At 39.1% G+C, this 72,089-nt stretch overlaps 2 protein-coding genes across 2 annotated transcripts in view; one reads left to right on the top strand and one right to left on the bottom strand.

Moving 5' to 3' along the window:
- Positions 1-9,102: 9,102 nt before the first annotated feature.
- On the bottom strand, positions 9,103-55,225 carry IRAK3 (interleukin 1 receptor associated kinase 3). Its single transcript, XM_045553420.1, has 12 exons — positions 54,412-55,225; positions 42,449-42,631; positions 37,544-37,608; positions 36,833-36,887; positions 35,445-35,596; positions 31,212-31,276; positions 27,295-27,409; positions 26,303-26,421; positions 12,402-12,600; positions 12,071-12,133; positions 11,818-11,982; positions 9,103-9,827 (listed from the first exon to the last, which is right to left on the bottom strand). Exons 1-12 carry the CDS (start codon positions 54,542-54,544, stop codon positions 9,351-9,353), a joined length of 1,791 nt encoding a protein of 596 aa, XP_045409376.1. The 5' UTR covers positions 54,545-55,225; the 3' UTR covers positions 9,103-9,350.
- A 10,010-nt stretch (positions 55,226-65,235) lies between these two features.
- Positions 65,236-72,089, top strand: part of TMBIM4 (transmembrane BAX inhibitor motif containing 4) — an 11,089-nt gene continuing 4,235 nt past the window's right edge. Inside the window, exons 1-4 of the mRNA XM_045553421.1 lie at positions 65,236-65,511; positions 67,940-68,048; positions 69,057-69,162; positions 70,001-70,034. Of these exons, the coding sequence (XP_045409377.1) occupies positions 65,415-65,511; positions 67,940-68,048; positions 69,057-69,162; positions 70,001-70,034 (346 nt within the window). The 5' untranslated portion in view covers positions 65,236-65,414. The remainder of the gene's footprint in view (positions 65,512-67,939; positions 68,049-69,056; positions 69,163-70,000; positions 70,035-72,089) is intronic.

The following is a 72,089-nucleotide window of genomic DNA, read 5'->3' on the forward strand; positions in this document are numbered from 1 at the left end:
GACATCATCGATCCTCCCCCGCTCTCAGACATCAGAGCTCCTGATTCTCGTCTCAGGCCTTCAGGCTTCAAGACCAGTATCTCATCCCCCATTCTCAGGCCTTTGGACTAAGATTGAATTACCCCACCTCTGTAATTCAGGGAAAATTATATTTCCTAGATGTCCTTGCCATTCAACTTTTCATTATGGGACAGGGAAGGATGGAGCAACTTTTTCCTTCTCTGCTTTTTAAGGGCCCCTGGCAGTGACAGCAGCAGCAGCAGCACAGGTCGCAGGTCGGTCCCTGCTTTCCTCCTCGGCAGTGATGTTCCCGAAGCATTGGCCGCAAGTGCTCGGCAGCCTGAGCAGCACAGTGGTCATGGGCTCTTAGGTAACATTTTCCCTGCTTTTCTCCTTCATCCATAAGCATAAGAATGGCTTGCTGTAGTTATTAATCTCTGGATAACTTCATATTTTCCCTTTTTTGTCCTATAGACTTTTTAACACTTTGATAACCAATTCCCAATATTAAATTCCCTCTGTTTGAGATACTTAGTAGAGGTTCTATTTCCCCCTAAGTACAATCACTGACCCAGACAAACCCATGAGCCAGCCTAGGCAAACAAAAACATGGAGTCGATGGAGGAGGAAGAGGATAGTGGTTGATAGGCCAGGAAAAAATGGACAGATCAGATACTAGGATGCCTTGATGAGGTCAAAGATGACACTATGATTTCTGATGTGTAACAGTTGTAGGTGGCGATAGGGTCTAGAATGTGGCCTTGGAAATAGTGGCCAAAGTGAAATGGAAAGTAGTTTCGCTGTAATTGATGAGACCTTTTAACCATGCGGCAGAGATGCTGCTTGTTCATTCAAATCCCACTGAAATCAGTAATGATAATGCCAGGATATGAGACAGGGAGGAAGATGGAGACATGTCAAAATATGTCTTGTAAAATACAGTGACAACTTTTTTTTATTAGGGAAACCCATTTTAATGGCCAAGATAGGCTATTAGTAATCGCATGAATTATTTCCCTTTCTTTGCACTGCTAGACAAATGCATAATGAAAATGTCAGAGATTGCTCTGCCTCCTGTCTCAAGCAATAGCCTTAGAGCTGCTGGCAGTGAGCTCATACAAATGTGCATATTTGGCTTTGTAAGCATGCTAGAATCTTAAAATTTCCTCCAGAGTATACAAAATAAAAACAATAAAAGGTCATAGATTAATATTTACCCTTGGCTGAAGTCATTGCAGCTGTTTTTTAAAAATCCTGTTATAATCATAAAAGAAAAAGAAATATCACAAGATCCAATGTTTAATGGTCCAGCAATTGTGTTATAATTAGCCTATACAGATTGAAAATGACATGAGATTAGCATGAGTGAATAATAGGATTAAGAATCTTAAGAAAACCACCAGAGTAACCTCACTCCAATGTGCTGTTTGGAAATGACTCCAGTTTACATTTATTTTTGTATTTAATTCCCTGACTTCTCTTTTGCTGAAATATTTGCAGTGATGGGAGTTGGTACCACCTGGCATTTCCCTTTCAGGAAACACAAAATAGCACCAAAACATTAATCTGGTATCAAAAGAACAAAATTTGTGTCTGTTTCATGCTCTTAAAAACCCAGTACTCATTTATCTTTCAGCTGGACTTGCCTAGGAGGTATTTTTTTTTTATCATATTTACACACTCTGTAACTTAGTTATGCCCACAAAACAGTCCCTCTAGCTAGAACTCATTAGAATTAATGTTTTACCCTGGAGTACACTTTGCTACTTCCCTTTATAATTAATGCATTATTGTGAAGTTCATTAACATTGTTACCTAGGCTCCATCTCTACCTGCCACAGAAAAGCACTGCATTCAGTGCATTCAGTCACAATTCCTCTGCACTGTTGCGAGTTTTATTTCCAACTGATAACTACAGCCCAGAGTCTATTAAATTCGGCAAGTTAAAAATTTTATGTAGGCTAGAAAGGGATAGTGGGGCACAAGTCTGCGGACTGGATACGTTGTGGCAGGAAAGTCACCTCTCCGGTGATCTTTTCCTTTAACTGTGGGCAACTTCTTGAAGTAGGGATTTGTAAGTATAAATCTTAAGGGTAATTTTTTAAAAAGATTTTAGCAAAATCAACTAATATTTAACTATACTCTGGTTTTTGCCTCTTGGATTCTGTTTTCACATGTCCTCTCAGAACTTGTTACTCAGGGGATATCAGACAGATCTTTTTGGTAGCTTCAGTCACTAAGATAGGAAGATAAAAATATTAACAATAAAAGGCAATGGAATAGAAGCATTATTACTGGTGGCTGGTTGCTACCAAGGGCACAACTAAGCACGCAGCCGGGTAAATGTAGAAATGTAGAGAATGACTTTTTTTTTTCCAAAGTAAAAATAGCTTTATTCTTTTCTAATAATAAAAATGACATATGTTCATTATAAAATTTTCAAATACATGAAAGTCTATAGAAATTAAAGATCACCAAAATACCACGGCCCAGAAAAAAAACTATGGTTAACATTTGGCAAAGCTCTCTCTACAAAAAATATATTACTTTAAAACATTCAATGTTATAAATGGTCTCATATTAAGCATGCTATCCTGTAGTCTAGAAATTTAATACTATTTCAGGGACAAATTTCCATAGCAATAAACACAGACCTAAAAAAATTTTAATGACAGTTGCATACAATTTATTTGACCCATCTTCTACTGAAGGATATTTAGGTTGTTTCCAATGTTTTACTATCATAAACATCATGAAATACATCTTTGGGCTCATGTTTACACACTTGTGCAATTTTTGTTCATCAGGATAAATTCCTAAACAAACTGCTGGGTAAAGGTGTATCATTTAGATTTTCGATCCCTATTGCCTTCTAGAAAGGTTGTGCCAATTTTCACTCCTGCCAACAGTGAACAAGAATGCCATTTTTGTCAATTGCTTTAATTGCTGCCAATCTGGGAGGACAAAATTAATAATAATGAAATAAACACACACATATATTAGCTGTTTTCATTTTCAAATAGGGAATACTTTCAATTTTTAAGTTACCCTTTTTCAGGGCAGATATTTCTTGGACCTGAATAAAGTTTTTGGTTTGCATTCCCATTGCATCAGCAGTGGGATTCAGGGCAGGAGTCAACTTCTTTGAGCCTCGTCTTCCTTGATCTCACAGTAATAGAACCCTGCCCGATAGGTTGTTTAAAGCTCAAATGACCTGTGAATGCACCTAGCACGCTGCTAGACACAACAATGTTAACTGCGTCTGCATCTCCCATAAGTAAGCTCATTTCAATTAGTGTTGGTCTATGAGAATATTTTAAAATTAAGGAGCCAAAGAAAAACTCTGTAAATATTCTCTTGCTATTTATGACCACAAACGTTTGCAGTGAGGCAGTTGACACCTCTATAAGAAGGCTCTTAAGGGAAGGTTTGGTAGGCAATATAGGAATAAAAATGCCTTCCAGGAAAATAAATGCTAGTCAAGTCCATGGACCATCATATATATATATACATACATATATATGTACACACACACATATATATAAAATTTGGAACAGGTAGACAGGAACAAAACATGACAAACATCAGTTTGTTGCCTGAATATTGGTTTATCATTGCTTAGACACGGTTTGGGAATATTTTCCACCACAGAGCAAATTTATAAGCAATATATACAATGTCTAATTCCTCTTTCAAAGATATCTCAGACATTAATATTTGAAATTAATAACTTTTATCCAAGAATGGTGAAAAGAAACCATTTACCCAAATGATTGGTGATATTCTGGTTACTAGAAAGACAAACTTTGGATGCAGTCTAGACAATCTTGATTCTGACAGTGTTTTGAAGGACTATTTGATTCATTCATTTTATGAATATTTATTGCACCATGTTATATGCTAGGTAATGTGCTAGCCATTAGGGAGACAAAAATGAGCAGGACTTAGCCCCTGCTCTCAGGGAACTTGTGGTTTTGTGGAGGAGGAAAGATAATTCAATGGGCAATTCCAGTATTGTGTTATAGTGAGGTGAGGTCTGTGTAGGCGCTTCAGCCCCCTTGGAAGATGCCTGCTGAAGGTGCCATCAGTAGCCAAATAAATCACTGGAGAAACCATAGGTCAACAGAATAGGGTCTGTCATGACTGCCACAAAGCATGCCACAGACTGCTTAGTGTCCACTAATACCGTAGTGACAAGCCACCATGGGATTATCAGTTACACAACAGGACAAGGAGAAAACCTCTCTGAACCTATTCGGAAGAGCTGGCTGGCAGAGAAGCTGGGACCTATGACTGGAGAATACTCTGAGATTTATTCACTCAAACATAAGCTCCATGAGGATCTTTGTTGGTTTTGATTTTCACTGTATCCCCAGCTCCTAGGACAGTGCCTGACACAAAGGAGGCCATTGATAAATATTTATTCAATGCATGGATGGATGGATAGATGAATTCATTTAACTCACATCAAATGACTACAGAGGTAGGTGCCTGTAGAAGAGGAATGGCATAGTGAAAAGGCAGAAGACATGGCAACCCTGGCATGCCTACTAAAAATTTGTGGAATTGGCTGGGTGTGGTGGCTCATGCCTGTAATCCCAGCACTTTGGGAAGCTGATTCAGGAGGATCGCTTGAGGTCAGGAGTTCAAGATCAGCCTGAGCAACAGCGAGACCGCATTTTTACAAAAAAAAAAAAAAATAGAAAAATTAGCTGGGCGTGGTGATGCACCTGTAGTCCCAGCTACTAGGGAGGCTGAGGCAGGAGGATGGCTTGAGCCCAGAAGTGTGAGGTTGCAGTGAGCTATAATGACACCACTGCACTCTAGTCCCAGCAACAGAAAGACACCCTGCCTCAAAAACCAACCAACCAACCAAACAAACAAACAAATAAACGTGCAATCAACATACAACTTTTCACATCCATCCCTTTTCATAGGAGCTTGAATCTCCAGTGGCTCCTTTGTGCAATGTGGACCACAAGAGCGAGCATGGGCTTTGAAGTCAGACAGATATGGGTTCAAATCCTGGCTCCTCCAAATCTGGGAGGACTTTTAACAAGTCACTTAATTTCCCTCAGTCAGCATCCTCACCTATAAGGCAGGATTCACACCTTTAGCCACAAACAACTATGCAAACCTCCTAACTCAACTTACTTCACCCTCACCCCATCCTTCCAGCCCCAGAGACGGGACTGTGCAGAGCTCTGCTGGAGCTGTGGGCCCCCAATTCCTTGGATAACCATCCTGGAGAGCTCCTTTGGCGCACTCTTTTCTGTTTCTTTTAATCCTTTTTTTCTTTCTAGGAAGTGCCTCCAAAAAGCCTAGTGCATAGTAATCTATTCCTCCTCCTCACCCTTTCAGCATTTACTTTCAGTTGTGTTGGTGTGTGGTTCAAATAACAGATGTCACTGAACTGTTAGCTTGGGTAGACGCCCTTTCTTCCTTACTGTTTGCTCCTTACTTGGTACCCTAGTAGCTAACACAGTGCCTTGATCCCAGCAGATAATAAATGCTACCCATGATAAACCTCACCTCCTATACTCATCAGACCTCAGGTTGTAAAAGTTGTCCTACACGGGCTGATCTACTGCTCCACAAAACTACACTACTATGCAGTGAGTCACAGATCATTACAACTTTCAAGAAGTCAATAAAATTGATTATGTCAGAAATCCCACACCTATTTTCAAAAACAACAAAATATTTTCTCCATGTTTTAGGGCGTTGTAAAATGGGACAAAAGCCCTAAGAAACATAGTTAATACACTCTGCCTGGAGGATTGCCCACGATGTGTTACAAGGACAAAGATAAGTGAAATTCTTTATTAATTCATGTTTGCTGTTCAGAGAGAACATTTGGAGGCTCATTCTTGGTTTCTTCATGTATCTTACTCTCTACATCATGAAATCATGAAGGTACCCTCTTTCTACCCATAATAGGATGGACGATTTAATTCCTATCAATTGACATTTATTAATACACCCACTAGAAGGCAGATCTAGTCAACAGAACTGGATCAGTCAATAGAAGATTTTGGTACTTTCCAGCCACAGTGACATCTGCTTACTGCAGGTGTGACTGCTTACCGCATGATTAGTCAGGTCACTGCCAACCAATCTGACGTGGTCTTTAAGATGTCCAAAATGTCACACCCTAGAAAGATGATCTAGTCAATAAGATCACTGGTCAACAATATTTCTAGAGCTCCTACTCTATGCTAACCAATATCCTTCATAATAGGGTGAATATAAAACAATTAAATTATTCTTTTCTCAAAAAACATACAACCTAGGTGGAAAGGTAGGATCTGCCAATTAATAACTTAAGAACACTCTAAGGCTGTGGTTCTCAAGGAGTGGGCTTCGCAGCAGCATCCCCTGGGAACTTGATAGAAAACCACATTTCTAACCCCAGACCTACTGCATCAGAAGCCGGGTGGGGCCCAGCAATCTGTTCTTAACAAGCCTTCCAAGTCACTCTGATGCACACTACAGTTTGAGAAAACCTGCTCTGAGACAACTAAGCAAGTTCAAATCAACATAATACCAACAGATGATATGTGTGCGGGGTAATTGCGTGGGCCTGGTGTTAATCAGAGCAATGCCCCTTCATTGAAGGGCCCTATTCAAAGTGAAAAACAGTTTAACATAGAGTCAATCCTTGATTATCTCTTTTGTGAATTATTAGCAGCAACTTTTTAAGATTCCAGGGTAATTTTCCCAGTTCAGACAGTACACTTACAAACTATATCTCTAAGATAAGCTAAACCAGCCACAGAATGGTTTGGGCAAAATGCCAAAGACTTCTGCTGCTTCCTTTCATTAACATGTATAATCAAGAATAGCCAAACTAGGACAGGTCACAAGAACAGAAGTTATATGACATCTAGGCCAACGCTTTCCCCCTACCAGTCTTAACACGCAGACAGTGTGGGAGCCTTGTGAACACATGCCTGACCACACGCGTGACAATCAGGTGGAGAAGACAGCTCTGGGCAGCCGGTACCCTGCCGAGCAGCCCTGGAGCCTGGGCTCTCCCAGCTGCTTCCTTGGGGCCTGTATTAGGCCTGTCAATCAGATTAAGGCATACTGTGTTTTTAATCTCATTTCATGCCTTTTTTGGAGAATTTTAACTTCATGTTCCTGACCTTGGTCTGTTAACCTGACCCTGATTCCTGATGACTTCCTTCTTGGATTAGTAGTTCTCGAACCGGGACTTGAATCTGCCTGTGATTAACCCAACCATAGTGACTCACTGCCCCCCACCCTCCACAAAGACATGCACAATGCACAGAAAGCTAGAGGTCTACCCTTTTATTCCAAGCTTCCTGGAGATCTTCTGGAAATGATTTTCTTCAGTGTTTCTATCCATCATCATAAACAGAGTCATTATCCTCTCTTTGTTAATTTACTCAGCAATGTTTATTATAGCTCAATTTTTGATTATGTGGGTTCATAGAGACAATTTAATTCAACTTAATTTACAAGGAAACACTTGCTCTGCATAGGATAACATGCTAGGCCCTGAAGAGACGGCCCCTTCACACTCAGGGAGTGTGACAGAGTAATGGTCTACATCCTAATCCCAGAAACCTGTGAATATGTTACTTTACATGAGAAAAGGAACTTTTCAGGTGTGATTAAATTAAGGATCTTAAGGCACAGAAATTTTCCTGGATTATCTGAGGGGGCCCAATACAATGACAAGGGTCTTTATAAGAGAGAGGCAGGAGGGCAGAGGAAGAGGAAGAGGTAACGAGAGAGAGAGAGAGAGAGAAATTTTAATGTGCTACATTGCTGGCTTTGAAGATGGAGGAAGAGGCCACAAGCCAAGGAATGCAAGTGGCCTCTAGAAGCTTGAAAAGGCAATGAATTTTCCCCTGCAGCCTCCAGAAGTAATGCCAAGGACTTTTGACTTCCACAACTGTAAAATAATGAATTTGTTACTTTAAGCTACTAAATTTGTGATAATTTGTTATAGCAATAGAAAACTAATATAGGGAGTTTATAATCTACCTAATAGAGATACGATGACACAAGCAGCTTTGATATAATTCAGAGAGTGACAAGTATAAAATATAAATACAAAGAAAGTGCTATGGAAATGCTTGATAAAGTGAGTACTTCTGGCTAGAAAGATCAGAGAAGCTTCCTGGTAGACAGCAGTTTTGCAGAGCCCTGACAGCTGGCTAGGATTTCAAAAAGGGGAGATCCGGAAAGAGCAGGAGTAAAGGCACAGAGTTGGAAGACATAGAACCAAACAAAAGTTGACCTAGGCCCTTGTGACCAGCTGTTTTCTCAGGAACAAAAATTACTTGATTAAAATTTCATATGCTCTACTCAGGATATAATAGGTCTTTAAGTTTGTCAAAAAAAACCTGTAATGACAGTCAACAATTACATTGTATATAGTATATGTGATAAACTATCCTGAGAGTTTTAATATAGAAATACAGATGCTGGGAAGGAATCTCCTCTCTACACAGAGCATGCTGTAGCCAAGGGTGAACCTGGCTCATTTTTAGACAGGCAGGCTTGACAGGGATGCACAGAACAACAGGAAAATACAAAGGGCCAGTCAAAAACAGGATTGTTTAAAAAGGTATCTATTAACATTTATAAATTAGACATGTCCTACAAAACCTCAAAAACAAGCTAAAACAAATGATGGACTCCAGTGGAATGTTCTCAGCAGATGGAGGCTCTGAGGACTCACACTGATGATGATGGAGAAGACATTAGAATGCAGGCCCAGTGTGGCAGGTTTTGATTGTTTTCTTTGGCTAAAGTCAGAACCCATGATCTTGAGTCATTCTGAAAGGCTCTGATTTAGCCTGGGTTTGATCAGGAGGCAATTATCCCAGTAAAATATATATATATTTTTGAGACAAAGTCTCCCTCTGTTCCCCAGGTAGAGTGCAGAGGCATCATCATAGTTCACTGCAGCCTCAAACTCCTGGGCCCCTGGGATCCTCCTCCCTCAGCCTCCCGAGTAGCTGGGACTATAGATGCACCACCACGCCCGGCTAATTTTTGGTAGAGACAGGGTCTCGCTCTTGCTCAGGCTGGTCTTGAACTCCTGACCTCATGCGATCCTCTTGCAGCCTCCCAGAGTGCTATGATTATAGGTGTGAGCCACTGCACCCAGCCCCGATAAAATAATTTTCTTCATTCTGTTTTGGGGCTAGGAAGAAAGGAATAGAATTGTCCAGATTGTTTATATGCATTTCCCAAATTCACCACCGAGCATTCTCTTGGCACTGCTTATGGAGACGGTGTCTTCACAAGGTGATCCCTACACTCAGGGGCCTCGGCAACACCTGCTTTTGTTCTTCATCCTCTGGTGACCTTTATTCCTTTTTGTACTGTTCATATTCATTCCAAGAAAATTCAGAGGAACAGGTAGTCTCCACCGGCCTGCTCCTGTCAGAATGGCCTGGAGCTCCTGAAGAAGGGTCCATATGCACCTTAGGGGACCGTAAGTCCTGTGATGGAACCACATGCTTTGGGAACCAACTTTCTTCAAGAGAAGTACTGGGCATGCTGGCAGCTTCCTCATTTCTCTTGCTCCCTGTCTTTCTGTCCAAGCCCAGAAATGTAACCTCAGACTGGCTGCATTCAAATGGAGTTTTTTGAGTCTTTCTATCTTTCCTCAAAACTTGATCAGATGGTAGTGAATCATTATTCTGGTTTTCATCATCTTCCACTGGGATACTTGGTACATTATCCAGAAATAAAGGAGAAGGACACCTGAAGGACTTCAGTGATGTGGGAGGATCTTCGGCAAAATATAAGCTGGCTTGAGTACTTTCAAGAGTATCTAGGACCTAATTAACAAAGAAGCGCACAGACATGGAGTTAAGCTTGAATAACCTCTCCTTTCGCCTTTTTTTCTCTCTATTAAAGAATATTCTTTCACTTTCATGAAATAAGTTCAACTATAGAATTTTGAATTAGAAGAGATCTTAAAGATTAACTAAATCCCTTTATTTTGAGGGGTAAATTAAGTGAATTGAAGCAAGGTATGAAAGAAAACTGGACTGAGTTACATATCCAGAGATCAGACTTTAGCCTTAGCTTTGCCACCAACTAGCTTTATGACCTTGGGCAAGTCTCTTTACATTTTTTACTTCAGCCAAGCTATGTGGAGGATTGGAGGGGTGGGGGAATGGTGGGGCTGATCTGTAGTTCTTAAGTGTCAGCATTACCTAGGGGAGCTTTCTTAAAGTACAAATCCCTTGGCCCCAACCTAGAGATTATCATTCAAAAACTAAGGAGACCAGAGTCCAGGAATCTGTATTTTAGAGGCTTCCCAGGGATAGGGATGTGCGACCAAGTTTAAGGAGAAATCCTTGACCTAAGATAACATATAATACATTCCTTCACACATACATATCCATAATTTTAAAAAATATGTATAGACAGCTTTACAATTTACAAAGTACTTTCATGTATAGTATCTCATTAAACCTGCAAAAACGTTATTATCCTCATTTTATAGAATATAAAGCTGAGGCTCAAAAAAAGGAGTCAATATCACTAGGCGGAGACCTGTTGTTTGACATCAGATCTCGTGGCTCCCAACTCCCTGTCCCTCCACAATACAGCTTGTGGCTCCTTCCTGGGCCCAGGGTTCCACACAGCTCTTACTGGTGGTGTCAGGCTTGGAAAACAGCTCTCGTGACTCCCAGGCCACTGCTCTCTCCATTCTGATTATGTCAGCTCCTTGTTTAGAACCCTTCCGTGGCTCTACGATAGGCTCAGGATAAAATCCAAACTCCTACAATGGATTCATGTTCCTCTGGAATTCATGTCCAATCTGGAAGCTTTTATTATTATTATTTTTTAAGTTCTTTTTGTAGAGAGATAGGGTCTCGCTATGTTGCCCAGGCTGGTCTCAAACTCCTGGCCTCAAGCCATCCTCCCACCTCAGCCTCTCAAAATGCTGGGATTATAGGCATGAGTCACTGTGTTCAGCTGAGCTTTTATTATTTTAAGTGCTCCAGTCTTTCCCTCACCCCCCGCACCACTTCCATGATGCTGAACTACCTGTAGCCTTAGTGCTATGGACTTCATCACCTCTGAGCCTTTGCAGGTGTGGATTCTCTCTGCCTAGAATGTCCTTCCATCCTTACTGCTGCCTGGATCCAACCTGTTCTTCAGATTATAGCTAAGCTGTCACCTCTATCAAGAAGCTTCCTTGACTTCCACAGGCTGCTTGGGTTTCTGACTCTATACTCTCATATAGACCCAGGCTTCTAGCTATCATTATGCATCTCTTGCTGGGCCACAAGTCCATGTTACTGATCTGATGACTCCTTTGAACTGTGAGCCTGAGGGTAGCCACTGTATCTGGATTACTGTTGTATCCCCAGCACCTAATACAAAGTCTGGCACATACAAAGTCAGCCTTAAATAAGTATTTGTTCCCTTATACAAATAAACAAATAAATTAGTGGATGATTAAATCTATGGATAGATGAATACATTTAAAAATGAGCAAGGGAAATATATGCTGCATTTTTAATGGGCCAGATCTTTTAATGAAGATTGACTAAAATAGTCCCTGTAAACTACTCACTTATGTATTTTCATCAGATTTTTTGTGGAGGCTTGGTTCCCCCCAATGACCTCTACCAGAGTAGCAAATGGTGTGACTTTTTGACCTGTAAAAGCTATCTATTAGATTGACATTCTCTGATGGAGGCTGGATTTGTCTCATCGATAAAAAAATTCATATAGATACACAACTTATCCCATGGAGATTTTCCCTGGTTCTGTGGGCTCAGTTTTGAATAAAACCATGTATATACGCACTTCATCCATCGATGGTCTTAACTTTGCCTGCCTTGCAGCACATTGGCCTGCCAAACAGAATAGCTTGGCAGAGAAATTCCGAGGACAGGGAGGCACTTTCTTATCTAAAAATGAGAGACATGAATCGAGGCCTCTCTTCTCCATTAGTTCCGTGAGGAGATCTCGCTAGGAAGAGAAGGAGACAAACTTATCATATAGAACTCAATCAGGAAAATGCCCAAGAGACCAGTGCTCAGGTGAAGACAATTCTTACCAGCTGGACATGTTTTGGATCATCTAACACCACTCTGCACCCTGTTAGAACTTCCATTATTACCTACAAGAATACATAGAAAGTCAGCTATGCATGTTAAATATATACACATGATTTGCTTCCACTATTAACCATGACTATGAATATAGTTCAATCTAATTAATGACTTTGTATCTTATTACTTGCTTGATTATACAAAACTAATATATAAAACAGGTAACAGAAAATCAATAAGTCTAAAAATTAAAGCTCTTTAAAAAATTCTTTTTAGAATTTAAAACATTCTTGGCAATAAACTCTCCTCCTTTGCTAACTGGTAGTTGGTACTCACAATTCCAAAGCTGTAGACATCTGTTTTAATGGAAAGTTTCCCTTGTCTGATATACTCTTCTGGCATGTACCACAGATGTTTACTGCTGTTGCTGGTCATGTTTATGGTAGAACTCTGATATTCTAGGTGGGGTCGGAAGTGTGCCGTGGCAAAATCAGTTAGTTTGGGTTGAAACTGATCATCCAAAAGTATGTTTGTGCTAAAATTGTGACCAAAGACAAAAAAGACAAACTATCATAAAGGTATTTCAACGTAAAACAACATGGCAAGCTCACCTTCTTCATAGCTGGTTAATTCAACACGTTAGACAAAGTAAAGCCAAACATAAATTTCCATGAATTAGAGAACATTTAAAAAATTCTTCTTAACATATAAATCCAAGTGATGTACAAAACCTAGAACAAAAACCCAACCTAGAAATGGTGGGCATTTGAAATTTAAAGGTGAATATATGGAGTTGCTGGAAAAAGCTGACGCTTTGTCAATAGGTGAAGCTAAAGTTAACCAAATCAGCTTTCCTTGTACTTTTCTTACACTTAATGAGAACATGAACTGAGTCTTAATCAGCTAATTATTAAGTATCTGTGATGTGCACAGAGCTGTGCTAGGGAATGCTTGGCTTACGAGCACAGAGCCACAAACTTGGAATGGCTTGAGGAATCTTTGGTAGCCCCTGCCTTAATGATCTTTCTGCCCCATTGTTCCATCCCTATGGCTATTTTTTAAGGGCATCTTTTTAAAAATATAAACATCTGCAGAGGCAAAGGCAAAGTACCTATAATCAATTTAAGCTGTTGTCACAGACAGACTTGCAGAATCGTTTGACAGAGGGAGACGAATTTCCCCTGGTGCACACCTGGGGGTGAGTCGGCCCTGCCTTTCCCTGGCTCTGCGACCACTGGCAGGTTACTTTACCCCGTAAGCCTTCACGCCCTTTTCTCACATATGATATGAGGAGAACGGTAGAACTTATAGCTCTGATGTGGGGCATACAAAGTGCACAGCCTACTGCCTGGCATGTGATAATGCTCAATACGTGGTAGCTAAGATACAGATGAGTAATCGATCATAGACAGCAGATGGACATTGATAGAGGAGGTGGGTCAGCCAAGAGAAAATCACCTCATTCTGTTTTGCTTAGGGCTGGTCACAGCTTGCTTTTTGTCCCCTGAAACCAAACATCCAATATTAGGCCTGCTCAGCAAATGCCAAGTGGTGTATTTGTAGTACTACACATGATTATGAAAGGTGGTATGGTGAGTAACAGCTACTGGATAACAAGAAATTCTTAATCCTGAACAAATACTGGATCTTAAAAAGGTTTCAGAAGTCCTGCTGTCCCTGTACGGGTAAGTCAACAGGCAGGCCCTAGTTCCACAGGTCTGGATTGCAGGAGTTACTACTACTCAGAGGATCAGAGTCCTGCTTCTATTTAGAGGATACAGAGGATACTTGGAGCAGGGGAGCAGTCCAATGTTTGAAGCTATGGCCTCAAGAATTCTAGTCCAGACCTCATCCAAGACTGACAACAGACAAGAAAAGGGGCTCCTCAGGGTCTTTTAAGGATGGAGAAAGACACACTATGAACTCCTCCCTCTACTAACTGCAAAATCCAGAGAGCCCACCTTATGCATAAGCTCCAGGGCCCCTTATCTGTCATGTGATCTTTGCATTTATGGAGAGAAGGTCAGAGCAGCCTGGTTCCCAAGACTCATATCCGTGAGCACAATCCTCCTTTTTCTCCTTGCTTTGTCTTTTCTCTACTTAGACAACCCGACAGCTGTTAGAGCCAGCCTGGGTCTCACACAGCCAGGTGTCTGTCACTCCTCACCATTCCGTCACTTTCTCATTTGGAGAACAGCAGTGACTATCCTGACAGACCTCAGGAGATGAGGAACATTCTAGAGTCAGATCTTTCTCTCCAGCACTAGATAACAAGGTAAGAGCAGATATTTAGTGTATAATTACTTCTGCCATGGGTGTACACTTCTTTTGATCAAGTAAGTCTGAGGCTCCCGGACACACCCTGACTGTTTCACAGCGCCGGGGGTATTTCGATGCAAGAGTTTTCCAGGTGGGGCGAGAGGTGGGGCGAGAGGTGGGGCGGGCAGAAAGGTTCACCAACTCATGGCCAGGACCCAAGCTTCAGCCCCGCGGCATCTGAGAGCCGAGTCTGCGTGCTCCCACTTCAATCCAGCACAGGGAGAGGAAAGAAAAGCTCCGAAGGCCAGATCTTTAATGTCAAACACCCAACCCTCTTCTTCCTCCACCCCAGCTCTATAGAAGGTATAAAATCATAATTTAAAACGTCGGAACCATGAGAACGCAAAATCTGAATTTGTGAAGCACTTAAGAATCCCTGAATCTTTTCTAAGTACAAAAGGAAAAAAAAAAAAAAAGCCACAACAACAACAACAACAAAACTCGGTCATCTAATCCATTATTTGACCCTCAGCGAAATTGGTGGGAACCTTTCCGCAACTAGTGAGTCACCTTCTGAGAAAGTCAGGTGGGGTGGGTGACGACGAGCAATGGTTACACAACAAAGCCCACAGAGGACTTTGGGTCAGGGAGAGGCCACGAAGAAGATGTGAAATTATTCTAGGGCACTGCAGTTACACTTTGAATGATGATATCTGGTGAAAAGACAGGTTCTTTTCCAGCAGACTTTAGCGTATAACATAAATTTTGAGTCCAGTGATTTATTCTGTTCTAAATAAAGGTTAACAGTAGTAGCTGAGGAAGAAGGATGTTCTGTTTTAGGAAAGTGGAAATTGCAAAAGGCCGTTCAGCAATCAATTTCTACCCTAATTCTTTCCCCTGCTTTAACTTTAAATAGAATGTGCAAACATAAAGTGCCTTCTGCTACCAGGCAGGTCAACTAAGTTTCTCCTGTGGAGTGAAAATAGACTAACAAAATAAAGACAACCTAAAATAACTAAAATCATAGCAATATAATGCAAAAGGGCAGCTTGCTAGCTATGGTGGCCACCAAAGAGACAGACAAAAAACATCTTTGGTCCACACTAAAGGTCCGCATCCTCAATTTAGTGTTTCTACAACCTATTTGTTTCTACTTTTTACTACAAGGCTATTTACCGTAAAAGAGAGTCCGTCACCTCTCCAGATAATTCTTTCTGCAGAAAGACCATTGGTTGTACACTGAGGAAGTGGGGCAAATCCTACACAGGCAGTGAGTTTGTATCCTGACTCTGAGATATTGCTTAATCTCTCTGTAGTAGGGGTCTATAGGACAATTATTTTGGGGAATCCAAATCCCCCAAACACGTGCTACTTAGCAGTCAGAATTGTTTTCTTTGCTCACCAATTTGTCTCCTAATTTAGTTGAATGAATCCCTTGGGCCTTCAACATAAAGCAAGATGATTCACCTAGATTATAATGCAGGATTTGAATTTAAGTGCAAATACTATGTTTCACATGTAAGCACATGATTGGTTTTTAAAGAGAGATATATATATATTTTTAAATTTTTAATTGTCATGGGTACCTAATAGTTCTATATATTTATAGAGTACATGTGATGTTTTGATACAGGCATACAATGTGAATTAATCAAATCAGGGTAACTGGGGTATCCATCTCTTCAGGTATTTATCATTTCTTTGTGTTAGGAACATTCAATTCCACTCTTTTAGTTATTTTAAAGTATATCCTAACTTACTGTTGATCATAGTCACTTTATTATGCTATCAAATATTGTTCATTCTATCTAACTATATTTTTTGCACCCATTAACCATTGCCACTTTACCCTCTGCCCTGATACCCTTCCCAGCCCCATTCTACTCTCTGTCTCCATAAGATCAATTGTCTTTAATATTTAGCTCCTACATATTAGTGAGGACATGTGCGATTTGTTAAAGATATATATTTTTAGAGGGGGTTATTGGTGCCCAGTAGTCCAGCCCCTGAGTGCCTGGCAATTCTCAGGAAAAGCCAGGACTCCACCCAAAGAATGACAGAGGGAAGAGGAAGTGGGGAGCCACGTATTGGCCCCAGAGATAAAGAGGACCCAACAGCCTCTGTGACAGCTGAGGCAAGAGGACACGTGCCGTGTGTCACAGCTGTTGCAACACAGTGCACCCCTCACCAGATGTCCTGCCTCCCCTCACCAGATGGGGCAAGACCCGGTGTCCCTGAGAGCCTACCGGTTACTGGAAAAGTTGTGCACACACGCCCTCCCCTGCTTGAGCAAGCCTTGTGTCCTACACGAAGCTGAAACCCTTTATCCCCCATTGGATTATGGAGCTTTCTCTTACTTTCCCACTGAACGTAGGCAGGTCATAGAGACAGTATTAAAGCTTGTTTTTGCTTATTGGTGCCTTCTGAGTCTCGGTTCTCTGTGCAAAGGCCCAGTCAATAAGAGGCGTTCCTCCTTTAAACGTGAAACTTTGACTCTAACCAAACAAGCACAACCTTCCTAAGCCTGTTTCCTTGTAGGTAAAAAGATCTGATAAAGCTTACCTCACTGAGTTCTTACAAGGATTAAATGAGAAAACACAAATAGAGTTCCTGACACTCAGAGAGGGCCTCAAAATCTGCTTTAAAAGATGTAGGTTGGCCATCATCCATCCCACACCCATGACCTTACCTTAAAATCCAAGAGGTTTGGCTGGGTATCTCCAGAATAAGTTCAAAGACACCAATTTAAGGTTGTAGGATGACCCTGGAGATCTGAGGACTATTGGGCTAATTAGTTTAAAGAAATCAGTTGAGTTTCAAAATAATTACTGAGAAGCTCTGGACAAACCTAATTAAAGTAATATTTCTAGATATTTTAAGACAATGGAGAGGGGAAAAAACTCTTTGGTATATATTGTGCACGCACATATATATGTATAAACAAATGAATGTTGGGGTTTGGATACAGTGGTGACAAATAGAATTAATAGGGGAAATTTTAATTGATGTTATATTTCATTGTTTGGGCATCCCTCAGAAAAAATGAACATATTTGGATGTTTTAAAAGAGGGAGGTACCGGGGGAAATAGGAAAAAGAACTGTTTATATCTAAAATATTCCTGACGAATAAAAATAGGTTTTTTTGGAGTGCAGAGGGAAAGGGAGGAGACTGATTAATTAATCATTCAAACAAACAAACAGACTTTGCGTTTCCTTCAGGCATTGACATCCTTATTCAACACTGAGCTGCAGCCCAACCTTACCAGTCACATCAGCCTCAGGAACAGAGACATCAGGTCTGGGGGCAGAGGCAGGAGGAGCCTGGGTCCTCAGGCAAGGTGACGTGGCTGCTGGAAGGGGCCAGTCTGTGCTCCCCGCCCTCTCTTCCCAACCATGCAGTTTTTCTAGTCGCTCGCAAAGGAAATTCTCCATGCACTTGCTCATTCTGACCTTCCATCTCTGATCAATTTTCATTTAAAAAAATACATTTTGAAGCAAATGGCTTCTCCCTTCCTTTCTTTCCTAGACCACCTCCCTTGTATGAAAGACCGTTTCACTTGGCGGGAGACAAATGGCAATACCCATTAAAGAAAATGATTTTATAGGAAACATTAGAAACGCTCCCCAAGATCATCTCTTTGTTTTGGAAACATTAGCTGGAATGAACGTCTGGGATGGAAAATGCTAAGGATGAAATGCATTTCAATTTTAAATCATTTGTAAATGTGAAAACAATTAAGCTCGCTAAGGGAGAGGATGGAAATAACTAAGAGGTTTACTGCTTTCAGATGCTTCTAAGTGTTCCTGTAATTCAAAAATGTCCTCGTTTCCCAAATAAAAATGTGAGGGTCTTTAGCCAAGAACACAGACCAACTTTTCAAGATTCTTTCCTTTAAATCCTTTCCTCCTCAAATTCCACCATCTGGAAGTGAATTATGTTTTTATAACATTCTCACTGAAGAGTTCAAATTACTAAGACATTTTTTGGGCTAAATAAACCGGCAGACTGGTTGAAAATACCTTTGCAATATGGGCATTGCTTCCTCCTGTGGGTATTCCTCAGCCATGTCCTTGACAGTTTCTTCCTTAGAAAGCCATTTACTCTCAGCACGTGGACAAGCAAAGACTGCACAAACGCTGATCTCCAGCAGAGATCTCACTCTCAAAGCCTGCTGCCTACTGGCATTGTCACTAGAGTCCAACGTCAACACTTCCAAATTTCCACACGCTAATTACGCTCTCCTCTCCTCCCAATTTCCCTGTCTCTGCTGATGAAGCCAATATGCTCCCAGTAATCCTAGACCTTTAATTCTACAATAAGAGCATGATTGTTGGACTCACACGAACATGGAAAGGAACCTCCCCTTCCCTATCTACGGCCATGGGACAGAGGCAAATTACTAACCTCTGTAAGCCTCGGCTTTTCCCTCTGTCAAACTGAGATAATAACAATAATACCTAAACTCAGGGTTGTTGGGAGGATTACTAACAAGTTATTCAGTGGGTGTTTATGTCAGGTCTAAATTCCTTTGGCTGTCATTGAACTTCCTAATCTGCAGCTTATCAGCTACCCTTAATGTATTTGCACTTACCAATGCAATCAGGATAAACTGTGTTTATTGCTGTCTTGGGGTTTTCTTTATTCTGTTCTCCTCATCTTGAAAATACTCTCCCCTCCCTTATTTTTATCTAAATCCTCTCTTCAGCCATAAGACTCACTTCCTCCATGAAGTTTTCACTCAGCTACTCTGAATTCCTCCTTTCTCCAAGTTCCTGCTGTGCAGTACAGCCTGAGCTACATCACTTGGCCATTATAGAGACCACCTAATGTTTGTTGTCTGCTTAAACATAAGGTTGAGTCTACAGATGATATTAATACTAAGTAAATATTTGTTGATATAATCAATTTGTTAAAAGGATTTGAAACCATAAGTAGCCTTAGACTGCACAGCATAGGAATGGCAAATATGTGGGCCAAATGTTGGCAAAACATTTATCCTCCCAAAATAGCCTCCCATAGTCTTGGCAGACATCACAAATTGAGTTCTGAAAGCAGCTACCCTAGGTTCCCTTTCAACACTGCCTGGGGGAAATTATTGTCAATCAATCAAAGATGGAATGTGAGACAAAACTGATTTGTCATAGCTGCTAGAGTATAATGGCTCCTTTTTCAGATGAGGTAAATGAGGCCCACATGGTTGGCATGACTTGTTCCAACCAAAACAGCTTAATGGCAGAGCCTACCACACCCACTTCCAGAGCAGGTAGGAGACTAAGGCTCAGGGAATTAAGTAACTCTCCCAAGAAAGTTGTGGAGCAGGCAGTGATAAGAGATAGGGACAACAATGAGATCACTGGGGTAGTTGTTGAAAAAGGGGAAGTAAGGAGAAGAGCCTGGGGAAAGAGCATTTCAGGAAAACAGGCCTTTCAGGATGTTGCCTAAGGCCTGCTCCCGGGTGAACAGGTCGCTGGAAGTGCCTCCTATACATATCAGAATTCATCCCAGTTCAGAAGCTGATCAGGGTAAAGCTTGGCCAGGATTTAAGAGAATACAGGGTCACATCATTCTCTTGTCACAATCCCTATGTTAGATAGATATCAAGGGATTTGGGGTCTCCTAGGGACAAAAGTGGGTGCTGTTGCCTTGGTGCAATTGCCCTACCTGGGAAGAAGGACAACGGTTGACCCCAAGCCCCCATCTTCGTCCTGCCCTACCCTAATCCTCTCCCAAGCGACTGTCCTCCCTGGGGGAGGAGGGACTACTTTATGAATCTGTCAATCATAACTCAGCACGCCAACTACAAAAGAATGCAGAGGACTCTCTAGCCCATGGGCCAGTCCACGTAGGTACCATAGAGTCCAGAAATTGGCCTAGAACAACCCGCATGCGTAGTAATGCAACTCCCAACTGTCCAGTCAAAGTGGTTCCACGGTGATGTCTGAGCCACTAGAGAGGTCCCAATCCGGCACTATAAATCAAGTTGCAAACCATAGCCAAACTCTCTTTTCTTGTTGTGACAAGAGGGCTGGTGGTCATCTGTGGAGTATGTATCTTGCTTTGTAGGCCTGTATCTTGCCCTTGCTCTATAATCCTATCTTGCTCCCCATCAATAAATTTCCCCTCACGCTGGCCTTACTTTGTGCGTCTGGTCTTTCTTCGACCATGGTCGCGCCAAGAACCGACATTTTCACACTGAAACCTGACACCTAGATTTGTGAGTACAGAGCACAGTAACAAAAACAGGCAGGTGTAATGTCAAAGAGTTTGAAGGCAAGAAGAGGTCAACTAGAGATCATTTCCGTTGGTTCTGAATGTACAACTTTTGGCCACCCTCTGGCTAGAGAGTGACCTGGGCCTGAACCCAGATTTGTGTGCTCTTCCCACATCATCATCCTTCTCCCACTGAGGAAGGAGGAAGTGAACACCATTTCATTTTGCTTGGACAAAAGATGTTGTTCATCGTTCACACTTTGGGCCTAGGCTGCTGAATAATGACCCTTCAATCTTCATTTTTAAAACTATTTTAAAACTGTAAAAATGTAAGATTATCTGCCAGGCATGGTGGCTCATACTCATAATGCAAGCACTCTGGGAGGCCGAGGTGGGAGGATCACTTGAGGTCAGGAATTCAAGATCAGCCCGGGCAACATAGTGAGACCCCATCTCCACAAAAAATTTAAAAAGTTAGCTGCGCATGGTGGTGCATGCCTGTAGTCCCAGCTACTCAGGAGGCTGAGGCAGGAGGATTGCTTGAGTACAGAGTTCAAGGCTGCAGTGAGCTATGATCATGCCACTGAATTCCAACCCAGGTGACAGAATGAGACCCTGTCTGAAAACAATAAATAAATAAGTAAAACATACAAAAATATCAATAAGGCTTTATTTGGATGCAGAGACTTATGGCTTTTTTTTGTAAAATGACTTATTTTTTACTTCTATTTTATGTTTTTTAAAATTCTATTTAAAGGAGTATGTTCTATTCTAATAACAATAAAAATAAAGTCTATTAGGAAAAAAAAAAAAAAAGAAAACTTGGCATCAGAATTTTGTATCTCAAACCTATCTCAAACCAAATAATTAGAAGTTCCAAAAGAGAGTCTCCCAATGTGCTGGGATTACAGGTGTGATCCACCCCCACCCGGCCGGGCCTCAAATGATTTAGAATAAAGTCTTCTGTGACTCATCAGTCTGAAACCCAAAGAAAGAAAAGAAAACAAAAGTAACAACATCTTCCATTTTTCACTCCTCCAACAAAAACAGAGCCCTGACTTACTCATGGGAAAGGTCACGGTTCAATACAGATTTTGAGATGTCCTTTTTTTGAGCCAGTTATCAGGATTTACAATAAAATTGCATCCTCCTAGAAGCTATCTTTCCTCACGTAGATTTAGAGAATTAATATGACAAAGGCAGAAGAGGCAGGGATTTCAGATCTTCCTAAAAGCACTGAGCTGTACACAGGGACCAAGCACCCGGGTAGCCCAGGTTCAGAGCAAAGCGGACGATTCATTTAAAAGAGATTCGGGAGGGTAATCTAGGTCAGCCAATCCACGTCTGGCTCAGACTTGCTGGGGACTGACTGTCATTACCACCTGACAGATGTTCAGCGGCCTGAATGAGCCGAGTTGGTCTCCTTCCAGTTTCCAGAGAACAGGTGTGCAATCGCCAAACAAGACGGGGAAATCTACTGTCACAGTTGACACTAACTAACATCTTTGCAGGCAGGTGCAGCAGAAAGGCCAAGAGTTCAGTGGCTGTGGAAGGGGCTGACTGGCTCTGGAACAGGCAGGGACATGCTGAGGAGCCCTTGTGATACCAGAGTTCTCAAGAAAACACCCACAGCCTTGGAAGCCCACACCCTGACACGTGCCTGGGTGGCCGTAGTCTACGGATGAGTTATATTCGAGTCCTCAAACTATTTGGAAAACTCAGAAAGGCAACAGTTGTCAGCAGCCCCTCCACTAACTAAAAAATGAAACACATTGCTGGCTGCATTTCTAGTTCAAATCCTGCTCCTTCCATAACATTCTCCTTGTCTCTGACCAGATCTCTTTTGGTACGCTGTATCTTTAGTACCCACTGGGCACTAGGTCTGTCAGTGTTACTTACGTGATTTTATAGTTCTGCACATCCAAACAAGTACCTGGGATACTGGCCTGGAACAACTGGCCTCCTTTTAAGTTGTGAGACTCCTGAGAGACTCCAGAACCTTTCTACATACGGAAGCCTTCTCAGACCAACCACATGCTGGGCACGCTCACTGTTGCACTATGTATTTTGTGTTCTCTCTCTGACCACCAGGTTGATCCTTTAAGGACAAGACTATTACCACCAATGTCACCCCCACCATGGTCTAACACAATGCTCTGCACACTACAGATGTTCCATTTAGTATGGATGTGAACTAAAATGAATGTGATTCTCCACATATTCAATAAACACATATTAACACAGAAGTGATTGTTATCTTAAAAACGGAGCTTAGTTTGCAGGTCCACTTTTCAAACACAATAAATTGACAATGTAGGTAAGTAAAAGAGCAGCCACTACACCACTTAGCCTCTGCCCTTGCCTCTCCCACCACTTCCTGACCAGTCAGGGTAGGAGTCACCCCTGGACGAGTGTGTACTCTTTGCTAAGCACCATACATATCGTATATCATTTAACCCGAAGAGACAGAAGCTACTAAATCTATTGCTAGCATTGTGCAGAAAGACTGAGGCTTAGAAAAGTGGAGCAATTTGCTCAGAACCACATTTTAACTGGAAGGTCTGCTTCTTAAATCTGGTCTCTGATTTCAACCTTAGGGGTTATTGAGCTAAGAGAAAAGGATGGTAGGAGAGAGGGGGAAAGTATGTGAAAAAGAAAAATCCTCTTTTTAGGCCCTGTCAAGTCTTCCTCCATAACTGTGGTGGTTGCCAGAATCACCCAACAACCCCCCACCCCTTCAGTTCCCTCCTTAGGCCCCAGGAAGACTCTTGTTCCCCAGCCAGAAGGGTTGGCGGCTGATGGCTCACAGCTAAGTTCCAGCCCCACTCCAGGGCTGGTCAGATGCAGGAGTGCAAAGACCCGAGTGCCCTGCCTGCCTTTGGGATACCTTTAAGGGCCTTCCCACCTTAGTGCTTGTCCATGGCATGGGCTGAGGCCTCTATTACAGGAGTATCCCGGCTCAACCACTCCAACTGCCTGATTCTGACTTTTTCCTTCCCTCCCTTAAGAATCTCCTGCAGGCAAATCTCCGCCTCCAAGCCCATTCCCTGGGAACCTGCCTGGAGACACTTAGCAACAGTGAGAAAGTGGACATGTGGGCCCACAGCCTCTGCTCATCCCCTACCGGGAGAGGCATGTAGGACACGCACATCTGAATCACCTTGCCCAGTGTCAGCTTGAAAAGTACTGGGAAGAAGGCAGAGCCTGCCTCTATTTCCCTTCCTGCCCTGACGCCCTCGTTGCTCTAGTTGGTGGCCTGCTCTGTCCTCCTCTTCCATCAAGAACCATTAGGTTATTAAGGTGAAATGTCCGATTTCCTTAAGTACCAAGTTTGACAGTTGATACCTCTGACATTTCACTTAGACACTTCTTGCTTTATTTTTACTGTGAAGGTAAATCTTCACTCTTTCAAATGCACAGTTTGGCTTGTGATTATCTTTCAAATTTTTTTAGAGCTATTTTTGTGAAACCATGGATAAGTAAAAAATTTGTGTTATTTTCCAATATGTGTCCCTTCATGGAACCGATGCAGCACAGATAGCTGGAAATATCAACGAAGTATTCGGGAGGGATGTAGCTAATGAACACACAGTACGTCGATGGTTTGAGAAGTTCTGTTCTGGTGATTTTAATCTTGAAAATGAGCCACGTGGGTGACCTGAGACCAAGGTGGATAATGATGAGCTGAAAGCTGTAGTGGAAGCGAATCCATCCCCACCTGTGTATGAATTAGCAGCAAGGTTTGATATCACTATTTCAACAATCCTCTTACAAGACAACGCTTGACCACATGTCACATAAACAATGCTGCTCAAACTTGGAAACTCTCTGTCATCCCCCGTATTCACCAGACCTTGCACCAACTGACTACCACTTCTTCCAGGCTTTGGACCACTTCTTGCAAAAAAATATTCAATTCTCAACAAGCTGTGGAAATGCCTTTCACGATTTCATCGCCACTCGCTCTCCAGGCTTCTTCACTGCTGGCATAAACAAGCTGCCATTAAGATGGCAAAACTGTGCCGACACTTTAGGCGCATACTTTGATTAATTGCACTGCTTCTTGTTTGAGATATAATAAACTATACTTTTGATTCAAAATCGCACATTTCATATTTAATGACCTAACAGAACCCTAACATCCTTGCCTCCTCTCTCTCCTTCAAACTCTGAGTTTCAGAAAAGGGTCTAATGAAGTCAGCCACACAAAAGGAAACTCCATAAAATTAATGTATTACTCTTTGGGATTTAAAATAAGGCAATGCTTACTTTAAGTTTAGACCAAAGCAAGGATATATACAGCCAAATTCCAGGTATTTATTTACTCAGTAAAACATCTATTTGAGCACTTACTGTGTTCAGTGTTGGTTGCAAGCTGGGTGGAAAAGGGATTGTTTCAGGTTGGGGGTGGCCACCTCAGTGGTTCCACTGCATGACTCCACCAACCCCTGGGACCTTCACTGTCCTCTATATTTAGGACCCATGAGGGCACATCATTTTTATGCTGATTCTATGGCACCACTAGCAGGTGATGGAGCAGATGTCTATGGGCAGTTCCCCCCACTCCGCCAAGACCAAGTAAAATCTAGTTTTTTTATATGGAGTTCACTCCTCAGAAAAACAAAAAGCAATCAGTCCCTCCTCTGCTTATGTCAAAAGCACACTAAAAGCTTTTTTCAAGAAATTTGGAAATGGTTCAAAAAGGCAACAGCCCTTTTAAATTTGGTCTTCCCTGATATTCAGCAAAGGTATATTTATGTACTTTTGGACAGGTTCAAGATAAAAGGCAAATAGAAAAAAATTCACCGGGAGGGGAGGTTTGCTATGGTATATTTACTCTGAATGATTCTGTATGTCTACTGAAGAACAAGGACTATGGAAGAAATTGCTTCTAATTTTCTCATTTCTCAAAAATGAATACTAGGGTTGCTAATTGGCTTGTCACTGGTTAATATACAAAGTTATGAGACAGTAGCCTCAGAAGAATGAGCAAGACACTGGAGTCTCAAGGACAAAGAATCTTAATTGCTATGTACTACTGCTATCTTGAAGGAATCCCCATATAAATCACTTATCCTTTCCTTGAACTTCAGTTAAAAAAAAAAGTGAGATAAATAAAGGTTCATTTCACAGTGTGCTATCAGGAATAATTAATAAAATACAGATGCTCCTCGATTTATGATGAAGTTACATCCGATAACCTATCGTAAGTTCAGAATGCATTTAATACACCTAACCTACCAAGCATCATAGCTTAGCCTAGCTGACTTTAAACATTCTCAGGACACTTACATTAGCCTACAGTTGGGCAAAATCATCTAACACAATGCCTATTTTATAATAAAGTGTTGAATATCTCATGTAATTTATTGAATACTCTACTGAATGTGAAAAACAGATTGGTTGTACGAGTACTGGAAGTATGATTTCTACTGAATGCATATCACTTTTGTGCCATTGTAAAGTCAAAAAATCGTTAAGTCAAATCATTGTAAACTGGGACTATCTATATACAGAATTGTCTATCATACATCGTTCATTAATAATTTCCAAAGATATTATAAACTCTCCCCCTGGCAACATAAATATAGCTTTTTAAATTTGGTAGGCACATTTTCATTAATAAAAATGTAAGATTTTGAAAACTAACACACATACATACTTACCAGGAGAACTAGAGCAGAAAATAGTGTGAAGTATGGACTCACCTGTGATGATTCCTGGATGGGGCTTTCAGGTATAATCTAAAGCTCTGGGATCATTTACCTTGATATACTGCCACAGATGATCGAGCACGGTTGAGTGTTGTGCAAGTAATGAATGGCTTTGGATATTCCTATTAATATACTGATTCGAAGGTGCCAAGAGAGTGGGGCTGTGTTACCCTAAAAAGACAACAGCAGTTGGTTTGGCTGCACATTCTGAGTAAAAACTATCTATACATTTATTACACTGAAGTATGCCAGAATAGAACAAATGGCAAGGTGGGATAAGGTAAGTGAATCAACAGTTTGGTTTGCCACAACCTATTTTTAATTCCAGATGGGTTTCTCTCTGCTACTGATGACAATTCTAGGCCTCTTTTTTTTTTCCTTTTCTTTTTTTATTTTGTTTGGTTAGGTCTCCTTATAGACAATGAAAACACTCAATAATTTTTAATATTAACTTAAAGCATAGTTAGTAAGGTGACACTTTAAAAGCTCATTAACTAAGATTTTAAAATTATTTATGGCACAATCATATGGATAATTAAAAATAATCTGCTTTTATTCTTACTCTAACTGAAACTCAACCTGTTTGGAATTAATTTTTAAACTTACCTTTCAAAAACATCTTACGAGTCTTATAAGAAATCATGGCATTTATTCAACTTCCTTCTCCTTAAGGAGCCTGTATCACTTTTACATCTATTCTTTGTATTGAAGGATACTTTGCCTAAAGTTATACAAATTAAAATTATCTGAGGAATAAGGTAGTTGGTATAAACTTACTGGAGGTATAGAATCAATGAGGAGTAAGAACCCAGCAAATGTTTTGGCATACATGTTGCACAAAACATGGTAACGCAGGTGTTTATACGGACTTCTAAGAGCAAGAAATTAACTCAAGGAGAGGTATTCTACTTCCTTGAGAAACCCATCCTTGGCTATCCCCTCAGGCAAACACACCTTGTCCCTCAGCTCTCTCAGAAAGTTTCAGCAGCTCTCCCAGGGGCTCAAGGAGTCAGAGGATCAGGTAGAATAATAGATATGACTTACTACACACTGTAATCTGTCAAAAAGCGTTCCATTTCTCATATATGGATAAACCAGACAGAACTTCTCAGTCTCTGTAAAATACGCAGCCAACTCTAGTATGTTTGGATGATGAAACCTTGAAACAAAAGATTTTTAAAGTCATCAAACTTTTTATTCAAATAGGAAATGAACACCACCCTGGTTTGGGGGTAGTAAGGTGGGATGGGGAATCAGTTTAAAGCAGAATATAAATTCGGCTGAGGAAAAAGTAATTTCACTGAACACACGACACAGTTTGCTTTCCAAATTGGTCTAAAGAGTTCTAACAAATACTCGTTACTGTTTTTGATTGTGATAATATAAATATAAACAAAAATCAGCTACCTTTCTACACTGACAATGAATTGTCCAAAAGAGAAATTAAGGAAATGATCCTGTTTATATTAGTGTAAAAAAAAAAAAAACCCAAATTCTTAGGAATAAATTTAACCAAGCAGGTGAAAGATCTGTAAACTGACAGCCATAGGACATTGATGAAAGGAATTGAAAAAGACACAAATAAATGGAAATATATCTCATGGACTGGAGAATATTGTTAAAATGTCCATATTACCCTAAGTTATCTCCAGACTCAATATAATCTGCTATCAAAATTCTAATCCATTTTTAATAGAAATAGAAAAAATAATCATAAAATTCATATGGAAACCATGATAGACCCAAAATAGTCAAAGCAAATTTGAGAAAGAAGAACAAAGCTGGAGGCATGCACTTCCTGATTTCAAACTACATTACAATACTATTAATAATCAAAACAGTATGGCACTGGCATAAAAACAGATACATAGACCAATGGAATAAAATAGAAAGCTCAGAAATAAACCTACATATATATGGTCAACTACTCTTTGAAAAGGGCACCAAAAACACACAACAAGGAAAGAAAAGTCTCTTTAACAAATGGTGTTGGGAAAATTGGATATCAAAATGCAAAAGAATGAAATCGGACCCTTGTCTTATACCATATATAAAAATTAACTCAAAATGGATTAAAGACTTAATGTAAGATTTAAGATTTGAAACCATAAAAAATCTTAGAAGAAAACATAGGAGAAAATCTCATTGACACTGGTGTTGGCAATGATTTTTTGGATATGACACCAAAAGTAGAGCTAACAAAAGCAAAAATAAATAAGTGGGATCAGATTAAACTAAAAGGCTTCTGCACAGAAAACAGTCAACAAAATGAAAACACAATATATGAAATGGGAAAAATATTTTCAAACCATATATCTGATAATGGGTTAATATATAAAATATATGAGGAATTCAAACAACTCAATATTAAAAAAAGCAAATAATCTGATTGAAAAATGGGCATAAGGAACCTGAGTAGACATTTTTCCAAAGAAGACATACAAATGGCCAACAGGTATATGAAAAGGCACTCAACATCACTAATTACCAGAGAAATGCAAATCAAAGCCACAATGAGATATCACCTCTCACTGCCAGAATGGCTATTATCAAAAAAACAAGCAATTCCAAGAATTGGCAAGGGTATGGAGAAAATGGAATGCTTGCACACTATTGGTAGGAATGTAAATTTGCATAGCCATTATGGAGGTTCCTTTAAAAACTAAAAATAGAACTACCATATGATTAGCAATCCCACTTCTGGGTATATATTCAAAAGAAATGAAATTAGTATCTCAAAGAGGCATCTGTACCCTCATGTTCACTGTAGCATTTTTCACAATAGCCAAGATATGGAGATATGGAATCAACTTAAATGTCCATTGATAGATAAATGAATAAAGAAAATTATACATACACACATACATACTTACACAGAGTGGAATATTATTCACCCATAAAAAAGAAAATCCTACCATTTGCGACAACATGGATGAGCCCGGAGGACATTATGCTAAGTGAAATAAGCCAGACACAGAAAAACAAATACTGCACAATCTCACTTACATGTGGAATCTAAAAAAGTCAAATTCAAAGAAGCAGAGAGTAGAACAGTAGTTATCAGGGGCTAGGGGTGGGGGAAATGGAGAGATGTTAGTTAAAAGGCACAAACTTTCAGTTATACAATGAACAAGTTCTGGGGATCAGGTGATAGATATATTAATTAATTTGATTGTGGTACTCACTAGACAGTCTGCATGTACTATATCAAATCATCACATTGTACCCTTGAATATATACAATTTTTATGTGTAAATTAAGTATTTTTATGGCAAAAACTAAAAGGTTAGAATAAACACTAGGTTGGCAAGAATTGGAAACCAGGTACTCTCCCATGTGGCTGCTGTTAAGTGTAAACTGGTACAACTTCTATTATAGGACAATTTGGTACTATATATAATACACACAACCATTTGATTCTATAATTTTACTTATGGGAATTTATCTTACAAATACACTGAAACAGGTACAAAATAACATACAACAAGATTTTCCTGTTGAAGCATTATTTTTGAATAATAAAGTAGAAAAATATAAAACTGATCAATAGGAGAATGGTTAAGTAAATTACAGTACAGTGTATAACAGAATATGAAAAGAAGCAAAGTGAACAATGTGTTTACACTACCTTTTGTGTAAAAAGAAGAAAGTAAAAAAAATACCTATATATCTACATATAAAATGTCTTTGGAAATATATATAAGAAACTGATAACACTGTTGCCTTGGAAAAATCATCTGGGTGTCTGGATCATAGTGGGAGAAAAATCTCTTGTTCTACCCTTTTGTACTTTTGGAATTTTGAAATGTCTGAATCTTACTTTCTTTTTGTTTGTTTGTTTTATTTTGTTTATTGAAACAGGGTCTCCCTCTGTTGCCTGGGCTACAGTACAGTGGCATCACCGTGGCTCACTGCAACCTCAAATTCCTGAGCTTAAGCGATCCTCCTACCTCAGCCTCCTGAGTAGCTGGGACTACAGATGCAAACCACCACACCCGGCTAATTTTTTAAAATTGTGTTTGGTAGAGACGGGATCTCGCCATATTGCTCAGGCTGATCTCAAACTTCCGGCTTCAAGCAATCCTCCAGCCTTGGCTTCCCAAAATGCTAGGATTACAGGCATGAGCCACCACACCTAGCCTGAATCTTACTTTCATAAGCAAATAAACAAAACTTAAATGTAAAAACTTTTTACCCTAACAATTTTGGGTTTAGTTTTTTATTGACTAAATGATATATACTAAGTTTTTATGATTGGCCTCTAATATTTTGATTTCTTGCCCTGGCTATGAAAGGAAAGTGATTCGGTATAATGCCTTCTCTCCCCACCTTCCTCCCTGCCTCTCTACTTCACATATTGGTTAAGAAAACATTTGAAAAGAACATTTTCTATTTGTAAAGGGTAATAAGTGAACTGTATAGCATTGGGGGCTTCAATAAGAAAGTCTGCACAACTGCAGATATTAATATATATGAAAATGAAGTCATGTTAATTTGTCTCCAAGGACGGTTACTTAGACTCATGAATGAATTCCCCAAAAATAATATGCACATCAAAAGCACTTGATTTCTTTGTCTAAAACTCTCTTCCTGAAGAGAGTTATACTAATGAAACAGTTTCTAGACTGGAATGTCTCTGAAGAACAGGGGAAATGGTAAAATATATACAATTCTAATGTTCTAAGAATTATTACTCAGCCATGGTATAGTCACACATGATTTAACACACTTCCTTGTGACAGTTTCTTGTTAAAATGTGTTCAAGTACATTACGTAAATGATCTATTTTAAAAGGTACTTTAAGGAAAATAGTGAAGCAGATGTCAAAAATTTACCCAATGTTCTAACATCCAACCCACATTTATTAAATGTCATGCCAAGCACAGTACTGTAAAATTAAAGATGAACAGAAATGAAACCCAAGCACAAAGAGGGGAAAATTCTAGACAAGATATACTCACAGTAGTAAAACTTCAAGTTCAGATAAAAACCTCTTCCAATGTTTTTGGCATTGCATTTTTTTCTCCTAAATATCATACAGAAAGACAAGAAAAAAAATTTAAAAATGATCTCTATTTATGGGATTCTTAACCTAGGGTCTCTAGTCTCCCTAAATTAGATAAACTTTGTGATGTAAATGAATATGACACTTTTCTGGGGAGAGAATCCTTAGCTTTCATCAGATTTTTGAAAATCTGTCAGCCCCCAAAACAGATTTAGAACCACTGTTCTTGAATTAAAAGTTTATCATGCAATATATCATGTTGCCAAATTTTCTATTTCAACTCTTTTACCATATTTTGCACACATGTACATAAATTCAAAAGTATTCTCTGTATTCAAAGAAAATCCCATGACATTTAGAACTGCTCCACTTGATCTCCCAAAGAATCCAATTTGTGTTACTTATATTCTGCTGCAAAATTTCACTAATTTGGCATTTATGACCTGGGCCATTTGGATATGCCAGTCTAAGTTTACCTTTGCATTAATTTTGAAAAGATGAGCTTACTAAGCATATGATAATATAATTTCTTACCTCAAAGAAGCTTTTGAAGCTAGCCCAGTGCCTGACACATGAATATTGAATAAATTAAGTAATTCAATAATATTGTACTAAGCACCTACTCTACACCTGCCATTGTTCTTGATGCCTTTATGCATCTTATATCATTGCATGTATCTGCACCTCAGGTTCCTAACTTCAACCACAGAAGAGTTATTAATAAATTAAGTGTACTCCCAGATCCCATCATCTGTAGGGCTCTGTCATTTGCAAATTGTTAGAGAAGGAAGAGTTCTGGAGCTCTGTCCTTAGGAATAAAGTGAGAAAAACTCAACGGGAATTCTGGAAGCTATTTTCCAAGTTAAGCCAGAAATTCAGAAATAATACATCAGGCTGAAAAATCATTTTCAAGGGCCATTTTATCAGAATTTGCTTTTTACAAGACCACTGTCTTGGAAGCCAGGAGGACTGAGTTCAGGCCAATCTCTAACACTTGCTATTTGTGACTTTTTGTCAGTCACTTAACCTCCCTAAGGTCATAGTTTTCTTCATCTGAAAAATGAAGGAGTTGGTTTTTGTGTTCATGCTAACCTAGCATTCTAATGCCTGTTGCTTAAAGTGTGATCTATGTGCAAAAACTTCAGCTTCACTGAGAGCTTCTGAGAAATGCTAAATCTTGGGTTTCTGCCCATTATGCTGAATCAGAATCTGCACTGTAAGATAACTCCCAGGTGATTAGTACATATAAAGTTCGAAAAGCACAAATCTAACACATCTAGTACAATCCCCAACCTCAGTCCTTCTATGAAAGGTAATCGGCAATGTCCCAATTTTACAAAACTGCATTTCTTTAAAAAAAAAAGTTCTGTGGCTAAGGCTTCATTCAATGATCTCATCTTTTCTGGTAAGTGTGTGTGTGTTGGGTTAAAGAAGGAGGTAGAGATAAAATCAGAAGGGCAAAAGTCCAACTACACTTCTATTCACTACTTTAAGAGGGAGTTAAAATGTAGGGACAGTAGGACTTTGATTGGTCCTTTGTAATCTCCAGGTTTTTTTACTCTTAATGATTAGCAACTAACTAAATTCTTTAAAAGGGCAGGTATGCTTCATTCAATTCATCCAACAAACATTTATTGTATAACTACTATGGGCCACGCCCTGTCACAAGGTACTAGGATACAAAGGCAAATAGGAGCTCTTCAAAGAAAGCCATCTAGTCCGTTGGGAGGGGCAGATGAAGAAATCAATACTACAGGTTGAGGCTATGATGAGCTACACATAGGAGGGTCACCAAAAACATACTGGAGTGGTCAGAGGCAAACAAGAAAATAATATCTTTAAGACAGGAAGGGAAAGGGATCTAGAGGCAATGACATCCCTTTCTGAAGCTAGACTCACAGAAAGAAAACTCCCAAAAGAGAGTGTGATTTGATGGCAGCTGCAGAGAGAAGAGAAAAGCAGAGCAGACGGACCCTTTGGGGAGGTGGCCCTGGGCTCAACCATAAGAGAGTGTACAAATGGATGTTGGCACTAAGAAACAGGCTTCATTCAGTAACACCACCTCTAGAGCAACCACATTCTATTTGTGGAATGGTTTTATCAGTAGATTGTTTCTTTATTAGACTGTTCATCTTCTCAGGAACCTTGAGATGTCTATATAGAATTAAGAGGTGCAAAATACAATATGGGAAAATGGAGAAATCAGGTTACTAATTTTCTAAATGGCTTTGTAATGTAAGTTGCAAACTAGGAATCAACTTAGATTCTTCCTTCTCCCCACTTTCCCAGTCCTATCCAACAGATCACTAGATTTGGTCCATTTCACCTCACCTCTTAGACATACCTTCTAACCATCCCCACAGACTTTGCCCTGGCTTACAGCATTAGCTCTCAACACTAGCTACACATTTGAACCACCTAGGGACCTTTTAAAAAATACTGATGCCTGCCACCACTGCCACTGTTCTGACTTAACCAGTTGCTATACGGCTCATTTTTCAAAAAACTCTGTAGGTGACTATAAATGCAGTTAGGATTGAGAACACTGGTTGATGCCTTGCCCATTTCTTGGTTTACACATCTGAAATATCCCTCTACCAAGTCTTTCTGCTTTTGGTCTAATTCTTGCCATCTTTTCCCCAGTTCCCCTGCCAACTTCCAATCCATTGTCCAACCTGTAATCTAAGTTATATTTTAAAAATCTAAGCCTTTCATTCTCCTACTTAAAAACCACCCACAGTTTTAGACCTACCCAATCTTTCCAGCGACACCTATTGTCGCTACCTTCCCCCCGCCCACCTCCCCACTCCACTCCACTGGATGAACGGTTATTCCTGAGAAAGATCTATGCATTCACATACACACCCAGGTATGTGCACCTAAGTCTTCCACCCAGACTGTACCTCCCCACCTTCACTGCCTCCCAAAATCCTACTCATCCTTCAAAATCCAGCTGAAAGGTCACTGCCTTTCTTCCACTTTTCTATTTGTTTTTGAAAATGTTTATTTTCAAAAGAGTGGTAACTGTGCCAGATACTCTTCTGGGTGCCAGACACACCCCTCCTCCGGGTGGAGAGAGTTGCTATTTTTTATGTGCCTCTGTGACCTTTTGTACAAATTCCTGCTAAAGTACTTCTCACGTAGCCTTTGTTTAATCTTCTGTTCACCTAGCTGTTTTCCCCATAGGACTGCGAGCTCCTGGAGGACAGAACTCTGCCTTATTCATCTCTACATGTTCAGTGCCCAGTCCATACAAGGAGTTTAGTAAATGTTTATGGATCGTTGACCAACAATGAAGAAAATGGAGAGCAGCTCTGCCATGTCTATGTGTTCATACCCATCTCCCACTGACTCCTGAGTTTGATCCCCTTTCTGCCTCACTGGCTGCAGTCACCCAATTGTCTTCTACCCTTCTGCTCTGGTCTTGGCCTCTTCCCACTTGAAGCTTCCTCTTTCCCACCCTCCTGAACTTTGATAGAAGATAATTTATAAAGTAGCACCAAATGCCAAACCGCGACTTAGCCTGAGAAGCTGCCTGGAGAGGACACTGCTCATCCTTAAAAGCCAGGAAAACTGGAGCAGACTGGCACAACCTGACCCTCTTAAGCAAAGTCCCAGAGGTCCTACATGGCTTTTCACAAAAGTCTTTCTCATGCAATAAATCAGGGAATGGGAAGGATTTAACTTCTACATTTCTGCAAGACAGGCATTCATTTCTCCAGTCATCTGAGGTCATGCATTTTATTTCTATTTATGAATTTTTTTATTTTTTTAGAGACTAGGTCTCGCTCTGTTACTCAGACTGGAGTGTGGTGGCGTGATCATAGCTCACTGCAGCCTCCAATTCCTGGACTCAAGCAATCCTCCTGCCTCAGCCTCCTAAGTAGCTGGGACCACAGGTGGCAACATCACATCTGGCTTAATTAAAAAAAAAAACTTTTTTTTTTTTTTTGTAGAGATGAGGTCTCGCTATGTTGCCCAGGCTGGTATTGAACTCCTGGGCTTAAGCAATCCTCCCTCCTCGGCCTTCCCAAGTGCTGGGATTATAGGTGTGAGCCACAATGCCCAACCATTTATGAATTTTTATACTCAGATAAACCTTTCAGTGTTGATGAAAATGACAAATTTTAATATGAGGTATGAGCAAATAAACGGAACTGATATCCTGTGATAGTAATTCTTTCCATACCTGTTTAAATAATTTAATGGCATACGTTTGGTTTTGAATCTCCACTCTGTATACAGCAAAAATCTCCCCTTCTCCAATTAGGAAGTCTTTGTGGAAATTTCTGGTTCCTTCTATGATGTTTTGAAAGCTGATGGAAGATTTAAGCAACATTCCTTAGGAAGGAAAGCAGGGAGAAGATGAGTTACCTTTTCTCTTTTTGAGAATCCATGTCACCATTATAACCAAAACTTTCATATCAGAAACAAACCAGAGCCCTGCAGAAGGTCAGGAGAGAAAGGCCCAAGAACCAAAACTGAAGCCCACTGTGTGCTCTCTGCATGTTTACATGGGTATCATTCCTACCATTCCACAAAGCAAATGGTTTTTGAGAACAGTAGCATTGTGATTTTATCAACTCTCCAAAGAGATCAGCCAAAGAGCTTAGCTGGGGAAACTTTGCCAAGATTTAGTTTCCTTGTCATTAGCTCAATGTATTGCTGCTGACCCATTATGAATCAAAAACCACTAAAAAATAATGAAAGTGGAAGTCTTAATATGTCTAAACAATATTCCCCAAGCATGACTGATAGAAACACTTCTCATGAGCCAAATCCTCTAAATGCCTAACTTATTTCCTCTGAGTAAATTAGAAAGAAGCTTCAGCTTTTTGAAAAATCATCCAAAGCAGAGATTGGGAGAAAACATGTAAAGGTAATCAAACACAAATTCAAAAGGCAAAACTTGGCTAAATCCTTCAGAGCCCAGTTTTGGCTATATTTCCACAGCTAATACAAAGTCCTTTCTAAAGACATTAATGTTTGATTCAGACCTTATCTAACTTTTCTAATTCTCTTCTCAACCAACAAAGCTTCAGATCTAGTGGCAAAGATTAGGCAAGTTAGCCTTAAGTAGTCTTTAAAATTTATCAGAATTATTCCCAATTGGGGCTAAATTATTCTCCCTACTGACAAAGTAGGGAAGTTGATATGGAAAATAACTAGATTTTCATATGGACCACCAGCATTGCTCTACAATTATCTTGAAAGGTTTCTGCAATTACAGAAAATCTTAGAAATGAAAATTTCTAAAACTGTATAAAACCCAACATAATTTTTTAAATGTTTTCCTATGACACATAAAAATGGCAAATTTTACTAACAAAATCCTAAAATATCCCCCTATGTGAAGAGAGCACAATTATGTTCTTCATTAGCCAATGGATTCTTAACATAACAGTTATATGCCATCCATTAGAACTGTTAAGTGTCAAAACAAAATAGGAATTATTGCAATACCTGAAACATTTTATATTGAATCTGAATATAAATGGATAATATATTCACTGGATATTTCTTCCTCTAATTTCACTTAAATGAAAGGATGATTTAAAGAAAAGCATTTTTTTTTACCTTTTTCATTATGTTTGGGAATAGGAACATTATCCACTATGACATTGGCTGTTTCCTAAGAGAAGAAATACATACTAAAGTAATTCCATTTCATAAGCCTAGAAAGAATAGAACCTCAACAGAAATCCAAAGCTCCCCCTGGACTATACTGTGCAACAAGTGGAATCTAGTGGAATCTAATTTAGAAGAAAGCTAGTAGAAAGCAAAGTTATTTCACTTACTTTCTTCAATTGCATTCATTACCCTATATATTTAAGGCTTCATACTAACTGTAAAAACTCAAGCATCAATGCCATAGTCAGTTAACTTATGTGCCCCCATGATAAGCTGAAATTTAAAAAAAAATGACTTCTAATGCTATAAAAATGAGCGCTAATAAAATCTAAGAGCAACACACAAAACATCAACTAGGAAGGGGAAATTAAAAGCTGAGTTAAGACAAGTGCGTATGTCACACCATCTGTAGTATTTCTAAGTCTCATCTCTGACAGATCACTGAGAGGAGAAAGCTCTTAATTCTTCAAATACTTATGAATTTTTCTAATTTCCTGAATCCTTATGTAAGTAAAGAATAATGAGAGAACTAAGGCATATCTGGTTTTTAAAAAGTGCCTGCAAATCCAGCATTTTTCTGCCCGATAATTTCATAATTATGCTCAATTATATATGCAACAAAGTTCAATGGTCATTTCCTACACACATACACTCTACCTTGGATGACACGTTTGGAAATCCATCCTTCTGATGACTTTGCCTTGAAGGACTCAGGATTGCTCCTGAAAGAGAAATTAGGGGAGCTAGATACAAAAATGTTATGTCCCTAATAAAGATGTTTTCTTTTCTTTCTGAATCTGGCAAAATAATTGCTTTGCTAGTAATGTTCATTTCTAAAGTTCAGTTTCATTCCTATGGAATGGTTACATATTTACATATGTGAAATAACTTTCTAATGATCAAATATCATACAAATATACTTTTGTTCACTTAAAACATGAATAGCTTTCTTAAATTATTGTTAGACATAATTGAAAATATTAAAGTACAAAGTAAAAAATTGAAGGAAAAAACACTATCAGCTTTTTGTACTTATATTTAACATTTTTATAATTATGAGATTATATCTCCCTGGGTTAGATTAATTTTTGTACCGTCTGTACCATAAGGTATTAGAGGTGGTTATGTATGAGCATTTGTGTGTATGTGTGTGTGTGTGTCTGTTATCAACCACAAATACTTAACCACCCCTTCCCAAATACAGAATATAACTTCTATCTGTTATGGTTCTGTCTGAACTGAGGTAGTCTATGTAGCTTCCTACAAAAGACTAAAACCCTGACTTATTTTGCTGTCATTTCTAACATTTTGACTCAGACTTAAAATTTTTATTTCATCTTCCAGTTTTTCTTAGATTAGGTTCTAGTGTTTCTTAAACTATTTTGCTTAGAAGATTAGCAACAAAACATAATTAAAACAAACGTCCTTGAACAACACTATAAACCAACTAGACTTAACAGACATCTATAGAACACTCCATCCAAAAACAGAATACACATGTATTTCTCAAGTGCACATTGAACATTTTCTAGAACAGACCATACACATATGTTAGGCAATTAAACGAGCTTCAATACATTTATAAAGATTGCAATCCTACAAAGTATTAATATATTTTCTGACCACAATGGAATTAGAGTAGAAATCAGTAACAGAAGGAAATTTGGGAATTCATAAATATGTGGAAATTAAACAACAAACTCACAATCAATTAATCAAAGAAGAAATCAAAAGAGAAATTAGAATATACTTTGAGATGAATTAAAATGAAAACACAACATACCAAAATTTATGGGATACAGCAAAAGCAGTGCTTAGAGGGAAACCTATAGCCATAAATGCCTACCTTAAAAAAGAAGAAAGATATTAAATCAATAATCTAACTTTTCACCTAAAGGAACTAGAAAAAGAAGAGCAAACTAAACTGAAGCAAGTATATGGAAGGAAATAATTAAGACCAGAATAGAAGTAAATGAAATAGAGAATTTTTAAAAAAGAGAAAATCAGTGAAACCAAAGTTGGTTCTTTGAAAAGATCAACAAAATTGACAATCTTTTGGCTACACTTGCCAAGAAAGAAAAAGAGGAGACTCAAATTACTAAAATCTAGAACATAAAAAGAGATATAAGTACAAATCTTACAGAAATAAAAAAGAATTATAAGGGAATACTATGAACAGCTGTATGCCAAAAAATTAGACAACTTAGCTGACATGGACAGATTCCTAGAAAGACACAAACTACTGAAACTAACTCAAAAAGAAATAAACAATCTGAATGGACCTACTGCAAGTAAAGAGATTGAATTAGTATTTTAAAACTTCCCATAAAGAAAAGTCCAGGCTCAGATGGCTTCACAGGTGAATTCTACCAAATGTGTAAAGAAGATTAACACCAGTCCCTCACAAATTCTTTCAAAGTAGAGAAGGACAAAACAACTTCCAAATCATTCAATAAGGCCAGTGTTATTCTGCTACCAATCCCAGATAAAGACATCACAAGAAAACTACAGACAATATTCCTTATAAATATAGAGAACAAAAATCTTCAACAAAATATTAGCAAACCAAATCCAGAAACATGTAAGAAGAATTAGATATAATGACCAAGTGGGATTTGTCCCAGGAATATAAGATTTATTTACTATCTGAAAGTCAGTCAGTGTAATGCACCACACTAATGGAAGGAAGGATAAAAACCACATGTTCGTTTCAATAGATGGCAAAAAGGCCTTTGACAAAATCCAATACCCTACCACTAAAAGCCCTAGGACCAAAAGGGAATATCCTCAATTTGATAAAGGATATCTATGAAAAACCCACATTTAACATCATTAATAGTGAAAGACTAAATGATTTCCCCTTAAGATCAGAAACAAGAAGATAAGGATGTCTGGTCTTGCTGCTTCAATTCAACATTACACTAAAGGTTCTAGCCAGAAAAAAAAAAATAACAAATATCTTGAATTAGGGATCGTTGTATAGATGTGAAATTTGGGGACTATAAGGGCACTGAACATCATTGCCCTTTTGTTGTTTGTGAAAAGATAGATAATACTTCATTGTCATATAAAATGGAAATTCAAAATGGGTAAGAACCCAGTAGAAAGCTGTGGATTTCATATCAAAACTGGAAAACAACTGCTGATCATTGAACTATAAATGCAAAATGTGATAAGGACATGCCAGAGACACAGTGACAGTAAATAAAGATTTTAGTGTCTTGAATAATTTGGTTATATCCTGAGATATGAGGGGATGCTTTATGGATGTGAAGAAATCACCTAATGGCAGCAATCTGAATTACAGGAATAGTGCCTGGGAGGAAATAAAAGGCCCTTCTCAATAAGACTTGTAAGAAAAACCAAGTCTACAAAGTGATGCCTGGAGGTTGGAATATTAAAAGTCAAAAATTCCTCTAAAATGAAAACCATCCCACCAAACAGAACAAAATTTTAAGGAAATGTAGGCAAAACTGATTATTTGGATAGATCCATCCATGTTAGCAGCAAACAAAGACTAAATCTTTTTATGCATTTTCAATTAGGAGCTCTAACTCCTATTTCAGTAAGTGGCTAACACAGGGCATGCCTGTTTAGCAGGCTATACTTATGTTTCCAAAAAATCATCACATCCCACTTTTAACAAGCTATGCAACTAACTTTTTCAAAATTATAATTCAAAACATCAACTCAATAAATTACAATTAAATAATGCTATTTTCTTTAGTTAGGACAGGAGTAAGGCACTATCCTCCTCTTTATCTCAAATTTATTAATACCTATCTCTTTGTACTAGATCAATAAGTAAATGTCTTTCTACCAATCAGCTAAGCTCACATTAAAAAGATGACATCAACTTTGCATGGGCAACAGACTAGGAATCAACCAAGAATGTAGAATTTTTGTCTACGTACAGTCCAAACCATTCTCTGCTGCATAAACAACAGAGAGAGTGAAAATATACCCTAAAATCTATTCCAGAACATCGAAGTGTAAAACATACCTGTGTGTCCCATTAAATTGGTGTGAGTTTATATCGTGAACAGCAAACCATGTGAGTGGTTTCATTGGCAGGAAAAGGCTCAGATGATGAAAAGGCAATGGCTTTACAGTTCCCAGGGACTCACTGAATTTCACTTGTTCAGTCAGCTTCAGAATAAAGCATTCTGCTGTACTAAACTAAGTGAAGAAACAGTGTGCAAAAGACAAAAGACAAAAGCCAAGTTATACAGAAAATATTATGGTGGAAGTGTATTGGGAATGAATATCCCATTAATATGAAAAATTTACAAAATAAAAGTCCATCTGAAGCTACAGTTTTCTGGAACAAATCTCTCAGGATTTCCTTGTCTGTGCAAGAGCTCACATGCACTAAATATATTATCAAAGAACATGTGTGCAAATAAACAGACCAAAAAAGATGTCTACATGACAAAAGCCAAAAGAATAAAGATATTGATTCAAAAGAGGTTCCAACCTAAGAGCTCTGCGTCTATAACATATGGCCCCAAGATGACTCAAGATAATTATTGTTGAAGTGAATAAATCTAAATGGAATAAACAGAACAGGTGATGTTAGATTATTTTTGCTGACAAAGAATAAATGGAGAAAACTTCATGATCTTTAAATGCAAGGCATGGCACAGCAACAGAAACAGACAAGACAAAGGGAAGAATTAGGCCACTGTGGAATGGATAGTAAATAAGGCAGAGTTAAAGGCTGTGGCGTAAAAACAGCAGTGAAAAGAAAAATCCCAAAATTATTCTGGAAGTATCATTTGCACTAAAATATAAGGCGGAAATCCAATTATATTTTTAATTTCTAATCATATAATAAAACAAATAATAGCATTATCTGTATTTTTCTCCCCCCCCCCCCCCCCCCCCCCCGGAAACAGGGTCTTACTCTGTTGCCTGGGCTAGAGTACAATGGTGTCATCATAGCTCACTGCAACCTTAAACTCCTGGGCTCAAGCAATCCTCTTACCCTAAGCCTCCTGAGTAGCTGGAACTACAGGCACACACCATCATACCCAGCTAATTTTTCTATTTTTTGTAGAGATGGACTCTCCCTATGTTGCTCAGGCTGGTTTTGAATTCCTGGCCTCAAGTGATCCTCCTGCTTTAGCCTCTCTAAGTGCTAGGATTATAGGCATGAGCCACCAACCCAATCTGTATTTTTCTTAAAGATTGTGATTCTAATTCTGTTTATGACTCAAAGTGTTTCAGAGTTTTAGACAGAGAACTGATTCTATTAGCTGCTAAAAACGAAACATTTTAAAAAGTGTAGTTTGCCAGTAAAACTGAAAAAAAAAAACCCAAAGAAAACAAAACTACGAAGTAGTAGAAAGGAATGCGTTGTGTAAGTTAGGCAATAAGGGAAAAAAGTGTCACAAGAAAATGTGAAGCTACAAGGCCCCTTCTGGATAAAAGCCACAGGGAAGGAATCACTGACATGTAGTATGATGAGTCAATGGCTTGGATAAAATGCAATATTTACATATACAAATCATAATTCCTATAAGATGGACTGAGAGCCATATTATATGAATAAGTGTTTACCATGATTTGTAATTAAATAGATAGCTCGATGATGCCCCATCTCCTGCAGGATCTGTAGAAGGTCACCGACGGTCTTGTTTTTCTGTGCCCAGGACCAAAGTAATTCTCTTGTTCCACTTTTACCTTGATCTACATATTTTTCAATATGGCGAACATCCAGCCAGCTGCTTGAAAGTCGCTCCGCTGTGGAAATTGCAATAGAGAAACAAAGAATAGTTAAATGTACTTTTATTGGAATACTTGTTTGTATGTAAACTGTATGACTTATTTCACTTTGTAACTTTTTATTTTGAACTAATTTAGCATATACTTTTCACCCACCTTCTGCTAATGTTAACATCTTACTATAACATGATTATCAGAATCAGTGATAACTAAACTGCAGACCTTATTCTAATTTCACTAGTTTTTCTACTTATGTCCCTTTTCTTTTTAAGGTCCCATCCAGTTTCCAACATAGCAATTAAATTGTACTTTCTCCTTAATCTCCTCCAGTCTGTGATGGTTCCTCAGTCTTTCCTTGTCTTTCGGGAGAATGGAATGATACTGTATCCTTCTCAGTATGTAACATCAAGAGGTTTATGATATTAATGTCTTATCACTAGCAATGTTTATTTGATTGCGTGATGAAGGTGGTGTCTGCAAAGTTTCTCCACTATAAAATTATCTTTAAAATTTCCCTTTATAATTAACAAGTATGTTAGGGAGATATCTTGAGATTACGCAAATACCCTGCTTCTCCTCGGATTTGGCTCATCAATACTGGCATGCAGCAGCAGATGTATGTATCACAATTACTGTGGTGTTTGTTTAATGGTGATTTTCTATTTCTCCTTTTTCCTTTTGTGTTCATTAATTGTAACTCTTCTGTAAGAGCTGTCCCTTCTCCCTCATTTATTTATTTATTCAATTTTTATTTCTATCAGTATGGGTTCATGGATATTTATTTTATTCTATAGGTTAAAATCCAATACTATCATTATTTATTTTGTTGCTAAAACTGTTCTAGTTTTGTTCACTTAGGTTGGCTCTTGTGTTCTTTTGATAAGCCCCGTCTTTTTTTGAGCACTTCTTTATTTTCAGGCTCATTTTGTATTATATTTCCCCTTCCCCAGCACTGGAATTAATTACTTGTCCAAGGATCCCTGGTTTATTCATTGGACAAAGGTGTTTCTTAGCATCTAAGCTAAGATGCAGGTGCTAGATGTGCTCATCGTGGGTTCTATCACTTCTAGGCCCTCCAAGCACGCAGAGCGAAGGAAATACATGAATGTGCACTAATCCATGGACCTTTATTTCTCTATCTACATGTATACATATGAAAAATCAAGAGTTTGTTCTGATACCTCTGATTCCAATCCAACATCACGGGGTACATTTCAGTCTTTCTGCATTTGTAACTTCATTCTTGAACAGTAAGAAACTCTGCTCTTGTTATTGACAATACATTTACTTACTTGTTTAATTCTACTATACAAATACAACACTTCAGAATTGCTAAGCCATACCCCTGTGAGAAACATATTAACTACTTAAATTAGAGCATAATAATTCTTTTTGTCCTTAGCCTAAAAGTATCCAGTGATGATGCTGTTTTCCAAAGTTACTTAGGCTAATTCTTTTCTTCCTAAACCCCTTCAGTGTGGTTATTACTCATTTGTAATACAGTTAGATTCAGTTGGTGAAGTTTTTATGGAATGGCGTTTTAAGCTTTTGTCTTAAATGTCTCATTGAGCATTTTTGAGCAATTAAAAAGTACTATCTGGGTAAGATTAGGGAAATGTTTTTCTAGGATACTAGGCTTTTAATTGCTCAATTAGGGTCTGGTATAAATATACAAACACTGTACTGAAAGTATATGAGTTTTTATGGTGCCCTGAGTTAACAGGATTCTTCAACTGAAAATTTATACTGCCATACTGTATGACTTCCGAATTTTAAAGTGTACTTCAAGGCAAAGGAGGGAGAAAGAAAGCAAATGACCTAAAGGTTGGTCTTGTTTTTATGATAATACTCCCAGATTAGCTCAGTCATCTTGAGCAGCAAAATTAGCAACATGGCTTTGGGCCATTGCTGGTGACGGCAGCATCCCCTCATACCTTTACCTTCTAGAGAGACTAAAACATTTAGGATCCCAGATACAGGTCTGTGGATAAAATCCAACAGTGACCTGACAGTGGTCAGGAGATCCCCAACACACCACCATAACTGATTATAGGAACTCAGCAGTCTTTCCTTCTGCCACTCACAATATGGAAGCTGCCCTCTAGCAGTAACCAAGGTACCTTCATCAAAGGATTCCCCTATCCACCAACTATATTCTTTACAGGCTGCTGTCCTTTTAAAAGGCCAACCGCTGCTCAGATTTGAGAAGAGCAATAAGCTTTATGAAACTTTCTTCTGTTAAAATTCTGTTTCAGAGTCCAAAGATTTTTAATTTCTCAGGAGTTGCTATACCAGTTATAGTATCTAAAATCAAGACATCAGAAAGGCAATGTCTTTTGCCTTAATATGGCATTCCCTTCCCCCATATTTTCAGTTCTACAAGGCTTTGCTGGAATATTCAATTTACCTCAACTTTATGCCCCTGCTGAGACTGTAAGTAAACCCTGAAAGTTGAAAGAGATCACAATATGAAACCATTACTTCACCTCTTTCTGTGAGCCAAAAGTAGACTTGGCAGACATTACCAATACCAACAATATTTCCAAGCCTGTACCCCATCAAAGAGGATTACATTTCCCTGCACTGTAAGGTTAGCCATGCCTATGTGTCTTTTCCAGAAACATTGAAAAGCCCAGGCACAATTCCCCACATGTTGACAGGGGAGTGCCTTGAGATCAAAGCAGTCTGGAATGCTGAGCCACCACATGGGGGACAGCTGTGCTGGACTCTCAGTGCTCTTCTCATGAGGAAAAAGTAAATTTCTGCTATGTTAAACCACTGACATCTTAGTGGTGCTTGTTACTGCAGCATAACTTAGTCTATCCTGACTAATACACACAAAGCTGTATCTTGAATTTTCTATTACTCAGTCACACCTTGTACCAGAATAGAGTTAAAGGGAGGGGGGAAACTTCTGTGAGTGTGTACCAAACAAAGGAAGATAAAGTTGAGGCATTCTATTTGAATGCATGTTTAGGCTGTAAGGAAAGAAAAATAGCTACAATAAAATGTCTGACATCATTGAGTGGGAAGGTCTTTGTCCTTCCTCAGTATTTTAAATTTTGGTAAGAATACATTCCTTACTCATCTCTTTGAAGAGATGACATGTCACAAAGAGGCAAGGAGGCAAGGACTGTCCAAATGCCAATATATGCTTTAGATAGCACATTGCTTAAAAAAAAAAAAAGGCCTTTAAAGCAAAAATATTGGCAAGATGTGGTAACGTTATTTTATTAACAATATACTTCTTTCTGATGAGTGGTAATCTACCTATTTGGTTAAGGTACATTTTTCATAAACACTTTATTTAGCTATTTCTAGAAATTCTTGAGAAAAATACTGCAAATCAGTGTCGTTCAAACATTTGTTGAGTATCGTCTATGTGCCAGCGGTACAGTAATTGCATGCACCAAGTGTGTGTGGAGCATGAAGACAGGTCCCTAACACAAGATGGGAATACCAGGGAAGGTTTCCTGGAGGGGTGGTTTCTGGAGCCCCACCCAAGTTTAAAACTATGAGTATTTCTAAAGAAAGGCCAATTCTTAAAGAAGTATTAGATAGGGTATGCTACCCTGGGAAGAAAATGACTCTGGGTCCCATAGACTATCCTTTTTCTTTCTTTTTTTTTTTTTTTTCCTTTTTTCTTTTTTTGAGACAGGGTCTGGCTTTGTTGCCCAGGCTGGAGTGCAGTGGTGCCATCATAGCTCAGTGTAACCCCAACTCCTGGGCTCAAGTGATCCTCCCACCTCTGCCTCCCAAAGTGCTGATTACAGGCATGAGCCACCCCATCTGGCTGTCCTGTCTTCTAAGGAGAAAAGTCTTCAGTCAAAATACAGCTTCCCTGTGGGCCTCTGGGTCAGCGTAGGAACACATGTGTTTAGTGGTGGCTCTGCCATCGGCCTACGACACAACTCCAGGCAAGACATAGTCTCACTGAACAATCTCAAACTTCTCATTAGTAAATGTTCTTTGAAGTAGTCCCATCTAAAACATATACTAAATTCGGTTGCTCTTTTTTGACCTGCTAATTATATGAGCAATGACTTTAAAATACCTCTAGTCTTTAAACACTTCTCAGTTTCAAAATTAGCATTCCAACAAAGGAACTCTATCAAATTTCAGCAAAGGGAAAGTTTAGGTTTCTTCTTTTCCTATTAGAAAATTAATTGGCTAATATTTACAGAGCATTAGGCATAATGTACCATATAAATGAACAATAATGAATATTTACATAACATACAACAGGCTTCTTCCTTTTTAAAAAAAATAGTTGAATCTTTGGAATAAGAAATACGCACATAATTTCACACGGGTGAAGAGAAAAGATGCTCTTGTGGGCTACCACAATCAGGGCAGGAACAAACAGAAGGGTGACAAAACCTCAGCTAACTTTGCAGCAGAGGATGATTCAGGGACGGTTTAACTAGGCTGAGGGAAAGGGGAAGGGTCTGTCAGATGGGAAATTGTTCCAAAAACAGTGAAGAGAGCACAAGGGGGCAAAGAGGAGACTAGTTTGCTTAGAGCAGAGGATTCAGGATAAAGAAAAAGTGAACAAATTCCATGAAGTCTCTATGTGACCTTGTATCTCCAGGAACGTGCTTGGCACATAGTAGATGTTCAATACATATTTGCTAAATGGCCCTGAGTGTTCGAGTAAGGACTTAAAATTTCATTCTGAAAGCAGTGAGACCTGTCTGAAATTTCTGAAAAGGTGATGCAAAGATGACAGCTTTGCTTTTTGGAAGATCCATCTGGTGGTAATAGTAGCAGGAGTCTCAGATACAATATTTACACATAAAAAGGTATAAACATTTTATAGCTCACAACAATTCTCATAGTAGGAAAGGAACAGTTTATAATTATTAAGGAAATAGAGAGTCAATTTCCACAATTCCATTTCCAGTTTTGTTTTGTTTTTAATTTCCGAATTTCCCTTTTAAAAGTGCAGCAGGCCATGATTCTGTTCTCTTCCATCCTGTGACTTGGCTGAGAAACTGCTATCTAAGATGCTGTCCCTTAAGCACATTTCTGAGATTCAGCTGGAACATGAATGAACAGATGCCAAATGAGCTGGGGTTTTTAGTTCCCTAATACTGACCAGGGGCAAAAGGTTCTGAGTTTGTACTAAATCTAAGGAAAGCTAAATTAGGCAAAGGCATTTTTCTAATTATAGTTCATGGTGAGAAACTGACCCTGCTCAGTTAAAATGGATACTGCCTGTATGCATGGATTGCTTCCAGAGACAGAAATGAAATATGTTTTCTCTTTCTCTGGTGATTCACAGTGTAACCTTAATAGCTTTTCTCTAATGATGATGCATTCTGAACAGAAACACCACTAAAGAGTATTATTAGCATCCATAAAATGTATAATTCATTTAGATCAAATTCTATAAAATAATAGCTCCAATCTGATGCAACAAGAATGCAAAGTCTTGACATGTTAATTACATTCTTGAATATTCATAGTTTTCTCCAATCTTTCCTTACTCGGTCACTTTATTCACAGTACAAATAAAATAAAAATAAAGAGGGAAGTTCTCAATGACTAATTGTGTTCTTAAAGTTAAGAGCATTCTAAGCTGAAAAGGTAATTTAAGAAAAATATGCTGTAGTTAAGCAATGTTTAAAACCATTTTTTTGGAAGGTAAATCTTTTTTTGAAAGTCATCTTGGCACAATATAAAGCAAAAAGTCAACCTAAGAAGTTCAGAGATCAGTTTATCTGGAGATATGGATTGCTTAATAATCACTCAATGCTCAAAAGTCCTTGAAGGCTGTTTTAAGAGTGCAGGACTATCTATGCAGTGCTAACCACTGGGGAATTCAGTTGCAGAAACCAGGTCTCCGTATGCAAATATGTCTCTGAAGGGGTTTTTCCCAAAACGCAACACACCCCTATTTGGAATCTTTGTATTTGCATATAACCACATGCCAAAACCCCTAGGAAGTTAAGACTGCTTTCTTAACAAAGCTCATTTTTAGACAACATAATGGGTTATGCTCTTCTTCTACAAAACACATAAAGGAATTATTCAATTTTTAAAAAGAACCTTTAAAATTAAAGCTATTTTTAATTCCGAAAAAGTCTAAACAAAACTCAAAGTGTTAAGTTAGGTCTATTCTTCATACGAGACTGTAAACATTAACGCTCACTAGTTAACAAATTTTACAAGAAATAGTTCTTATCCATACTTAAAGCTCATGTGTACCTTTGACCCCATACTTGGGTAGGATTCATATTCCATAACTGAGGAGGGCTGTGCATAATTTCTCAGGTTCCCCTCTGTCCTGCCCTCTTAATCCTAGATACAGGTACGGACCTAACATTAACTACTTCTGGAAGAGAATTTAAGCACAGTTCACCCTCCACACCAGTATTTCAGTCTGCAAGACAGAAGCTGTGTAATTTCATACCCAGGCGACGCTCAGTACTATTTCCCCACACCTTCTTCCCTTGTTAAACTTCTTTATAGCATTCGTATAGGGCTGTAGCCCACATTAAGTTGGAAAATCCTTACAAGCAGAGACCATGATGTATTTAGTACAGTGCTTTGTCTAAGACTCTGCCCAATGAGGTTTTGGATGTTTAATAGGTGTCTGTTCATTCATTGATTCATTCAAAACACAGATAACTACTGAATGCCTGCTCTGTGACAGATACAATTTTAGACACTAAGAGAGTGTAAACTAAAAATAAAACCCTAAGCTCCCTACCAACAGAATGTACCCACTCTTGGCCACAGGGACCCTAGAAAAACCCTAAAACTGAGTTCCTGGCCATGATGGAAAGGGAGGTCAGCCATGCCTGGTTATACCCCCTTCCTTTTGGAGTTTAGATGCAACAACTGATGAGCATTAATGTTAAAATAGAGATCATAAGACTGACAAAACAGAAGCTCAGTGCCAGTGCATGCCTGTAGTCCCAGCTACTCTGGGGCCGAGACAGAAGGATCATTTGAGCCCCAGAATTTGAGGTTGCTATGAGCTAGGCTGATGTCACGGCACTCTAGCCCAGGTGACAGAACGAGACACTGTTTTAATAAATAAATAAATAAAACAGGGTCTAAGGCCATGCAAGGCAAAGGTTAAGTCACACCTATAGGTCATCAATTTGCTTAACAGATCACTTTGAATCCTATATTGTGGCTTGCTCTACAATTAGCAAACTTTCTTGTCTTAAAATTTTTCTTTCTACTGACTCCAAGCCTTTAGATAAATTTTTATTCCTTTAACCAATTACAAATCAAAGAATCTCTGAATCCACCTATAATCTGTAACCATCCGCACACACACACACAACGTGTCCGCCTTTTTGGGCCAAACCAATGTACACCTTCCATGTACTGATTTATGATTTTACCTGCAATTCCTGTGTTCCCTAAAATGCATAAAACTAAACTGCCTTGTGCTCACTTTCTCAGGGCTTCCTGAGATTTTTTTCCCTGGGCCACAGTCACTCATTGGCTCAGAATAAGCCTCCTTAAATTATTTTACAGAGTTTTGTTTTTTTCCATTAACAGAGTCAGCAGGAAACAAGACAAGTAAAAGTCCTTGCCCTCTTGAAGCTTACTTCTATATGGACAATAAACAAATAAACAAACATATATACATTTACATATGTATATATGTTTATATTATACATGCACATATGAAGTATGTGAGAGGTGATATATGACACAGAGAAAAATAAAGCAGGAAAGGGACAGGAGGGACTGGGGTGTCAATTGTAAATGAGCCATCAGGGTAGGTAACAGTTAAGAAAAAACATGAAGGAAGAAAAGAAGCAAGCCTCAAGGTTATTGGTAGGAAAAACATTCCCAGCATGTTCAAGAAACAAGGAGGCTAATGTGGTTGGAGTCAGGCAAACAAGGAGAAGAAAGTGAGAAGAGCTATGTAGGACTTCAGTGTTTATTCTGAATAAGATAGGAAGCTACTAAGAGGGTTCTGAACAGGGTAAGGACAGAATGTACTATACACACTGCTGTGTTGAAGAGACTTGATGAGGACAAGGGCAGTGGCGGAGAGTCCAGTCAGCAGACTGCTAAAATAATCTGGGTTGGGGGGGGTCTGTCTGTGGTTTGGGCCAGGATGGCTACAGTGGCAGTTGTAAGAAGCGGTCAGATTATTAGATCCTGAAGGCAGACTCAAGGGCATCATTTGCTGACAGACAGGATGTGGTTTGTGAGAGAAAGTGACAAGTCACAAAAGACTAATATTTTCAGCCTGAATAAGCGAGGGGTGGGTTTGCCATTAACCGAGATGGGAAAACTTTGGGAGGGGTAGAGGGAGTATTTCTGGACTGTTAAGTTGAAGATGTTTGTCAAGTAGACAAATATGGATGAACCTAACATTCTCCCTTAGCATACAGACGAAATTCAGAAGGTAGCAAATATAGTGCATAAACAGGAGAGAAGAGGTCCATGGACTAAGCTCAGGGATACTTTAAAATATAAAGAGCATTCTGTAAGGAGAGGGGAAAGTAAGTAGAGTGCAATGTTCTAGAAGTAGAAAAAGTGCTTCAAGGAGGAAGGAGCGATCAATTGTGTCAAATAAAATGGGAACTTTGACCACTGGATTTAACCATGGTGACCTTAGACAAAAGCAATTTCAATGGAGGCGTGGGAAGTAAAAGCCTGACTGGGGAGGGTTCAAGGAAGAATGGAGAACCTGGAGTATAAACAGCCTTTTTAAGGAATTTTACCATGAAGAGCAACAGAGAAATGGAGTGGTAGCTTAAAGTAGAAGTGAGATCTAGAGAGAACATTGTAAGATGGAGAAATAACACAGTGGTTAAAAAACAGGCTCCACTCCACTTCAGGGAGAGGAGGCATATCTCTCCACTCTTTAAGTGGGGACTGCACTTAGTGACTTCCTTCCAAAGAGGACAGTATGAAAAGGGGGATCGAGTAATTTTACAGCGTAGATATCTGACAGACACTATCTCAGGCATGGTTAACATCAACCGCGACAACTCATGTAAATACTATGTACCTTGATATGATGTGATGAAAATGGCACTTCACCTCTATGGTCTTCCTCCCAAAAATACATAACCTCAGTCTGATCATGAGAAAAACGTTAGACAAACACCAGTTGAGGAACATTCTACAAAATAATAGACAAGTACTAACCAGTATTCCTCAAAACCTCATGGACATTAAAAACAAGAAAAGTCTGAGAAACTATATCATATTTAATATGATTTTTCATTTAACTTGTTTTACAGTACTTAATAATTTATATGATAATTTCCTTTCCTTTTTTAAGAGGAAGAAAATTGAAGCCTAGTATACAGTATATGTAAAAAGGATTTCTTCTCAGTGTATTATAAATGTTGAGAGGTTTTACTGTGTCAGCTGCTCTAAGCAATTTAGTTTAAATACCAATCTATGGTGATGTAATGAAATGAGTTGTCACCAAAGGTTCTGTATATACATTATCATGTCTGTAAGGTAAATAACATTTTCCAACTCGGGCTCCTTGGGCTTCACTATCAAGCCATATAAAGTCATCAATGTTAACCAGAGAATATATTTTCTTGTGACTATACTATTTTTAATAACAATGCTTGACAAAAGCGATTTGAAGAGTAATATGTAGAATATGTTTAAAGATAAAAAGAATTAAGTATTGATAGGATGTAGCAAAATAACTGTTATATTAAGATGCCATAAAGAAGAGAATTCGACCTAAGTGGTGGCTTCCAAATCAAGCTGTGCATCAGTTATTCGCGAGCTTGACGAAAAAAGAAAGATTAGAAAAAAGTCAAATCTAATCTACTAAATCAGCAGCTTTAGGAGTGGTGCCTGGGCATCTGTATATTTAAAATACTGCATAAGTGACTTCAATTTGTGAAGAACTGACTTACATTATCCTGTACACACTGACCATGTCATATAGGCTGCTATATGATCTGCCTTTGTCTGAGCTGCATGTGTCCAAGCTGCCACTTCCAGTTGTGTAAACTTTGGCAAGTTACTTGACCAATTTGTGCCACAATTTCCTCACCTGTTAAAACACTGTTGATGATAACAGCACCTGACTCATAGCACGAGTAGAGGAGTTATATGAGACAACTCACGTAAAGCATGAATATCTGGATTTCAATGCTATTGAGAGAGAGAGAGAGAGAGAGAGAGAAAGAATATCCAGCAACATTGGGCTGGATCTCCTGAACAGTAGCACTGACCAGGGACTGAGTGCTGACTGTCCTTTTAGATAGGACATATGTGCTTCCATTTTCATAGTCTCTAACCTGCTTCACTCATTTATGACATCAACCTGGCCTCATTCACTACCTGTGGATTGGAATAAGAACATTTTTCTTTCACAAATTCAGTAACTAGGAAATATATGGGTGTAAATATTGCCCATGACATGATCAATCTCAAAAATATCTGGTGGGCAAGAGATCTTATCCCTCAAATGCATACTGCAAATCTCTATGTTCTCTAGAAAGTAGGGTCAAATACCGTTTTCAGAGATTTTTACTTAAGAGCCATAAAATTACAGAGTTTAAAAAGATATAAACAATTTTTACACAATTAGCGGCCCAATGCCACAGTTCCAGAAAGTGTGACCATATTGTTCATCAACACAAAGAAAATTTTCTCCTCATAGGTCTTCTGCTATTCTTGGTAAGAAAAATCATTATTTCAGGTCATTAAAGCCAAGCTGTTTTGATATGTTATTTTCAATGAACATTAAATATGACATCACGGAGTATCAAATCTAAGTAAAAACTCCAGTACTTAACAAAACAAAGATTTTTGTCTGAATTATTTCTGATGACACTTCCAACAGGCAGTTGCTCAACTTTCCAATGTCCGCATAAAATGAAGTTTTGAAGCCAATTTTCTAGATTAAAATAAAAAGCCATTCTCGGCTGGGCACGGTGGCTCACGCCTGTAATCCTAGCACTCTGGGAGGCCGAGGCGGGCGGATCGTTTGAGCTCAGGAGTTCGTTGGAGAACAGCCTGAGCAAGAGCGAGACCCCGTCTCTACTAAAAATAGAAAGAAATTAGCTGGACAACTAAAAATATATAGAAAAAATTAGCCGGGCATGGTGGCGCATGCCTGTAGTCCCAGCTACTCGGGAGGCTGAGGCAGGAGGATTGCTTGAGCCCAGGAGTTTGAGGTTGCTGTGAGCTAGGCTGACGCCAGGGCACTCTAGCCCAGACTACAGAGTGAGACCCTGTCTCAAAATAAATAAATAAATAAATAAATAAATAATAAAAAGCCATTCTTTAGCATAAATCTTTATTCCACTGATTTCAGTAAATAAACAAGATATGTATAATTAACAAAACTAGGAGCCACGTTCATCACAAGTAGTATTTTACTGTAGCATTTCACTTGAAACTAAGTTGAGGATACATTGTAAACACCCAAGGATCAATATCTTGAAGTTCTAAACATGTTTTAATATGAAAATTGTATTCTGGCGTGATTTTGCAATGACAAGACGTCATATATTGCGAACCGAGGAAGGCTGGAACCGTTTACAAACACAAGATGCTTTCACGCGGTTTGTGTCTTTCCCAAGCCTCCTCTCACTTGATGTAGCGATGGATACCCAAAGTTTCTTTGAAAAACAAAGAGGGTCTAGTGTCTGGGTCTCAGGCCGTCCCTGTGTCCTCCCGGGGAGAGGAAGGGGCGGATTCCCCCGTCAGGACCTCGCGGAGCCCCCGCCGCCCCAGCTGCCCAGCGCGGCCCTGCGCGCGCCCGAGCGCGAGGAGCCCCCGCCGCCCAGCCCGCCCGCCCCGCGCGCCCCCGCGTCCCCGCGCGCCGCACTCACCCAGGCCGCGCCAGCCCAGCGCGCCGTCGCAGCTGTCCAGGACCGCGCACAGCTCGCCCAGCAGCGTGGGCGGCAGGTCGAACAGGAGCGTGTGCGCCGAGAGCGCGCCGTGGGCCCCGCCGCTCCCCGCCATGGCGCGGCTGCCGGAGCGCGGGGACAGGGCCGAGGGGGGATGCGCGGCTCAGGCCTCAGCGCCCGCGAGGGGGCCGTTACACAACCGCGGAAATCCTGTCGCCCCGACGGCTGCCAAGACCTCGGAACACGCCTGTGCTCTGGCCCTGCAAGGGCGGCGCCACGTGACGCAGAGCCGCTCTCCAGAGAGGCCCCCGCGGCCACCCGGGCCTCCCCGCCGCGGGCTCCCCCTTGTTCGCGGGCTGTCTGCCCTCAAGAGTCCTCTCAGTCCTTGGGTTTGGGACGTGGCTGAAGAGACCAAGCAAAGAGTGACACATAGATCTATCATAATCTACTTCCAAAGTTTAGTTCGTTTTATCCTTTCAGAAAGGAGATGCGAGTTCATTGAGGAACGCTTGGAAAACGGAGAAAAACGGAAAGAAGAACATTAATCACTCGTAACCCCGTTCGGTCAACGACAGCCACTCTAAACGTTTTGGCACATTTTCCTCCCAAGTTTACCTGAATGGTAACGGATGAAAATGTGCATATATGGGGTGATTATTGGAAAAGATAAATATAGATATCAACAACAGGAAAGCAAAAGAGAGACCAAATCAGAGTAAAATTATGTTCACCGTCTTCACGAGGCGGCCCCTCCTCCATGCGGTTGTTTGGTTTTATGACATTCTCCTGCCCATGGGCTTTTCTGATGAAACATTGTTCAACCAATTCTTCCTTCCTCAAAACGGTTCACAGAATCTAACCTTTTGCTTTCAACACGGAGTTTAAGTAAAATTGTTTTGAAGGCTTCTACCATTTATGCGTTAATATCCCACGGTAGGCGTGATGCAAATGCCACTGTCTGCTTTGAAAACGGTGAGAAAAATCTCAACCTTAATGACTGGAAGAGTGGACGGTGGCCCTCAACTGGAAAATGCCAGCACCTATTTGAAAGCGCGCAGGTTGTAGTCTTTGAGAACAGCGCCCCCTAGAGACCACCAGTGGTGACACACTGTCACTTAGAACCCCTACCTGAATTTCCGCGTCATTGTCAGTACTCCATAAAAACATCCCTGAAAATCGGTAAAGCCAATACTGTTTGGGTACGAGTTTCGATATCCCTTTGTTGAAGTGACTAAGGTTTTATTGTCAGTCTGTACAAGCGTAGAAAGCTTTGTATCTCTTAACGGGACCGCCTGAATATGCTGAGCAACAGAGGCAAGATGCCATCGAGTATTTGCTGGTTCCTGAATTACTGCAGCAGGGGAGGACATGCGCAGAGGAACCAGGAAAATCACTGTCGATGAGGACAGCAGTCAGAAAGGCCTACTTTGCTAGATCTTTTAATTTACCATGAAGCAAGGACCTTCTGTGAAAGCTAGATTATGTGAAATATGTGTTTTCAGTGTTGGCAGTTAGTATCAGACCGTTCCTAAAACTGCCTTTGAGTTTTGGATCATCAGGTTACTCACTACTCTTCACTGTTGCTGTCATCATCCACTGTTCTCCCCCACCCCCATTCCTCCTACTCATTTTTAGGCTCTCTAGCTCCTGGCTCACTGTTACTCTCTCCAATACTCATCCTGTCTTAGTTCTTGGTGATTTAAATATATATAGAATAAATGATGTACTTTCCAATACCCTGGCCTCTCAGTTCCTTGACTCATCCAGTACCCTTGTGCTTCACTCTATGCCCTGTTTCAGCCACTCACTCCCACCATCATCCCCTAAAACTTATCATTATAAATAACTGAATCCTATCCATAATTTGTATTTCATGAATCCACTGTCTGAGCAAACCTCCTGTCTTTCTAGCACATTCCCTGTAGTACTCTGACCCCAACAGGGGTATCCTCCCCAGGATATCTAATCCAAGATATTGCTACCTCTTCCCTGGCTCCATCCTCTTGATGTCCTGACTTTTCTCCTTATCTGTAAAGTCCACAGTCAATTATTATACTCACTCCCTTCCATGTGCTCTCTATTCCCTTGCTTCTCTCTCACTTTGTTGAACTCTCTTGGCAAATCTTCATCTTGATTAAATCCAGTTTTCCAATTTTGGGACCTGCATCCATGCACCTGAGTGTAGTTGGGGGTGGGGAGGGAAACCCTAAATCCTGTTAATTGGACTCAATTTAACATCAAGGCCATGACTTTCACATGGGTCTTTTATGCTGCCAAGTGAGCATACTGTACACCTTTAGTCCATTCATTCTTCTGGTCTCCTTGAAAATTGTGTTATGCTTTCTCTTTTCTTCTCAACTCCCATCACCTTATCCCCCATCCTCATGCTTTGCCGATGACCTTGAGAATATTTATTGAGAATGCTGATGGATCAGGAAAAACTTCAACAGAATCTTACTACCACATTGCCTATCTACTAGTATCTGTACCAAAATATGCTCTTTTTCCCTTTTCCATAGATGGTCTAGCCTCCTCTCTAAGTCTGATCCCTTCACTTGTGTACTGAGTCCTGTGTCCTGCCCCTATTCAAAGGCATCAGGAGCACCTGTTTTCCCTGCTCTCTGCTACATTATCAATTTTCCACTCTTTAATGGCTCAGTTCCATTAGTGTACAAATATGATGTTATTACTTCTACCTTAAAACAAGCAAAAATTATTTGATGCCACTTCCATCTACCACCCCAATTCTTTGCTCCCCCTTGCAGTAAACAGATGAATATTCTCACTGTCTCTAGTTTTCTCCTATTTTCGCTTAATCCCACTCTAATTAGAGCCACCCCTCCCACCTTACTCCATTAAAACTGCTCTCTTCAGGGTCATCCATGTCCCCATCATTGTTAAATCATCAATTTTCAGTCTTCATCTTACTTGACCTATTGGTAATTGTTGACAGGATTGATCATTCCCTCCTTAGACACATTCTTCGTTTGACTTCTAAGACACCACGTTCTCTTACATTTTTCACTTACCACTCTGGTCACTCCTCAAATTCCTCTGCTGTTCCTGCTCTTCTCGCTGAACCCCTAATGTTGGAGTGCTCCAGGACTCAATCCATTGTTCTTTATCTACACCTGCTGCCTTGGTGATTTAAATCAGTCAAGATTTTAAATATCATCTATATCCACAGACTACCAAATTTATATGTCTAGCCCAGACTTCTTTCTTGAATTCCAGAGTCATGTCCAAAATTGAATTCTTGATCGTGCCTTCTGAACCTGCCCTTCCCACATTCCCACCTGTCTAGGTTAACAGCAACTCCATCCTTCTAGTAGCTTAAACTAAAAATATACAGTCATCCTTGATTCTTCTGTTTCTTCGCAGCCCACATTCAATCTGCCAGCAAATCCTGTTGTGTCTGTTCAAAATATATCTAGAATCTGACCAATTTTCGCACCTTCACTGCCGCCATCCTGGTTTAAGCCACTATCATATCTTGTCTGGATCACTATAGTAGCTTCCTAACTAAAAGTAGCTTCCACTCTTGCTACCTACAGACTTTCCTCAATACTGCAGTCAAATTGACCCTTTTAAATCACATCTAATTATGTCTCTCTTCTGTTTAGAAGCCAGTAATGGCTCCTAGTTTCAGTTAATAAAAGTCAAACCCTTTATATGATCTGCATTCTACCTCCCCTTCCCACTCCACTCCCTTACCCTCTGATCTTGTTTCCTGTTCATTCTGCTTTAGCTACACTGTCTCCTTGCTGGTCCTTGCACACACCAGGGAGAGTTCCACATTGGAGGCTTTGCGCTTGCTCTTTCCTTGCCTGGTATGTTCTTCCCTCATGGCTAATGTCTACTCTGACCTCCATATTTAACATCTCAGTGATCCATGCACTCAGATTTGGGCTGGGATGTGACTCCAATTGGCCCAATAACATATGGCCTGGGGGAATCATGTCTCATTCAGACAATGCTCTTTAATATTTGAATGGGAACATGTAGCAGGTCTGGCCATCTCTGAGAACCATTTTACAACCATATGGAGATCAATATTAAAATGAAATGAGCCCTGGGAATGGTTTAGTGAGAGGAAGAACCAGGTCCTTGATAACATCATTGAGCAGCTCATTCGTTCTATACCTGGAGCCTGTTCTGCTTGTGGACTCATAATTATAACATGTGGGATAAACTTCTTTTTTAAGCCAGGAATCTTGTTGAGCAGGCATTTGGTAATACTCTTTGATTTGCTGAGTGCCTGTAAAACCTGTGAAAAACAACTAAACCCTCTCTAAAGCTGGAGTTCAAATGTATACAACTATATCTGATGGTATGTGAGATGGGCATGGAGACTGGATTGCAGAGAGAGACAACTGAGCCCCTGAGAGAAAATAAATATTGGTAGAGAATGATTCCGGCAGCATGGGTGGGAAGAGTCTGAAGTTCTAGATGTATGTGAAACTGCAGTAGAATCCATACAGACTCAGTCCCTGAAACCCCAACCTACCCACCCCCTTCCAGCACACGTTTTCTGGAAAAAAGAGGGCTATGGTTAAATCACAAAACTGTTCACTGTGTGACCTAGCCCTTTGCTGTGGGATCCTCTCCAAACTTCCCTGCATTTTGGGAAGAACATAGTGTTTCTATCCCAGCTGGAAAGAAGAGTGTGGTGAATCACAAAGATTAACAAGTGAAGGTGCTGAGGACACCCTGAGAGCTGGTGACAATGGCACAGACACACAGTAATATCAGTGGCCAAGCCCTAGCTAAGCACAGACACCAAAGCCTCAGAAATCTAGAAACAGCTGAGAGAGAAAACAGGTGTGGGGAACAGCAGCTCTTAATATATGTGAGATAACGATCTTAGTAGTAGCCATTTATACAGCAGCCCTTGGGATCAATGTTCGAAGGACACCCAGGCTTGTGGGACCTAGGATATTTTCCGGTTTTATAAGTAATTTTCAAAACAAAAAATATCCCACCTTTGAGCTTCTTCCCATCTTTGAGCCTTACCTTAGAGGATCATGTGTACTTTGGGGTTCAGGGATAGAGTAAAGATCAGGAATGGGGTGGAGACTTTCGTAATGCTCGTTACTTGGTAATTGTAAAAAGTGGAGGTTGAATGGTTTCCTAGGTTTTCATCAAAATGACATCATGAAAATAACATGTACTAATTATTCCTCCAGTTTATATGTGTGTGTATATACACATTATATACACATAAATTATATATGCATAAATACAGCATTTCTAAAGAGCATTAGGCTTGTGTTTTCTCATAACTCAACTGTTTCCTATTTAATATGTCAAAAACATTTTTTAAAAATCTATTATTTCATAACATGAGATAAACTAAAATTTTTAACAATTGTCCTTTTAGGATTGATGGAAAGGATTGTTTGAAATTTCATTTTCTTACTTGTACTTTTTATGTTTTCAAAACTTTCTACAGGTGTCTATGATTAGAAAACCCTCAACTATAGGACATAATTTCTTCAAACACTTTCATTGTTGATCTAATTTGATTATTTTCTTTCTTAATCATTTTCATGGCACTATTCAGCTCTGAGTGCATTGCTATAACTTTTGCCTAGTCACCACCAACTCTTAAACGTCACATTTGTATAATTGAATAGCTTTCAGCCAAAAGCTTTTAATGATAATTTCAATATTAGCTAAAGTTCTATTTTTGAAGCAAACATTTATTTACCCTTAGAAGAACCCCAGACCTGAAAAAAAAATCTAAGATTATATAGCTAAATGTTTTCTCTTGCATTAAAATATTTACTCAGATTGCTTACAATTTGGGACTAGAAAAGGACTTACATTTTATAGATGACAAAACTACTAATGGCTGTAATATTTGTTGGAAAAATACTTACAAAAAATGCTTTCAAAATAAAAATCTCATTTAGGATTTTCAAAATTTATTTGGCATGTTATGAATATAAATCTCATGTATTTTCCCTCTCAAGGATTTGGCTTTCTTTTCCTTGCTACTGAGTAAATCCTCCCAATAAATCCTGTATTAGTCAGCTCAGGCTGCCATAACAAAATAGTGTAGACTGCATGGTTTAAATAACAAACTTATTTTCTCACAGTTTTGGAGGCTAGAACTCTAAGATCGAGGTGTTGGCAAGGTTCAATCTCTGGCAAGGGCTCTCCTCCTGGCTGGTAGATGGCCTCTTTCTTGCTATACCCTCATATGATCTTTCCCTGATGCATGCATGCGGACAGAGAAAGCAAGCTCTCTGTCTCTTCTTATATAGACACTTCGTATAAAGACGCTAATCCTATTGGATCAAGGCCCTACTCTTACGATTTCATGTACTCTTAATCACTTGCTTAGAGGCATCATCTCCAAATACAGCCACACTAAGGTTAGGGTTTCAACATAAGAATTTGGGTGGGGTGGGGTGGGGTGGGGTACAGTCATTCAGTCCGTAACAACCCCTCTGCATGTAAATTCAAGAAATGATGTTATATCACAGGTTTCAGAGTACACATTCTAACAACACCTGGTAATTAGTTATTCACATCTTCTAGCCTTTCATAGTAGTTATAGTTTCGCTTGTTCTTCTTGTACGGCATTTATTCTGTTGTTCTGAAATCTTGAAAGAAAAATAAATCTTGGATGTAATCTGGTGCCTTGATAGTGAAGACAATAGCAAGTTTGTATATAAAAAATATTGAGCATATTTAGGTTTAAAAATCTTAGTAATTTTTCAGATCAAATGGCTTTTCTTCAGGACTCATTCTGACAATTCTATAGCATTAGCCCCTCTTCACACCAACCTTCTTGAATATTTGCCTTTTTTGTCCTCCATGATGATACTTAACATTTTCTCAAGATATTTTAACTTGGGGTTTGTAGGGCAAACATATTAGATGAAAATGAGAGCAGAATGATCAGATGCTTAGAAGGAAGAGGAAGCATGCAGGTAGGTCTTTAAAACCATTAACAGTTCCTTTAGATTAGTGATTTTATTTACAAAGCACTTTCCTTGAAATTGTAGCTTTAAAAGAAATAGAGGAACAATAGAATACTGAGTTATTAGACTCCATATTTGTAAGTAAATTATTTATTGTCACAAAATAACTTTCTTATCTAAACTGAGAGGGAGCAAATAATTTTTTTCACTTTTTAGAAACAATTTTTAAAATTTAAGTATAATATACAGAACAGCACACACAGCATAAGTATAAACAGCTTGCTTCATTTTCACGAAGTGAACATATGTAACCAGCCAGGAAGCAGAACATTACCAGAATCCCAGAAGTCCTTCTAAGTGCCTCTTCCCAATTATTATTCCTTCCTCCTTCCCAAAGATAAACAATTTCCTGATATCTAAGACCAAAGATTTTGTTTGCTTTTCAAACTTTACAGGGTGTTGTATAGTATATATATTCTCGGTATCTGGTTTCTTTTGCTCAGCATTATATTTGTAATGTAATGTCATCCACGTTATGTATAATATTAGTAGTAATTTGTTCATTTCCATTGTATAAAGTATGCAATTATATGAATATACCTCAATTTGTTTATCCATTTTCCCAGTGGTGGACATTTGGGTTGTTTCTAGTTTTTGGCTATTATTAATAATGCTGCTATGTATATTCTCAGATATGTCTTTTGTAAACATAAACATGCATTTCTGTTGGGCATATATTTTACCTGGGAGTAGAATTGCTAAATCATAGAACTTGCAGTGTGTATTCAGCTTTGGTAGATGCTGCCAAACAATTTTCCAAAGAGGTTGCTCTTTTTTACACTACCACTATCAGGGCCAGGTACATAATTTGTGCAGCCCAGTGTAAAATAAAAATGTGGGACCTCTTGTTCAAACAGTAGGAAAAAAAGCCCAGTTAAAGGTACTTCAGTATAAAGCTTTTACACTTGTTTTGCAATCTCTTGACTTGCCATATTTTTTACTTGCTATTTAATGTAGCAATGTATAGAAAAATATCATTTAAAATTATTTGCACAAATTTTACCATTGATCTTTTTACTGTACAATGGAAATTTATTTATTTATTTACTTATTTATTTATTTTTTAGAGACAGGGTCTCCTTCTGTCACCCAGGCTGGAGTGCAGTGGCATGATCATAGCTCACTGCAACCTTGAACTCCTGGGCTCAGCTTGATACTTTGGCAGTATCTTGAGTAGCTGGGACTACAGGCGTATAACACCATGCCTAGCTAATTATTTTCAATTTTTAAAGAGATGGGATCTTGCTATGTTGCCCAGGCTGGTCTCAAACTCCTGGCTTCAAGCAATCTGCCTACCTTGGCCTCTCAAATTGCTGCGATTGCAGGTGTGAGCCACCATGCCCAGCCTGCAATGCAAATATAAAGGAGCATTTAATTCATTTGGGGAAGCACCAAAAATACACAATTTGTATTTCCTAGCTTATACATGCATGTGTATTTCATTCTTACAAGAACTGTGTAAAAGCTGCACAAAACTAACTCAACTTTTTATTGCACTTCTTGATACATGTACATTATACCAACAAACGCTTTCTACCTTAAGTTTATTAAAAAGGATAAACTGAAAAGAAAAGGAACTATGGTTGCCCTATCTTTCCCTTTGTTTCTATGCCTTTGTTCCTAGTGTAAGTGGTTGGCTAATACAAGGAAGAAACTCAAGTAAAAAAGAATGTGTTAAGATTCCTTGGTCATTCATGTTTCTTGGAACATCATTGCCTTCTTTCTGCATTCAAAGTAAGTTCTGGAAAATCTTGGCCTCTTGGGGCTGTCAGTGCTCTCCCTTCCCCTCCCTTTATTCAGTAGTAGATGTGACATGCTTGTCTCGTACTGGCTTTGAGTCTAGCTTAACTCCCATGCATAGTAGGTCCAACAGAATTCTTTGCTCATGGGGATCCTGAATGCTAACTGTAAATGGTTAGCAGGGAAGAATAGACACCCATATTGTGTGAACCTCTTCCACTCATGTTCCTGCTCTATTTTCTTTTCAGACTTCACTTATAAAACAAGTACAAAGGCAAAATTATTAATAATTTCAAAATGGCAACTGCTGAGCATTAAACCAAGTACAGAGTGCAGGCCCCTGTGCAACAGCGCAGGTTGCACGCCTATTAAGCCAGCTTTGGGTTGACTTCTAGTTAATCCAGTCCTACCAAAACTTGACATTGTCAATCTCCTAATTTCAATCATTTGGTGGGTGCTTAGGGATACCTCATTTTGGCATTTATTTGCATTTCTGATTATTAATGGGGATAAGCAGCTTTTCATATGTTTATTAGCCAGTTGGCAGTGTGTGTGTGTGTGTGTGTGTGTGTGTGTGTGTGTGTGTGTGTGTGTTGCCTGTTCCAGTCTTTTGCCTACTTTTCTGTTGGCTGTCTGTCTTATTTTGTATGGATTTGAACAATTGTTTTTACATTCTGGAAAGGAGCCTTATGTATAATATATGTGTAGCAGACATCTTCCCCTACTCTATGGCTTGCTTTTTACTCTCTTATAGCATATTTTGATTACTAGAAGTTCCTAATTTTAATATAGTTTAGTTTGTCAATCTTTTCCTTTGAGGTTAAGTGCTATTTTGTATCTGGTTTCTGAAATCTTTGTCTTCTTCCAAATCATAAAGATATTCTTCTATATCATTTTCTTCAAGTTTTATTGTTTTGCCTTTCACGTTTAGATCCACAATCTATCTGGAATTTATTTTTGTAACTGGTAAGAGATAGGGGATCAAACTTTGCTAAGGCTCTTTTTAGTCAATAAAAGGTGAGTTCCCAGTCCAATTCCAGTTTGTCTTCTATAGTAAATCCTATTATTATGGCTTTGTATTAAGATGAGTAATATGTTTAAAAAATGTTTGTAAAATTGTAAAAGGTAAGTTTTTTTTGTTCTTGTCATTAGGGAAGTGAGGCTAGCTCTTTTGACAAAAGCTTCCTATAACATCAAGGATTCAATTTCAGTATAGACTGTTCTGAGTTCCACTTGCCGAGACTCTTGGGTGTTACAGTTCAAGTGAGGACTGGGCAATGTGTGTGCATCAAAGTACACTCATCAAAAAATTCCAGAAGACCCTGGGATGATAACACCTCATCTTTGTATTGGGATGATAGAAATATCATAAATATTCACTGTGATCCATTGTCTTTGCCACCATCGTCATCTCTCTCTTAGATTAACCCTTTTCCCCTGCCTTTGGTCATGACCCTCTCCAGTGCTTTCTACATTTGGCATATGGCGATCTGGTCTTTGTTTATCTATCTGGCTTCATTCTTTGCCACCTGTTCCCTACACCAGCTGAGCTTTACCCTCCTCCTCTGTGCAGATGTTGGTCCCTTGGAACCTACCTACACTACTCTTTCTCTGGCTAGCTTCTGCTTGCCTTTCAGGATTAAGTATTATCTCATTCAGAAAGCCTGGTTTATAGAAAGTGCTCAATAAATGTAGCGATTATTATTATTAGACATAATACAAGTAAAAGTGCATCCCCAGTATGATTATTGAAGGAGTGGATGAATGAGATGAGTATTTGTTGAATGGGTGGGTGAATGGGACAGCGCTTCTTTCACCTGTAGCAACTCTCCAGGTGAGAGGATTTTAAAACCTCGTTGTGGAAAATCTGAGAAAAATTTCATTTCAGATGACGCTGGAAATGCCTGGTTTCTTTCCCATCCTAAGCTGAGGCAATCTCCACTTCCTCTGCCTAACTGGAAGATTTTTAAGGAGGCGGGGTGGGAAGGTAAGTCTTGCTACCTTGCCCAGGCTGGACTGGAACTCCTGGGCTCACGCGATCCTCCCGCACGGCTGGGACCACAGGCGCGCGCTATGGCGCCCGGCGCAACCGGCATTTTGGAGGCGAGATGATCGATTAGCTCGAGGTTCGCCCCGCGGAGGCAGCTCGGCTAGTTCGGGCTGGAGTGCTTCATCGCGGAAGCGAGTTGAAGGCCGTTGTGACGGGTGTGGTCTCACCGGCTCACCGGGGTCGGTAGGGGTCCTGCTGCCAACATGGCCGACCCTGACCCCCGATACCCCTGCTCCTCGATCGAGGATGACTTCAACTATGGCAGCTGCGTGGCCTCTGCCAGTGTGCACATCCGAATGGGTACGTCGCCCCTCCCCGCCCCTCTGCGGCCCTCGTCGCACTGCTGCGTGGTCGGCCTTTGGAGGCGCATTTCCGGCTTTGGGGGCGAGCGCCCATCTCCCAGGCTTCGGAGGGGAGGTTTTCCCCTAAGCACGCCCACTCTTCTGCCCTCCCTCTCCCCCGGGACTGGGGAAGGGCGCCCTCCCGTCCCCAGGGCTCTGGGGGAGATCGCGGCTCCCGAGAGGCCTGCTGCTCCCCCAGCTGCGAGCTCCGCAGCCTGAGCTGGCGCCCGCGCTGCACAGAGGCACAAATGAGCACCTCAGCTGCCTTTAGTTTTTCATCTTTAAAAGAAACGAACGATTGGCGGGGCGCGGTGGCTCACGCCTGTAATCCTAGCACTCTGGGAGGCCGAGGCGGGAGGATCGCTAGAGCCCAGGAGTTAGAGACCAGCCTGAGCAAGAGCGAGACCCCGTCTCTACTAAAAATAGAAAAAGTTAGCCGAGAGTGGTGTCGCGCCTGTGGTCCCAGCTACTGCGGCAGGAGGATCGCTTGAGCCCAGGAGTTTGGGGTTGTTGTGAACTATGATGACGCCATTGCACTCTAGTCGGGCGACAGAAAGAGATTCTGGCTCAGAAAAAAGAAACAAAGGGTTACTTTTTTGGTGAAAACAAGTTTATCGTGTAATCACTGCGACGTCCAGCAGAAAGGAGTTACTTGCTTGATGTGCTTGCTTTATGGGGTTACAAGTTTTTCTTTGCTCGTCTGTCTCCATTGCTGGACTGCAAGCTCCGTGAGGGCAGAGATCCTGTCTATCTCTTCGCTGTTTTCTCTCTGTAGGGCCTAGAACTCAACATATGGTTGAGTATTGGTGAGGAAGCTGCTGGAAACGGAAGCTTCCTAAGTCGATCAAAAGATGTTAGTTTTAAGTTATTATATAGTATGCAATGGACTGAAATTATTTCGAATTTAAAATGCTCAGCTGTGGAATTCATTCTCTGCTCTAGGTCAGCTATTTCATTGTAGAAGCTGCCCCAGATTTTCAAGTTCTTGAATTATGAAGATGCACTAAGAATCTTGGTGTCTAGCATCTATATTTCTGGTGGTGTGATAACAGCTCATTGCAACCTCAAACTCCTGGACCCAAGTGATTCTCCTCAGCCTCCTGAGTAGTTGGCACTACAGGCGCTATTTCTTTCTTTTTTTTTTTTTTTTAATTTTTTTATTTTTCTAGCGATGAGTCTTGCTATATTGCCCAGGCTGGACTCAAACTCCTGGCCTCAAGCCATCCTCCCGCCTCGGCCTCCCCAGTTGCTGGGATTACAAGCGAGAGCCCCCCATCCTGGTGCAAACTCAGCTTTTTAAAAAGGACCCTTAATTGTGGTAAAATACACATAACATAAAATTTACTATCATAATCATTTTCAAGTGTAGAGTTCAATAGTGTTAAGTATATGGACACTGCTGTGCATCCAATTTTTTTTTCCCTTGGGGCCACGGTGTTTTATTATAAAAATAGAATAAAAACTTCAAAAACAATGATCCTTTCTAATTTAATGAAAAATTTCTTATTTTTTTATTGTTTTCTCTACGTGAGTTGTATGGAATTAAATTGTCAATATTAATTGTAACAGTAAGAACATCAACAAGTAAGATTTTCAGGAACCAACTGCAGGGTTTTGCCCAGGGGGCCACCTATCATATCATGTAACATGTATGCTGCAGTGTGAGTTGCCAGTGCACCACACAGCTCGCAAGGTAAAGAGACTTGTGAGTTACATATTTCACTAGGCCCCGGGATCAAAACTAGTGTGAGTTAAATACAACTCACATGGCAGTTAATGTGTTAATCACTAGGCCTCGGAGGTAATCTATAGATGTTTATAAAGTATTATGAAAGTAAGAATTTCCTATTGTATAGAAACTAGAGGCAGAGGTACTAGATGAGAAATAAAAATAGATGAGTGAAAGTAAGTTTATATATTATTTGCCTTTAAGGATAATTTTCATTTTGGGGAAACATTTTTACTGCAGTGGAAATTAAGACTTAAAAAAATTTATATGCTTTTTATTTCTGCTTTTTAGATTCAAGGATATAATCACACTTTAAAGATGTTCTGCTTTTAATCTTTTGCTTTGTTGTATGCTGTTGTGTACAAATAGGCATTTAATACTTTATTTTTATTTTGATGAAAACATTTATATTCTGGGCCATTAACTTAATTTTTTTTAAGTTCATGCTTTTTGGAGAGTTAGCCATCCCTTACAATTTTTGAATTACTTTGGAAGCTTTTTCTTTTTGTCTAGTTTTAGTTACAGATTACATCATTTAGGTTAAGATTTAAGAAAGAATGCATGTAAAAAACCTAATTTTTCTAAGAAGAAATTTGATTCTACTCTTCTATGATACATGCTTAAGAAAATAGTCATGTGTAATTTTTTTCTCTTTTAGCCTTTCTAAGAAAAGTCTACAGCATCCTTTCTCTGCAAGTTCTCTTAACTACAGTGACTTCTACAGCTTTTTTATACTTTGAGTCTGTACGGACATTTGTACATGAAAGGTAAGGTAAGGAAATGATTCTGAATTATTTTCAGACATTGCATATGATAAAAAGGGCATATTATAAGCAAAGTTCATTTTCTTTTCTATTAACTTTTGAGGTTAAAATGTAAAAAAGTTTTATTAACTCTCTTAAGTCAGCTTAGTTTTATTTTTGATGAAGAAAAATGTTCCACAACATGGTAGTTACCTCTAAACTTTTTAGCTTACAGTTTCTTAGGGTTAAACCCTCATTTCCTGGAATAATATTAAGAGTTTTTACTGCCTGTAGTTTTTTTAAGTCATAATTTTTTTGATTTTATTAGACTGTATGCCCTATTCCTCAAGCCTAAGACAGTACTTGAAAAACAAGGTTACTTAATAAACGTATGTTCATTTTATTTTGGGCTCATAACTAGGATAATCTCACTCAAAAGTTTTCAAAAGAGTTCCATTCAATTCATCCCTAATTAAAGATCTGACTACCAGCATAATTATTTCTGTGGCTAAAAATAATAGTTTCTTTATATTAAAGGAAAGGAAAAATAAAAAATGAATATTTTCTTAGGAGTAGAGAATTTTTATCCTCCCTCCCCCTACCAAAATGGAGTCTTGAACTATTAGTTTGCTATTTGGGGTAAAATTCTTTAATTTAAATTACAGCCATATGGTAACTACCCTAAAAAAGTAGTTAGGTATAAAGTTTATTATTTGATATCTTTTCTCAATTGTATTTCATTACAAAAAATAGTATGCTAATTGCAAATATTATTCCAATATGATAAAAGTTCATACAGTAAAATGGAAAAGTCTTTCCCCCTTCATTGTGGGCTCTTTTCTTTGTCCTCCATTCCAGATGTAAAATAATTTCTTGAGGTGGATAGTTTGAGGTTGATAGTTTGAGGTGGATCATTTTAGATTTTTCCCCCTGTACTTTCATAAACACATAAAACAGATAAATTTTATTAAATAAAATTATTAAATTTTCTTTTTTTTTAACTTGAAACTCTTCTAATATTATTTCTTTCAGTCCTGCATTAATTTTGGTGTTTGCCCTCGGATCCTTGGGTTTGCTTTTTGCATTGACTTTAAAGAGACATAAGTATCCCCTTAACCTGTACCTGCTTTTTGGATTTGTGAGTACTTTAACAATGTCTATTCCTTTAACATATATTCCTGAGTTTTAAATGTATTTATTTAATCGAATATATATACATATATACAATGGCGGAACAAAATTAGTGTGTGGTTTTTTTAGTTAATTTTAGGAAATTACTTATAACTTAGTAGTCTTTTAGAATTTTTAACAGTTTGTCAGTTTCAAAGATTTTTCTATTAATATTAGCATATAGTGGAAAAAATGCTGAATTGAAATAAAAAGTTTGTACACTTCTCTACTCACATTAAATTGGTTGGAATATAGTTACATGGCCAGAACTCACTGCAAGGGAAACTGAAAAATGTAATGTTTAATCTGAACAGTAATGTGTCCAGGTAAAAACTTTGTTACTAGGGAAGAAAGAGAGAATGAATATTGGGAGATGGTTTCAAGACTCTGTCACACCAAAGTACTACCTAAATATTTTGTTCCTATGTTTGTGGGAGATATTAAGGTTTTTTATAAATGTGCATATGATTTGCAATTTTATTTTTATTTATATTACAGAGTGAGAAAAATAGAATTTTCTATATTATTTCGGTAATTTTTCCATTACAGATATGAAAAATCAGATTAGAGCTTAAAGAATGATAGAATCACAATAAGAATTTAAATATTTTCATTCAGTATATTGAGGTCTCATTTTCATTATGGTGGGCTTAATAACTGCCCCATATACTTCATAGGGCTGATCTCAAACTAAAATGAGATCATTCATATGGGAACGCATTGAACTGCTAGAAATTAGAACATGAACATGAGATGGTATGAATTCTACATGCATTATTAATTTCAGGTTTTTTTTCTTTTATTAGACGCTGTTGGAAGCTCTGACTGTGGCCGTTGTTGGTAAGCCATAATTGCACTTCTGTGTGTTACAGTAATTTTTAATGTGGATACTCTTTCCCGTAAAAAGGTGTTTGTGACTAAAGTTTAATATCATGCAATGTCATGTTTCAAAACTATGGCATGGGATGAAGAATTCGTAAAATAGAAACAAAAGTCAGATATTTATACTTTACGTATTTCAGCTGAGCTTGGAGGAAGTGGAAAAGTTTAAGAAAAACAGAAGAGAGAACAATAGTTCATTTGTGTTTACTTACTACAAAAATTAAGATAACCATAGTTAATCTTTTCCCTAATTTAAAGGGATCTTAGAGTAACTAAGAATATGTGTTTTAAACCATGTACTTAAATCACATGAGTTCAGCTCCTCTAAGTTACCTGCATTGAACTGTGCTTTAAATGTTCCATTCTCATATTTGACCAAATGGCACTAAAAGAAATAGTGTTAATTTCTATTCTGTACTTCATATTAAATATGTATTTGAAGGCCAATTGTCTGTTATAATTGCTTGATGTACCATATGTAATGCCTTAAGTAAAAAATTTCAATAAATTAACAAAAAAAATTCTGATTGTCCCAAAATAGTTAACCTTGAATACCAAAAAGGTCAGAGTTAATTATTACTCTCAATAAAGCTAATTGTTAATCCTTATGGGTAATATATTTATTTCTTCGTATTTTATCATTACTGTTTTTAATTTTTCTTTTCTTTTCTTTTTTTCTTTTTTGAGACAGAGTCTTGCTCTGTTGCTGGGGCTAGAGTGCTGTGGTGTCAGCCTAGCTCACAGCAACCTCAAACTCCTGGGCTCAAGCAATCCTCTTGCCTCAGCCTCCCGAGTAGCTGGGACTATAGGTGTGTACCATCACACCCGACTAGTTTTTTCTATTTCTAGTAGAGATGAGTGTCTTGTTCTTGCCTAGGCTGGTCTCGAACTCCTGACCTTAAGCGATCCTCCTGCCTCGGCCTCCCAGAGTGCTAGGATTACAGGCATGAGCCACTGTGCCCTATCACTGTTTTTAATTTTTCTATGCCAGTTTTGTTGAATATATTTTTTGGTAATCTACCTCTTTTTTTTTAAAGAATCAGAATATATAAAAATAGTAATAAATACTGAAATAGGATTGAAGCAAGTTTCTCAACATATTACTTAATTTTAGTTATCAAGTCCATCTCTCCCCTCTCTAGCCCCCACCATAGGAATATAAGGAATGTAGGAGAGTCATTTATGTTAAGATTATTGGAATTGGGGGTAGAAAGACGTAGATGGGGTAATCTGAGAACATTATTTTCCTCCTTAATTGTAATATCTTTTCCACCTAATCATATACTGAAATTACTGACAAGAAGCAAAATTGACTCCATGTTTTATCTTTTCCATGTTCACCTGACTAATCCTGTAATGGTATGAATAGACAAATTCCAATAATGTAGCATTTAGAAATAGAAATAACATGGATAATTAATCTCTGAAAAATTAAAAATTACTTAAGTGGCTTTGGGTTCAAAGCACTTAACCTCCTTAAAGAAGTTATAATTTAGCATTCTTTTAAATTGTTAAGCAGTTGTATTATAATAGCCATAGTCAACTGGATGGACATTTTAAGAGTCTCATATTCTACCAACTGAGCTAGCTGGGTGACCTGGATGGTCATTTTAAAATTACAGAAGGGAATTTGGTATATATTTAGTAAACCCCACAATAGTATACTCCAAGATAATGCAGATTTGGATGTAAAACAATTAGTGGTTGGTTTCTGTCCTCTGCAGGGTAGGTAGAATGGAAAGCTGGGCATGGTGGCTTGCACTTGTAATCCTAGCACTTTGGGAGGCCGAGGTGAGAGGACTGCTTGAAGCCAGGAATTTGAGACCAGCCTGAGCAACACAGCGAGACCCTGTCTCTACAAAAAATAAGAAAAACTAGCCAGGCATGGTGGCATTGTGCCTGTAGTCCCAGCCACTCAGGAGGCTGAGGCAGGGGGATTGCTTGAGCCCATGAGTTTGAATGGCAGCCCACCCCATATAGCTCCAATATTTTTCTTGCCCGATTGCCTTGAAT

The sequence above is a fragment of the Lemur catta genome, chromosome 6 (genome assembly GCF_020740605.2).
Source record: "Lemur catta isolate mLemCat1 chromosome 6, mLemCat1.pri, whole genome shotgun sequence".
Classification (NCBI taxonomy): domain Eukaryota; kingdom Metazoa; phylum Chordata; class Mammalia; order Primates; family Lemuridae; genus Lemur; species Lemur catta.

Coding starts and splice junctions, on each gene's coding strand:
- IRAK3 (XM_045553420.1), bottom strand. CDS start 54,544: ATGGCGGGGAGCGGCGGGGCCCACGGCGCGCTCTCGGCGCACACGCTC. Junction 26,422..27,294: donor TTGACAGATTACAGTGTGTA/GTAAGTCATATC, acceptor TTGTCTTTTTAG/GGTAACACAGCCCCACTCTC. Junction 12,601..26,302: donor ATCTGTGGCAGTATATCAAG/GTAAATGATCCC, acceptor TCACAATTTTAG/CACAAACATACTTTTGGATG.